We start from the raw sequence: 72,089 nt of genomic DNA, 5'->3' as shown, positions 1-72,089 counted from the left end.
GCCTGCCTACAGATATGATGTCGTCTCCTATGCCGGTGTACCGATGTGATGTCGGTTCCTCTGATGGCCTACAGAAGTGAAGTCTTCTCCTCTGCCTGTGTACTGATGTGATATCCTCTGCGCTGCCTGCATAAAGATAGGATGTCCTCTCCTCTGCCTGCAGATGTGATGTGGTCTCCTCTGCCTGTTTACAGATGTGATGTCCTCCCTTCTGCAAGTGTATGGATGTGGTGTCCTCTTGTTTGCCTGCCTAAAGATGTGATGACTTCTCATCTGGCTGTGTATGGATGTGATATCTTCTCCTTGGCCTATTTACAGATATGATGTTCTCTGCTCTGCCTCTGTATAGAATTTGATGTCCTCCCTTCTGCAAGTGTATAGATGTGATGTCCTCTCCTCTGCCTATGTAAAAGATTTGATGTCAACTTCTCTGCCTGCATACAAATGAGATGTCTTTTCCTCTGCCAGTTTAATGATGTGATGTCTTCCCCTTGCCTGTATATAGGCATGATGTCATCTCCTATGCCTGTATATAGATGTGATGTCCCATCCTCTGCCTGTTTACACATGTGATGACCTCTTTTCTGCCTGCCTGCAGATGTGATGTTATCTCCTCTGCCTGCGTACTGATGTGATGTCCACTCCTGCCTGTGTTTCAATGTGATGTCCTCTCCTCTGCCTGCGTACAGATATGATGTCTACTCTTCTGCCTGCCTACAGATATAATACGGTCTCCTATGCTTGTGTACTGATGTGATGTCTTCTCCTCTACAGGTCTACAGAAGGGATGTCTTCTCCTCTGCTTGTATACAGATGTGATATCCTCAATTTTGTCTGAATGCACATGTGATGTCCTCTCTTCTGCCTGCCTACAGATGTGATGTCATCTCCTCTGCCTGTGTACAGATGTGATGTCCTCAATTTTGTCTGAATGCACATGTGATGTCCTCTCTTCTGCCTGCCTACAGATGTGATGTCATCTCCTCTGCCTGTGTACAGATGTGATGTTCTCTCCTCTCCCTGTGTACATATATCTTGTCCTCTCTTATGCAAGTGTATATATGTGATGTTCTCTCATCTCTGCCTATATGACAGTTGTCCTTACTTTTCTGCCTGCCTTCAGATGTGATGTCTTTTCTTCTGCCTGGTTGCAGATTAGATGCCCTCTCCTCTACTTGTGTACAGATGAGATGTCTTCTCTTCTTCCTGTATACAGATGTGATGTCTGAACCTCTGCCTGCATACAGATGTGATATGCTTACTCTGCTTGTATACAGATGTGATGTTGACTCCTCTGCCTGTGTTTCAATGTGATGTCCTCTCTTCTGCCCATGTACAAATGTGATGTCCTCTCTTCTGCCTGCCTATAGATGAAATGTCCCCTCTGCCTGTGTACAGATGTGACATCCTCTTTGCTACCTGTGTAAGCATGTGATGTCGTCTTCTCTTCCTACCTATAGATGAGATGTCCTCTCTGCCTGCTTGCAGTTGTGATGTCATATCCTCTGCCTGTTTACAGATGTGATGTCCTCCCTTCTGTAAGTGTATAGATGAGATGACCTCTCCTCTGCCCGTGTACAGATGTGATGTCAACTCTTCTGCCTGCCTACAAATGTGTTTTCCTCTCATCTGTCTGCATACAAATGAGATGTCTTCTGTTTATTTAAAGATGTGATGTCCTCTCCTCTGGCTGAGTACAGATGTGATGTTATCTCCACTCCCTGTGTATAGATGTGATATCATTTGTTATACGAGTGTATATATGTAATGTTCTCTCCTCTGCTTGCCTATGTGTGTTATCCTTACTTGTGCCTGCTTACAGATATGATGTCCTTACTTCTGCCTGCCTGCAGATTTGATGTCCTCCCCTCTTTCTGCCTACAGATATGATGTCCTCTCTTCTGCCTCTGACAGATATGATGTCTGACCCTCTGCCTGCATACAGATGTGGTATATTCCTCTGCTTGTATGCAGATGTGATATTGTCTCCTCTGTCTGTGTACCAATGAGATATCCACTCCACTGCCTGTGTTTCAATGTGATGTCCTCTCCTCTGCCTGCCTACAGATATAATGCCGTCTTTTTTTTTTTTTTAACCAGTGTACCGATGTGATGTCTTCTCCTCTGATGGTATACAGAAGTGATGTCTTCTCCTCTGCCTGTGTACAGATTTGATGTCCTCAACTCTGTCTGCATACAGATGTGATGTCCTCTCTTCTGCCTGCCCACAGATGTGATGTCCTCTCTTCTGCCTGCCCACAGATGTGATGTCCTCTCTTCTGCCTGCCCACAGATGTGATGTCCTCTCCTTTGCTTGTGTACAGATGTGAAGTCATCTCTTCTGCCTGTGTACAGATGTGATGTCCTCAAGTCTGTCTGTGTACAGATGTTATGTCCTCTCTTCTGCCTGCCTACAGATGTGATGTCCTCTCCTCTGCCTTTGTACAGGTGTGATGACCTCTCATGTGTCTCCTTGCCAATGTGAGTTCCTCTCCTCTGCCTGTGTACAGATGTGATGTCCTCTCCTCTGCCTGCCTATATGTATGTTGTCCTCACTTCTGACTGCCAATGGATGTGTTGTCTTCTCCTCTGTTTCCTTACGGATGTGATGCCCTTTCCTCTGCCTGCTTGCAGTTGTGATATCCTCTCCTCTGCCTGTGTTCAGATATAATGTCGTCTCTTCTCCCTGTGTACAGGTGTGATGTCGTTGCCTCTTTGTACAATTGTGATTCAACTCTCTGCCTGTGTACCGATGTGATGTTGGTTCCTCTATTTGTGTACAGATGTAACTTCCTCTCTTTTGTCTGTGGTTATATGTGGAGGGCTGACCCTCTAGAGGTCTGATTACAGATGTGATATTCTTTCCTCTGCCTGCCTACAGATGTGATATGTATCTTATTCCATGCCTGCCTAAAGATTTGATGTCCTGTCCTCTGCCTGTGTAAAGATGTGATATCCTCTTTATTGCCTCTCTTCAGATGTGATGTCCTCTTCCTTCCTGTATAGAATCCTGTATTCCATTGAATCCTGTATAGATTCAATGTTGCCTCTGCCTGTGTACAGATGTGATGTCCTCTCCTCTGCTGTGTACTGATGTTATGTTCTCTTCAATGCCTGTGTACAGATGTGATGTCATCTCCTCTTCCTGTTTACAGATGTGATATCCTCTTTCATTTGCCTATATACAGATGTGATGTCCCCTCCTCTTCTTGTGTACAGATGTGATATCTGACCCTCTGCCTGTGTACACATGTGATGTTCTTCCTTGTGTACAGTGACGTGATGTCCTATCCTCTGCCTGTGTACAGGTGTGATGTCCTCTCTTTTTCCTGGCTACTGATGTGATGTGCTCTCCTCTGCCTGTTTACAGATGTTATGTCCTCTCCTGTTCCTGTGTACAGATATGATGTCTTCTTTTCTGCAGTTGTATATATATGATGTCCTCTCATCTACTTGCCTATAGATGAGTTGTCCTCTCTTCTGTCTACCCACAGAATTGATGTAATCTTTTCTGCCTGTGTACAAATGTGATGTCTTCTCCTATGTCTGTGTACAGATGTGATGTTCTCTCCTCTCCCTGCCTACACATATGATGTCCACTCTTCAGCCTATGTGCAGATGTGATGTCATCTCTTCTGCTTGTGTACATATGTAATGTCCTCACCTCTCCCTACCTACAGATGTGATGTCCTCTCCCTCTGCTTGCATACAGATGTGATGTCCTCTCTTCAGCCTGCCTACAGTTCTGATGACCTCTCCTCTTCCTGTGTACAGATGTGATGTCCTCTCTCCTCTGCCTGCATACATATGTGATGTCCTTCTTCTGCTCGTATACAGATGTGATTTCCTCTCCTGTTCCTATGTGCTAATGTGATGTCCTCTTCCTGCCTATAGATGTGATGTGCTCTACTTTTACTGTGTACAGATGTGATGTACTTGCCTGTTCCTGTGTACAAATGTCGTGTCATTTCCTCTGCCTTCCTACAGATGTGATGTCCTCTCCTTTGCCTGCCTACAGATGTCATTTTCTCTCCATTGCCTCAGTAGAGATGTGATGTCATCTAACCTGCTTGCCTACAGATGTGATGTCCTCTCCTCTGCCTGTGTACATATGTGATATCCTCTACTCTGGCTGTGTACAGATATACTTTCCTCTACCTGCATACATATGTGATGTTCTCTTCTCTTCTTTTTTACAGATGTTATATCCTATCTCCTCTGCCTGCACAGGAATTTGATGTCATCTTCTCTGCCTGTGTATAGATGTGATGTCCTATCCTCTTCCTGCCTATAGATGTGATGTCCTCTTTCCTGCCTATGTACAGATGTGATGTCTCCTCTGCCTGTGTACAAATGTGATATCATCTCTTCTACCTGTGAACCAAAGTATGTTCTCTCCTCTGCCTACCTAGAGATGTGATATTTTCTCATCTGCTGAGTACTAATGTTATGTTCTCTTCTCTGCCTGTGTACAGATATAATGTCCTCTGCTCTACCTGTGCACAGAATGATGTTCTCTGCTCTGCTGGTACTGATGTGATGTCCTCTCTTTGCTTATGTACAGATGTTTTGTACACTCCTCTACCTGTGTACAGATGTGATGTCTTCTCCTCTGCCTGCAGATAGATGTGAAGACCTCCTTGCTTCCTACCTAGAGATGTGATGTCCTTTCCTGTGTCTGTGTCCGTTGTTATGTTGTCTCATCTGCCTGTGTATAGATGTGATGTCCTCTCCTCTCCTTGTATCCGATGTGATAGTCTCTCCTCTGCTGCCCACAGATGTGATGTCCTTTCCTCTGTCTGTGTGCAGTTGTGATTTTGTTTCATCTGCCTCCGTCTAGATGTGATGCCATCTCCTCTGTGTACAGATGTGATGTTGTCTCCTCTGCCTGTGTACAGGTGTGATGTCTACTCCTCTGCCTGTGTACAGATGTGACGTCATCTCCTCTGTTTGCCTACTGATGTGATGTCCTCTCCTTGTCTCTGCACAGATTTGATTACCTGTCCTCTGTTGTGTACTAATGTTATGTCCTCGCCTCTGACTATGTACTGATATGATGTCTTCTCTGCTACCTGTGCACAGATGGATGTCTTCTCCTCTGCTGTGTTTTGATGGTATGTCTTCCCCTCTTCCTGTGTGCAGATATGATTTCCTATACACTTCTTCACTAAAGATGTAATGTCCTCTCCTCTGCCTATGTATAGATGTGATTTTGTTTCCTCTCTCTTTGTACAGCTGTGTTGTCCTCTCCTCTGCTTGTATACAGATGTGATATCATCTCTTCTGTCTATGAACAAAAGTGATGTTCTTTCCTCTGCCTGCCTACAGATGTGATGTCCTGTCTTTTACATATGTGCAGATGCAATGATGTCTTCTCTGCCTTGTATAGACGTGATGTCATCTCCTCTGCCTGTGTAGAGATGTGCTGTCCTCCCTTTTACCTGTGTACAGATGTGATGTCTTCTCCTCTGCCTACCTACAGATGTAATGTCCTCCCCTTTGCCTGCCTTCATACAGGGTCTTCGCTCCTCTGCCTGTGTACAGATGCGATGTTCTCTCCTCTGCTTATGTACAGATGTGATATCATTTCCTCGGTCTGTGTAGAGATGTGTTGTCCTCTCCTCTGCTTGTGTATAGATGTGATGTCATCTCTTCTGCCTATGAACAAAAGGAATGTCCTCCTCTCTGCCTATGTACAGATGTGATGTCCTCTCCTCTGCCTGTGTAGAGATGTGCTGTCTTCCCTTTTGCCTGTGTACTGATGTGATGTCCTCTTCTGCCTGCCTAGATATGATGTGTTCTCCTCTGCCTATGTACAGTTGTGATATTGTCTCCTCTACCTGGGTACAGATGTGATGTTCTCTCCTCTCCCTGTGTAGTCCTCTGCTCAACTGTGTACTGATGTTATGTCATCCACTCTGCCTGTGGACATATGTGATGTTCTCTTCTCTGCCTGTGTACAGAAGTGATACCCTATAATATCCCTGTGTAGACATGTGATGTCCTCTCCTCTCCCTATGCACAGATGTTATGTCATCTACCCTGCCTGCCTACAGATGTGATGTCCTGTCCTCTGCCTATGCACAGATGTGATGCCCTCTCTTCTGTTTTGTACTGATGTTATGCCCTCTACTCTAACTGTGTACATATGTGATGTCCTCTGCTCTGGCTGTGTATAGATGTGATATCCTTTCCTGTTCTTTTCTCTTCCTGTTTCAGATGTCATATCCTCTCTTCTATGCCTACACACAGATGTGATATCATCTCTTCTGCCTGTGTACAGATGTGATGTCCCCTTCTCTGCCTATGTACAGATGTTATGTCCTTTCTCTTACTGCCTACAGCTGTGATGTCCTTTCCTCTGCCTGTGTACAGATGTGTTATTTTCTCCCACCCTTGTGTACAGATGTGATGTCGTCTCTTCTGCACGTGTGTATATGAGAGGTCTTTTCCTCTGCCTGTGTACATATGTGATGACATCTCTTCTGCCTGTGCACAATTGTGATGTCCTCTCCTTTACCTGTTTACATTTGTGATATTTTCTCCTCTGCCTGTGAAGTGATGTGATGCCCTCCCTTTTGCCTTTGTGCAGATGTTTTGTCCTCTCCTCTGACTGCCTAGATGTGATGTGCTCTTCCCTGACTGTGTATAGATGTGATGTTGTCTCCTCTGCTGTGTACTGGTATTATGTTGTCTCCTCTGCCTGTGATGTCCTCTCCTTTGCCGTCCTACAGATGTGATGTTCTCTCCTCTGCCTCTGTAAAGATGTGATGACCTCTTATCTGTTGTGTTCTAATGTTATTTCCTCTCCTCTACTTGTGCATAGATGTGATGCCCTCTGCTCTTCTGTACACTGATGTTATGTGCTATCCTTTGCCTGTGTACAGATGTGATATCCTCTCTTTCTGCCTGTGGTCACATGTGATGTCATCTCCTCTGCCTGCTTACAGATGTGATTTCCTCTCCTCTTTGTGTTTACAGATGTGATATCCTTTCTCCTCTGCCTGCTTACAGATGTGATGTCCTCACCTCCGCATATGTATAGATGTTATGTCCTTTCCCTTATTGCCTACAGATATGATGTCATCTCTTCTGCCTGTGTACAGATGTGATGTCCTCTCCTTTGGCTGCCTATTGATGTGATTTTCTCTCCTTCGTCTGTGTAGACATGAGATGACTTCTACTCTGCCTGCGTACAGATGAGATATCCTCTGATTTGCCTATGTACAGATGTGATGTCCTTCTCTCTGTCTGTGTATAGACATGATATGTCCTCTCTTAATGTTCATAGATGTGATATCCTCTCCTCTGCCTATGTAGAGATGTGATGTCCTCCCCTTTTCCTGGGTACAGATGGTTTGTCCTCTACTCTGCCTGCCTAGATGTCATGTGCTCTTCCCTGACTCTGTACAGAAGTGATGTTGTCTTCTCTGCCTGTGTATAGTTGTGATGTCACCTTCTCTGCTGTATACTGATGGTATGTAATCTCCTCTGCCTGTGTACATATATGTGATGACCCCTCCTCTGTGTGTTTACAGATGTGATATCCTCTCCCTTCTGCCTGCTTATAGATGTGATGCCCGCTCCACTGCCTGTGCAAAGATGTGATGTCCTCTCCTTTGCCTCCCTACAGATTTGATGTCATCTCCTCTGCCTCTGCCAAGATGTGATGTCCTCTCATCTGCTGTGCTCTGATGTTATTTCTTCTCCTCTGCCTGTGCACACATGTGAAGTCCTCTGCTCTTCTGTGTACAGGTGTTATATCCTCTCCTTTGCCTGTGTACAGATGTGATATCATCTCCTCTGCCTGTGTACAGATTTGATGACCTCTCCTCTGTCTATTTATAGATGTGATATCCTGCCTCCTCTGCCTGCTTACACATGTGAGGTCCTCTCCACTGCCTTTGTACAGATGTTATGTTCTTCCTCTTAATGCCTACAAATGTGATGTTCTCTTTTCTGCCTGTGTACACATTTGATGTCCTCTCCTCTGCCTGTGTACAGATGTGATGCCCATTCATGTACCTGCCTGAAGCTGTGATGTCCTGTCTTCTGCGTATGTGCAGATGCCATGTTGTCTTCTCTGCCCGTGTAGAGATGTGATGTCCTCTCCTCTTCCTGTGTATGGATGAGTTGTTCTCTCCTCTGCCTTTGTACAGATGTGATGTCATCCACACTGTACCCGTACAGATCTTATATACTTTCCTCTGCCTGCATTCAGCTGTAATATTGTCTCCTCTGCATGTGTATAGATGTGATGTCATCTCTATTGCCTGTGTAAATATGAGATGCCCTCTCCTTTGCCTCCCTACAGTTGTGATGTCCTCTCCTCTGCCTCTGCAAAGAGGTGATGTCCTCTTATCTACTGTGTTCTGCTGTTTTGTCCTGTCCTTTGGCTGTGTACAGATGTGATGTCCTCTCCTTTGCCTCCCTACAGATGTGAAGTCCTATCATTTGCTGTGTCCTTATTTCCTCGCCTCTGCCTGAGTACAGATGTTATATCCTGTCTTCTGCCTGTGCTCAGATGTGATGTCCTCTCCTCTACATGTGTACAGATTTGATGACCTCTACCCCTGCTTTTTTTTGAAAATGTGATATCCTCTCACCTCTGCCTACTTACAGATGTGATGTCCTCTCCTCTACCTATGTACAGATGTTATGTTCTTTCTCTGATTGCCTACAGATGTGATGTCATGTCTTCTGCCTGTGTACAGATGTGATGTCCTCTTCTTTGCCTTTCTACAGCTGTCATGTCCTCTCCTCTGTAAAGATGTGATGTCTTCTCATCTGCTGTGTTCTGATATTGTGTCCTCTGCTCTGCCTGTGAACAGGTGTGATGTTCTCTCCTCTACCTGTGCACAGATGTAATGTCCTCTCCTTTTTCTGTGTACAGATGTGATATCCTCTATATTGCCTGTGGTCAGATGTAATAGCCTCTCCTCTGCCCTTGTATAGGTTTGATGACCTCTCCTCTTTCTGTTTACAGATGTGATGTCCTCACTCCTCTGCCTGCTTACATATGTGTTGTCCTCTAATTACCTATGTACAGATGTTACGTACTTTCTCTTATTGCCTATAGATGTGATATTCTCCCCTCTGATTGTGTACAGATGTGTTATTTTCCTCTATCCCTGTGTACAGATTTGATGTCCTTTCTTCTGCATGTGTATTTATGAGAGGTCATCTCCTCTGCCTGTGTACAGATGTAATGTCATATCCTCAGCTTGTGTACAGACGTGATTTTCTCTCCTCTGACTTTTCACAGATGTGATGTCCACTCCTTTGCCTGCATCTAGATGTGATTTCCTTTCCTCATTCTGTTGATAGATAATATCCTCTTTCCTCTGCTTGCTTACAGATGTGATGTCCTCACCTCTAACTATGTACAGATGTTATGTCCTTTCTTTTACTGCCTACAGATATGATGTCCTCTCCTCTGCCTTTGCAAAGATGTTAAGTCCTCTCATCTGCTGTGTTCTGATATTATGGCCTCTCCTTTGCCTGTGTGAAGATTTGATGTTGTCTGCTCTACCTGTGCTCAGATCTGATATCCTCTGCACAGCTGTGTACTAAGATTTTTCCTCTCCCCTTTATGTGTACATATGTGATGTTTCTTCTGCCAGTGGTCAGAAGTATTGTCCTTTCCTCTGCCTGTGTACAGATGTGATGTCCTCTACTCTGCTTGGGTACAGATGTGATGTACTCACTTCTGCCTGTGCACAGTTGTGATATCCTTTACTTTGCCAGTGTACATTTGTGATGTCCTCTCCTCTGCCTTCATACAGATGTGATGTCCTCTCCTCTGCCTGTGTAGAGATGTGCTATCCTCACTTTAGCCTGTGTACACATTTTTTGTCCTCTCCTCTGACTGCCTAGATGTGATGTGCTCTTCCCTGCTTGTGTACAGATGTGATGTTTTCTTCTCTGCCTGTGTATACTTGTGATGTCTCCTCCTCTGCTATGTACTAATGTTATGTTGTCTCCTCTGCCTGTCCCTACCAATGTGATGTTCTCTCCTCTGCCTCTTCAAAGATGTGATGTCCTCCCATCTGCTGTGTTCTGGTGTTATGCCCTCTCCTTTGCCTGTGTACAGATGTGATGTCCTCTCCTCTACATGTGTACAGATGTGATGTCCTCTCTACTACCTGTGCACAGATTTGATGTCCTCTGCTCTGCACTAATCTTTTGTCCTCTCCTCTTCCTGTGTTCATGTGATGTTCTCTCTTATCCTCGTGGTCAGATGTGATGTCCTCTTCTATGACTGTGTACATTTGTGATGTTGCCTACTCTGCCTGTGTACAAATTACATGTCCTCTGCTCTGCCTTCTTACAGATGTGATGTCCTCTCCTCTGCCTGCCTACAGATGTGATGTCTTTTCTTCTTCCTATGTACAGTTGTGATGTCATTTTTTCTGCTTGTGTAGAAATGTGCAGTTCTCTTCTCTGCCTACCTATGGATGTGATTTTCTCTCCTCTGCCTATGTACAGATGTGATGTGCTCTCCTCTGCCTGCCTACTTATGTATTGTTCTTTCTTCTGCTTGTATACAGATATGATGTTGTCTCCTCTGCTTGGGGACAGATGTCATATCCTGTCTTCTGCCTGTGTGCAGAGATGTCCTATCCTCCTCTGAATAGAGATTTGATATTGTCTTCTCTGACCCATACATATGTTATTTCATCTCTACTGCCTGTGCACAGTTGTGATGTCTTCTCCACCAGTGTACATTTGTGATGTTGTCTCCTCTGCCTGCATACAGATGTGATATCTTCTCCGCTTATGTACAGATGTGCTGTCCTTTGCTCTGCCTGCCTATGCTTGTATTGTCTTGCCTCTGCTTGTGTATAGATGTGATGTCTTCTCCTCTGCCTGCCTACAGATGGGATGTCCTCTCTTCTGCCTATGTATATAGATGTATTGTCACCTTTTCTGCCTGTGTACAGGTGTGACATTCTCTCTTCTGCTTCCCTGCATATGTAATGTCCTCCCCTTTGCCTTCAGATGTGGAGTTCTCTCCTCGGCTTGTGTACAGGTGTGACGTCTATCTGTGTGTGTACACATGTAATGTCCTTCCTCTGTGATGTGATGTGTTCTCCTTTTCTCTGCACAGATGTGATGTCCTCTCTTCTGCATGTGTATAGATTTGATGTCCTCTCCTCTTTTTGTTTACAGATGTGATATCCTTTTTCCTCTGCCTGCTTACAGATGTGATGTCCTCTCTTCTGCCTATGTACTGATGTTATGTCCTTTCTCTTACTGCCTACAGATGTGATGTCATTTCTTCTGCCTGTGTACATATGTGATGCCCTCACCTTTTCCTCCCTACAGATGTGATGTCCTCTTTTCTGCCTCTGCCAACATGTGATGACCTGTCATCTGCTGTGTTTTGATGTTGTGTCCTCCCTCTCCCTATGTTCAGATGTGATGTCCTCTGCACTGCTGTGTACTGCTGTTATGTCCTCTTCTGTACCTTTGTTCTGATGTGATGTCCTCTCTTCTGCATGTGTTCAGATTTGATGTCTTGTACTCTTTATGTTTACAGATGTGATATCCTCTCTCATCTGCCCGCTTTCATATGTGATATCCTCTCCTCTGCCTATGTACAGATATTTTGTCCTTTCTCTTACTGTGTACAGATGTGATGTCTTCGCCTTTGCTTGTGTACAGATGTTGTGTCCTCTCCTCTGCTTGTATATAGTTGTGATGTCCTCTCCTCTGCCTGTTTACATTTGTGATGTCTCTTCTGCCTGGGTACAGATGTAATATCCTCTCTTCTGCTTGTATAGAGGTGGGGTTTTCTCCTCCGTTTGTTTACAAATGTGATGTCCTCTCTTTACCTGTGTACAGATTTGATTCCTCTCCTCTGCCTGTTTAGATGTGATGTGCTTTTTCCCTGCCTGTGGACAGATGTGATGATGTCTTCTTTGCCTGTGTATAGTTGTGATGTTGACTCCTCTGCTGGGTAATAATGTGGTGTCTTCTCTTCTGCCTCCCAGCATATGTAAAGTCCTCCCTTTTGCTTTCAGATGTGGTGTTCTCCCAGCTTGTGTACAGATGTGATGTCCTCACCTCTGCCTGTGTATGTCTGTCTCTATGTGTGTATACACATGTGATGTCCTTCCTCTGTCTGTGTACAAATATGATGTTCACTTCTCTCCCTGTATGCCCATATGATGTCCTCTCTTCTGCAAATGTATATGTGATGTTCTCTGCCGGACCACTGATGTGATGTCCTCTCCTCTGTTTGCATGCATTTGTGATGTCCTCTCCTTTTTTTGTGGACCAATGTGATGTACTCTCCTATGACTGTAAAGATGTGATGGCCTCTCTTCTGCTTGCCTACTGATGTGATGTGTTCTCCTTTTCTCTGCACAGATGTGATGTCCTCTCTTCTGCATGTGTATAGATTTGATGTCCTCTCCTCTTTTTGTTTACAGATGTGATATCCTTTTTCCTCTGCCTGCTTACAGATGTGATGTCCTCTCTTCTGCCTATGTACTGATGTTATGTCCTTTCTCTTACTGCCTACAGATGTGATGTCATTTCTTCTGCCTGTGTACATATGTGATGCCCTCACCTTTTCCTCCCTACAGATGTGATGTCCTCTTTTCTGCCTCTGCCAACATGTGATGACCTGTCATCTGCTGTGTTTTGATGTTGTGTCCTCCCCTCTCCCTATGTTCAGATGTGATGTCCTCTGCACTGCTGTGTACTGCTGTTATGTCCTCTTCTGTACCTTTGTTCTGATGTGATGTCCTCTCTTCTGCATGTGTTCAGATTTGATGTCTTGTACTCTTTATGTTTACAGATGTGATATCCTCTCTCATCTGCCCGCTTTCATATGTGATATCCTCTCCTCTGCCTATGTACAGATATTTTGTCCTTTCTCTTACTGTGTACAGATGTGATGTCTTCGCCTTTGCTTGTGTACAGATGTTGTGTCCTCTCCTCTGCTTGTATATAGTTGTGATGTCCTCTCCTCTGCCTGTTTACATTTGTGATGTCTCTTCTGCCTGGGTACAGATGTAATATCCTCTCTTCTGCTTGTATAGAGGTGGGGTTTTCTCCTCCGTTTGTTTACAAATGTGATGTCCTCTCTTTACCTGTGTACAGATTTGATTCCTCTCCTCTGCCTGTTTAGATGTGATGTGCTTTTTCCCTGCCTGTGGACAGATGTGATGATGTCTTCTTTGCCTGTGTATAGTTGTGATGTTGACTCCTCTGCTGGGTAATAATGTGGTGTCTTCTCTTCTGCCTCCCAGCATATGTAAAGTCCTCCCCTTTGCTTTCAGATGTGGTGTTCTCCCAGCTTGTGTACAGATGTGATGTCCTCACCTCTGCCTGTGTATGTCTGTCTCTATGTGTGTATACACATGTGATGTCCTTCCTCTGTCTGTGTACAAATATGATGTTCACTTCTCTCCCTGTATGCCCATATGATGTCCTCTCTTCTGCAAATGTATATATGTGATGTCCTTAACTCTGCCTACCTATTAGTGTGTTGTCATCTCCTCTGCTGCCCCACAGATGTGATGTCCTCTCATCTGTTTGCAGACATTTGTGATGTCCTCTCCTCTTTCTGTGGACTGATGTGATGTACTATCCTCTGATTGTACAGATGTGATGTCATCTCTTCTGCATGTGTACTGATTTGATGACCTCTCTTCTTTATGTTTACAGATGTGATATCCTCTCTCCTCTGCCTACTTACATATGTGATGTCCTCTCCTCTGCCTACGTACAGGTGTGATGTCCACTCCTCTGCCTCTGCAAAAATATGATGTCCTCTCATCTGCTGTGTTCTGATGTTGTGACCTCTCCTCTGCCTGTGTACAGTTGTGATGTCATCCCTGACCTGCCTGCCTGCGGATGTGATGTTCTCTTCTCTGCCTGTGTACAGATGTGTTGTCTTCTCCTCTGCCCATGTACAGATGTTATGTCCTTTCTCTTACTGCCTACAGCTGTGATGTCCTCACCTTTGCTTCCCTACAGGTGTGATGTCCTCTCCTCTGCCTGTGTACAGATTTGATGTCGTCTCATCTGTTTTGTTTTAATGTTATGCCCTCTCCTTTGTCTGTGTATAGAAGTGATCTCCATTGCCTCTACATATGAATAGATATGATGTCCTCTGTACGTAAGTGATGTCCTTTGCTCTGGCTATGTACAGATGTGTTATCCTTTCTTCTGCCTATGTAATGATGTGATGTTGTCTCCTCTGCCTGTGTACAGATGACAGGTCCTGTCCTCTGCCAGTGTACACAGATGTGCTGTCCTCTCTTTTGCCTGTGTACTGATGTTTTGATGTCTCTTCTGCCTGTGTAGAAATGTGCTATCTCCTCTGCCTACCTACATATGTGATGACCTCTCCTTTGCCAGCCTTCAAATGTGGTGTTTTCTCCTCACTCTGTGGACAGATGTGATGTCCTCACCTCTGCTAGTGTACAGATAATGATGTCCTTTTCTCTTCTTGCCTACAGATGGGATGTCTTCTCTCCTAATTCCCTACATATGTAATGTCCTCCCCTATGACTGCCTTTAGATGTGGTATTCTCTCCTCAGCTTGTGTACAGATGTGATGCCGTAATATCTGCCAGCCTACAAATGTGATATACTCTCCTCTGCCTGTGTACAAATGTCATGTCCTCTGCTCTGTCTTCCTAGATGTGATGTCCTCTCCTTTGCCTGCCTACAGATGTGATTTTCTCTCCTTTGCCTGTGTGCAGATGTGATGACCTCTCCTATGCCCACGCACAGATCTGATATCCTCTCATGCCTATGTACAGATGTGATGTCCTCCTCTCTGCCTGTGTACAGATGTGATGTCCTTTGCTTTGCCTCCTTTCAGATGTTCTATCCTGTGTCTCTGAAAAGATGTGATGTCCTCTTGTCTGCTGTGCACTGGATATTATGTCCTCTCATTTGCCTTTGTACATATGTGATGTTTCCTCTTCTGCCTGTTATCAGAAGTGATGTCCTCTTCTCAGCCTGTATACAAAGGTGATGTCCTCTCCTCTGCCTGTGTACATATGTGATGACTTCTGCTCTGGCTTTGTACAGATGTGATGTCCTTCTGTATGTACAGATGTAATGTCCTCTCCTCTGCCTGTGTACAGATGTGATGTCCTCTCCATTGCCTAATTACAGATATGATGTTCTCTGCTCTGCTGTGTACTAATGTTCTGTCCTCTCCTCTGCCTTTGTAGCGATGTGATGTCCTCTCCTCTACATGTGCACAGTTGGATGTTCTCTCCTCTGATTTGTATTGATGTGACATCCTCTCCTGTGCCTATGTACAGATGTTATGTCCTCACCTCTGCCTGTGTGATGTCTTATCCTCTTCCTGCCTGCAGATGTGATGTCCTCTCTTCTGCCCATGAACAGATGTGATGTAATTTCTGCCAATGTAGAAATGTGCTGTCCAATCTTCTTCCTGCTTACATATGTGATGTCCTCTCCTCTGCCTGTGTACAGATGTGATTTCCTCTCCTCTGTGTAGAGAAGTGATGTCTTCTCCTCTGCCTGTGAAGTGATGTGATGTCCTCCCTTTGGCCTGTATACAGATGTTTTGTCCTCTCCTCTTCCTGCCTAGATATGATGTGCTCTTCCCTGCCTGTGGACAGATGTGATGTCCTCTCCTCTGATGGCCTACAAATGTGGTGTCATCTCTCCTCCCTATCTACAGATATATTGTCGTCTTCTCTGCCTGTGTACAGATGTGATGTCCTCTCCTCTGCCTACCTATGTATGTAATGTTCTCCCCTTTACCAGCATTCAGATGTGGTATTCTCTCCTCACCCTGTGTATAGATGTGATGTCCTCACCTTTGCCTCCCTACAGATTTGATGTCATCTCCTCTGCCTCTGCAAAGATGTGATGTCCTCTCATCTGCTGTGCTCTGATGTTATTTCTTCTCCTCTGCCTGTGAACAAATGTGATGCCCTCTGCTCTGCTGTGTTCTGATGTTATGTCTACTCTGTTGCCTATGTACAAATGTGATGTGCTCTCCTGTGTTGTGTTCTGATGTCATGTCCACTCCTCTGCCTGTGTACAAATCTGATGTCCTCACCTCTTTACCTAGGTGATGTCTTTTCTTCTTCATGTGAACAAATGTGATTTGCCAATGAACAGATGTGATTTCCTCTCCTGTGCTTATGTACAGATGTTATGTCCTCTCCTCTGCCTGTATATAGATGTGATGTCCTCTCCTCTTCCTGCTTACAGATGTTATGTCCTCACTTCTTCCTATGTACAGATGTGATGTTGTGTCTTCTGCCTGTGAAGAATTGTGATGTCCTCTCCTCTGCCTACCTACAGATGTGATTTCCTCTCCTCTGCTTGTATACAGATGTTGTGTCCTCTCCTCTGTCTGTGTATAGATGTGATGTCCTATCCTCTTCCTGCCTATAGATATGTCCTCTCTTCTGCTTATGTACAGATGTGATGTTGTCTATTTTGCCTGTGAAGAAATGTTATATTCTCTCATCTGCCTGCCTACACATGTATTGTTGTCTCATCTGATTGTGTACAGATATGATGTAGTCTTCTCTGCTTGCCTACAGATGTGATATCCTGTCCTCTGCCTGTGTGCAGAGGAGATTTCCTATCATCTGCCTGTGTAGAAATTTGATGTTGTCTCCTCTGCCTTTGTATAGATGTGATGTTTTCTCTTCTGAGTATGCACAAATGTGATATCCTCTCCTCTGCCTGTGTACAGTTGTGATGTCGTCTCCTCTGTCTGGGTACAGATGTGATGTCCTCTCCTCTGCTTCTGTATAGATGTGGTATCTTTTCCTCTGCCTGTGTACAAATGTGATGTCCTCTCTTTTACCTGTATACAGATGTGATGGTTTTTCCTCTGACTGATTACAGATGTGATGTCCTCTCCTATGCCTGTGTAGAGATGTGCTGTCCTCCTTTTTGCCTGTTCACAGATGTGATCTTTTCTCCTCTGCCTGCATAGATGTGATGTGCTCTTCCCGGCCTGTGTACAGATGTGATGTTGTCTTCACTGCATGTGCACACATGTAATGTTGCCTCCTCTGCTGTGTACTGATGTATGTCCTGTCCTCTGCCTGTGTACAGTTGTGTCATCCTCTCCCCTACCTGTGCACAGTTGGATGTCCTCTCCTCTGCTGTGTATTGATGTTATGTCCTCTCCTCTGCCTGCATACACGTGTGATGTCCTTCCTATGCCTATATACAGATGTGATGTCCTCTCCTCTGCCTTTGTACAGATGTGATGTTCTTTCATCTGACTTTGTACAGATGCGATGTCCTCTTCTCTGCCTGTTTGCAACTGTGATGTCCTCTCCTCTGCCTGTGTATAGATGTGCTGTCCTCCATTTTGTCTGTGTACAGATGTGATGTTATCTCTTCTGTACACAGTGGGTTTCCTTTCCTCTCCCTGACCAAAATGTGATGTGCTCTTCCCTGCATATGTACAAATGTGATGTTGTATTCTCTGCCTGTGTACACATGTGATGTCACCTCCTCTGCTGTGTGCTGATGTTATATCCTCTCCTCTGTATGTTTACAGGTGTGATAATCTCTCTTATGCCTGCCTATAGATGTGATGTTCTCTCCTATGCTTGTTTAGAGATGAGATGACATTTTCTCTGCATGCCCAAAAATTGTGATATTTTCTGCTTTGCCTTTTTACAGATGTGATTTTTCACTCTTCTCCATGTGTACAGATGTGATGTCCTCTCCTCTGTGTACAGATGTGATGTCCTCTCCTCTGTTTGCATAAATTTGTGATATTCTTTCCTTTGCCTGCTTGCAGATGTGATGTCCTCTCTTCTGCCTGCCTACTGATGTCCTCTCCTCTGATGTGTATTGTTGTTATGTCCTCTCTTCTCTCTGCGTACATATGTGGTGTCCTACCTCTGCCTGTGTACAGATGCGATGTCCTCTCTTCTACGAGTGAATAGTTGTGATGTCCTGTCCACTGCTGTGTACTGATGTGATGTCCTCTATTCTGCCTGTGGTCAGATGTGATGTTGTCTCCTTTGCCTGTGTACAATGTGATGTTCTCTACTCTACCTGGGCAGATATATGAGGTCCTCTCCTCTGCCTGCTTACAGATGTGATGTCCTCTCCTCTTTCTATGTTCAGATGTGATGTCCTCTCCTCTGCCTGTTTGCAGATGTTATGTCTTCTCTTCTGCTGTGTATTGGATGTGATGTCCTCTCCTCTGCCTGTGTACAGATGTGACCTCCTCTCTTCTACCTTTGCACAGTTGGATGTCCTCTCCTCTGCCTGTGTACACATGTGATGTCTTCTCCTTTGCCTGCGTACAAATGGGAAGTCCTTCCTCTGCATGTATAATATTGTGATGTCCTCTCCTCTGCCCATGTACATATGTGATGTTGTCTGCTCTGGCTGTGTACAGATGTGATGTCTTTCCTCTGCCTACATCCACATGTGATGTCCTACCTCTGCCTGTGTACAGATGTGATGTTAACACCTCTCCTTGTGTACAGATATGAGGTCCTCTTTTCTGCAAATGTAAGTATGTGATGTCCTCTCCTCTGCCGGCCTTTATGTGTGTTGTCTTCTTTTTTGCTTTCCTCCAGATGTAATGTCCTTTCCTATGTTTCCCTATATTTGTGATGTCCTCTTCTCTGCCTGTACAGATATATTGTCCTCTTTTCTGCTTGCTGACTGATGTGTTGTCTTCTCCTCTGCCAGCTTGCAGATATGATGTCCTCTCCTTTGCCTGTGTACACATGTGATGTCCTCTCCTCTACTTGTGCACAGTTGGATGTCCTCTCCTCTGCTGTGTATTGATGTGAAGTCCTCTCCTCTGCCTGTGTACAGATGTGATGTCCTTCCTTTGCATGTATACAGTTGTAATGTCCTCTCCTCTGCAATATACAGATATGATGTTCGCTCCTCTGTCTGCCATCAGATGTGATGTCCTCTCTTCTGCCTATTTACAGATATTAGGTCGTCTTCTCTACCTGTGTACAGATGTGATGTCCTCTCTTCTGTTTGTCCACATGTAATGCCATCTCTTCTGCCTGTGTAAGAATGTGATGTTCTCCTCTTCCTACCTACAGATGTGATGTCCTCTACTCTGCCTGCTTACTGATGTATTGTTCTCTCCTCTATGTGTGTACAGATGTGAAGTCCTCTCCTCTTTCTGTGTACAGATGTGATGTTCTGTCCTCTGCCTGATTGCAGATGTCATGTCTTCTCTGCTGTGTATTGATGTTATGTCGTCTTCTCTGTCTGTGTACAGATGTGTTGTCGTCTGTTCTGCCTGCATATAGATGTGATGTTAACGCCTCTCCCTATGTATAGATATGAGGTCCTTCCTCTGCAAATGTTAATATGTGATGCCCTCTCCTTTGCCTGCCTCTACATGTGTTGTCCTCTCTTCTGTCTGCTTCTAGATGTGATGTTCTCTCCTGTTTGCCTACATTTGTGATGTCTTCTCCTCTGCCTTCCTGCGGATCAGATATCCTCTCCTCTGCTTGTACAGATGTGATATCCTCTCCTTAGTCTGGATACAAATCACATGTCCTCACCTCTGTACAGATGTGATGTCTCTTTTGACTGTGCACAGATGTGAAGTCCCCTCCTCTGCCTGTGTACAGTTGCGATGTCCTATTCTCTTCCTGCCTACAGATGTGATGTTGTCTCTTCTGCCTGGGAAGAAATGTCATGTCCTCTCCTCTGCCTGCTCACCATGTCTTCTCCTATGCTGTGTATTGATGTTATGTACTCTTCACTGCCTGTGTACAGATGTAATGTCTGACCTTCTGCCTTTGTACACATGTGATATCCTTTCTCTGAGTGTATACAGATGTGATATCCTCTCCTCTGCTTGTGTGCAGATGTGATGTCATCTCTTCTGCCTATGTAAGAATGTGATGTTCTCCTCTTCCTACCTACAGATATGATGCTTGCTTCTCTACCTGCCTACTGATGTATTGTTCTCTCCTCTTTGTGTGTATAGGTGTGATGTCGTCTTTTCTGCTTGTGTACAGATGTGATATCCTCTTCTCTACCTGTGTACAGATGTGATGTTCTCTCCTCTTCCTGTGTACAGATGTGATGTTCTCGCCTCTTCCTGTGTACAGATGTGATGTTCTCTCCTCTGCCTGTGTACAGATGTGACCTCATCTCCTCTACCTTTGCAAAGTTGGATGTCCTCTCCTCTGCTGTGTATTGACGTGATATCTTCTCCTCTGCCTGTGTACAGATGTGATGTCTGATCCTCTGCCTGCATACAAATGGGAAATCCTTCCTCTGCATGTATAATGTGATGTCCTGTCCTCTGCCTGTGTACAGATGTGACCTCCTCTCCCCTACCTGTGCACAGTTGGATGTCCTCTCCTCTGCTGTGTATTGATGTTATGTCCTCTCTTCTGCCTGCATACACATGTGATGTCCTTCCTCTGCATGTATACAGTTGTGATGTCCTCTCCTCTGCCTATTTACAGATGTGATGTCCTCTTCCTGCCTACAGATTTGATGTCCTCTCCTTTGCCTGTGTGTAGATGTGATGTTCTTTCCTGTCCCTGTGTACAGATATGTTCTTTCTTCTGCACGTGTATTTATGTGATGTACTCTCCATTGCTGGCTGTTCTGCCTGTGTACAGATGTGATGTCCTCCCCTCTTTCTGCCTTCAGATGTGATGTCCTCTCTTCTGCCTATTTACAGATGTTAGGTCGTCTTCTCTACCTGTGTACAGATGTGATGTCCTCTCCTCTGCTTGTGTGCACATGTGATGTCATCTCTTCTGCCCGTGTAAGAATGTGATGTTCTCTTCTTCCTACCTACAGATATAATGTCCTTTACTCTGCCTGCCTACTGATATATTGTTCTCTCCTCTGTGTGTGTACAGGTGTGATGTCATCTCCTCTGCTTGTATACAGATGTGATGCCCTCTCCTCTACCTGTGTACAGACGTGATGGTCTCTTCCTGTGTAAAGATAAAGATGTGATATCATCTCCTCTGCCTGTGTACTGATGTGATGTTTTCCCTCTGTGTACATATATGATGGCCGATCCTCTGCCTGCCTACAAATGTGATATTCTCTTCTCTGCCTGTTGCATAGATGTGATATCATCTTCTCTGCCTGCCTACAGATGTGATATCCTCTCTTGCCTGTGTACAGATGTGATGTTCTCTCCTTTGTCTCCCTTCAGATTTGATGTCCTTTCCTCTCTCTGTGTGCAGATTTGGTTTTGTCTAATCTGCCTGCATTAAGATATGCTGTTTTCTCTCCTGCCTGCCTATAGGTGTGATGTCTTCTCCTCTACCTGCCTACAGATGCGTTGTCCTGTTTTCTGCCTGTGTACAGATGTGATATTTGCTTTTAGTGGCTACTACAGTTTGAACCCAAATGAAATCCATGTTCCATTTTTTTGAGCTCACACTCTGACATCAGCTTCTAATTGGCAATCCTTATGCAAATATAAATATAATCCTACCATGTCTTTTCCTTGTTTGTTTTTCAAGACAGAGTTTCTTTTTGTTATCCTGCCTGTCCTGGTACTTGCTTTGTAGACAAGGCTGGTGCTAAACTCAGACTTCCTTCACCTCTGTCTCTCCAGTGCTAGGACTAAATGCATGCACCACAACCCGGCCTCCCCCACCACAGGATTTCCCAGTAATGCCTAGGGATATTTTGTGGATATTTCCAATCATTTCCCCAAAGCTGGAAGTTTGACACCTAGGGGTCTTGGTCCTCCTTTCATTAGGGAACATGGATGTCAGGGGTGCAGAAGGACACATTACAGCTGTGAGAAATGCTCTTCCAGAAAGTGGTAGTGTTATCTGTTCTACTATTAGTAAATACAGGGTATGTTTTTTTTTTTTTTTTTTGTCATTTTGTTTTCTTTTAGATTTGGAGAAGCTAGGCTTGCTTTTCTCAGGGGCAGAGTGACACACTAGTGCTGAAGTGAGCCAAGGTCTTGTCCTATATTTGGGATTACATATACATACATATATATATATATATATATATATATATATATATATATATACTTATGTATGTATGTATATGTGTATATATATACATGTATATAGGTATGTATGTGTATGAAAATCATTAGTGAGAAGTAGTTTGAGTAACATTTCATCTTGTTTATAGTGTCTGATTGTTACAGTCCTTTGAACTATTAAAGAAACATACTGATCATTTCAATCCTGGTTATACTTTCCTAATAGGTATTTAAGACCATACAGGTAATCAAAATTAATCACTGTCTTTACTGTTGAGGCCATATCTTCTCTTTGGCTGGCCTGGATCTCACCATGCAGACCTAACTGGCCTCAAAGTTTCAGTGATCCTCTTGCCTCTGCCTCTCAAGTGCTGGATGTCAGCTACCATACCTGCCTTAAGATTTTCATTCTAGATTGCTCTCAGAGTGCTTGCCTATATGAGGATAGAATGATGCTGAGTGGTGTTGGGTGTGGCATTTGGGAGGTAGTGGCAGGAGGATTATGAATTCCAGACCAGGTTCAGCTATATAGCAAGTTTGATGTTAGCCTGGGTTATGTGAGATCTTGCCCCCCAAAACAAAGCATAAAACCAAACAGAGTGACTTGCTGGTTTGTGTTAATAACATTGTTGTGTTGTTTAATCACATGACAACTGATCACAGACATTCAGGGATGTCAGAAATAATCTTGAGATCCTCATGTGGTTTTCCAACTTCCCAAAGGCCATCTCTGGCCCTTCCTACATTTTAGACACTCTTCTGAGAATGGAGGATAAAATGGTAGACCAGATACATACACTGTCTGTTCTTGTGTACTTTACAATCTATCGTCATTAGGAAAACAAAGCTGTCCCTTGATATTCACAGGGAACTGATTCCAGGGCTCTTTGCAAATACCCAAATCTATATATGCTCAAGGCTCTTTTCTAAGAATGGATGACATATGCATATAGACTTTGCATGTCCTACTACCTACTTTGTTATTATAGTATACAAAACAATGGATTTAATTATGACATCTTCATATATGTATACAACCATACTTTGCTCATACCTTCCTCCATTGCCCTGTCTTATTCCCTCTTTCTCCCCTTCTCTTCATTCCCTCATCTGTTCAATAGTTACTCTTCTGTTTTTATGTCCTATAAGCCAAGATTTTACATAGAAAGCATGACACAGATTGTTTCTATTTAAATCATTTAAAATGACTTGTAACAGTTAACCCCATGTAAATACAATATAAATATCTGTACTGCTTAGTATGAAAGATCTATACATGAGCAATATCAATGCATTTCTTCAAGTTTTCAGTCTGTGTTTGTTTGAACTTGTGGATGCAGAAACTGCAGATGTAGAGGGCTGATTTGATAATATTGTGTAAGGCTTATAAATACCATGGAGAAAATAAAAGCAGAGTAAGGGGGGTATAGAATATGCTATGTGGTTTATGCCTTTAATCCAAGTACCCAGGAGGCAGAGTCAGGCAGATCTCTGAGTTAGAAGCCAGCCTGGTCTATGGAGTGATTTCCAGAATAGCCAAAGCTATACAGATAAACCTTTTCTCAAACAAACAAACAAACAAGCAGACAAACAAAAACCAAAACAAGAAAATATGCTATGTGTACTATTTTTTATTTTTATATAATTTTCAATTTCCTTTTGAAACAATATTGTTTTATATATCAATCCCAGTTCCCGCACCCTACCATCCTTCCCTGTTCCTCCTACCAACCCCTATCTCATCCCCTTTCTGCTCCCCAGGGAGGGTGAGGCCTTCCATGGGGGATCTTCAAAGTCTGTCATATCATTGGGAGCAGGGCCCAGGCCCTCCCCTGTATCTCTAGAATGAGAGAATATCCCTCTATGTGGAATGGGCTCCCAAAGTCCATTACTATACTAGGGATAAATACTGATCCATTACCAGAGGCCCCATAGACTGCCCAGTCCTACCAACTGTTATGTTTACTATTTTAACTGGGGTATTTGAAAGCGGGAGTATGCTGAATGAATAGATCACCACATTATTACCTCAATATTCTTTCACCAAATCTGGTCCATTTTGCCCAATTAAGAGCTTGCAAATTGTACCCCCTTTATTTATCTTCATATCCCAACCATCTTGGGCTGCATTTCTTTATCTGTGACTTAGATACCCAGCATACTTTTCATAGTAGCTGGTGTGGGTCAGTTCCAACATCTTGATGTGACAGAATCTGGCCTATGCTCAGAATTCTGTAATTCCCTGTTGCCTATAAGATAGATACTAAGCATCTGTGGCTGGAATTTAAAGTCTGTTTTGACCTGGTACCTGTAACCTCCTTCCTCATTTCTCACATCTTGTTACTTCTGCTTTAACCTCAGGGGCATTCATCTACATGCTGTCTTTACTTTAAAAATTACAAAAACAAATGTTATCATTTCTCACCACATGCTTAACTATTACTTTGGCCAAAACCTCATCCCTTTTCACCTAGATTACCAAAGTGGCCTTGCTGTGTTTCATGTTTTCTTCCTCTCAAAGTCTGCTCTGGATAAGAAAGCTAAAACTCTGCTAAAACTGGAACCAAATACTATCTTCCTTCTCAAAATACTTTTGTGACTCCCAACTCATTCAATTAAAAAGTTGCAGTCCTCCTTGTGGGCACTCCCTTAACCTAGAGACAGGAGAGAAGTCCTAGTCCCTACTTCAAATGACCTGTCAGATCTACGTGACCCCACCTGGATGGCATCACCCTACATGTGGAATGGGTGGGGGATGGGAGGGGAGGGTGGTTAGGGTGCATGTGAGAGGGCAGAGAGGGAAAGAGAGAGGGAGGGAGAGGGAACTGGGATCGATATGTAAAATAAAAATTAAAAAAAAACTGAAATGAAATATATAAAAAAGGTTGTAGTCCTCACATAGACAACAAAGTTCTGCATGATTTCATCTCTACTACCTCATTGATCTTTCTCCCTGCTCTGGAAATAGGCCAATCTACTCCCACCTCCTTCCTTTGCTGCCTCTACCTACAGGGCTCTTTCCCAATTAGAGTAGTTAATTCAGATTGCTTTACTCAAAGGGCTCTTCCTTGAAATTATTAATATTTAATTTTACATATTACAGAAGATGATCTGTATTAATACTATGATGAAGGAATTGTAATAATGATTGTATGAATCTAGACATCTCTTTGGATAAGGTTGGTATTTTAAGAATAGTAAGTTTGAGGCTGGAGAGATAGCTCAGAGGTTAAGAGCACTGGCTTTCTTCCAGAGGACCTGGGTTCAATTCCCAGCATTCACATAGCATCTCAGAACTTTCGGTATCTCCAATGCCAGAGCATCCAACACCATCACTGACATACGTGTAGGCAAAACACAAATGCACATAAAATAGAAATAATTTATTAAAGAAGAATAATAAGTTTGCCAGGCAGTGGAGGCATATGTCTTTTATCCCATTACTTGGGAGACAGAAGCGTGTGAGTTTGAGGCATGCCTGGTCTACAGAGCGAGTTCCAGGATAGCCAGGGCTGCATAGACAATCTCTGTCTCAAAAAACAAAACAACAAAAAGAATAGTAAGATTTCTGGGTCTGGTGTCACATGTCTGTAATCCCAGCATTTGAGACACTGGGGCAGAAGGATTACTCTGAGTTCATAGTGAATACCAGATGAGCCTTGGCTTTATAACAAGAATTTGTCTTAAAACAAAGAAAGAAACACCTAAAAGAACAGCAAGTCTTCCTCAGCATAGGATATTATTTCAGTAATGCTTTGTTGTTTTTAACCATACCCTTGATTTAATTCATTCCTGAGTATTTTGTTCTTTTTTTTTTTATTTTGTGAGTGTTTTGCTTGCATGTATAGGTATGCACAGTATGAATGTCTGGTGCCCACATTGGCCAGAAGAGGCATTAGATCCCCTGGAACTTGAGATATTGTTGGTTGTGGGCTGCCATGTGGGTGCTGGGAATTAGATTTGAGTCCTCTGGCAGAGTAATCAGTACTTGTTAACTGCTGAGCCATTTCTCCAGGCCCAACTATTTTATACTTTAGATGTGGTTGGGAATGAAATTGTTTTCTTAAATTTCATTCATTACAGGCTTAGAGAAACAGCAGACGTGTGTGTGTGTGTGTGTGTGTGTGTGTGTGTGTGTGTGTGTGTATTTGAACTTAATAAGTTTACTGATTTTGATTGTTCACCACAATAGCTTTCTTAAGAATTATTTGGATTTTTTTTTCCAGAAGCAGACACCCACAGCTAAACACTGAGCTGAATCCCTGGAATCCAGTTGCAGAGAGGGAGAAGTGATGAGCAAAAGGGTCAGGTCCAGGCTGGAGAAACCCACAGAGACACCTGACCTGAACAAGGGGGAGCTCATGGACTCTAGTCTGATAGCTGGGAAACCAGCATTGGACTGAATCAGATCCCCTGAACATGGGTCTCAGTTAGAAGGCCTGGGCAGTCTATGGGACCTCTGACAGTGAAACCAGGATGTATCCCTGGTGCATGAAAGAACTTTGGGAGCACATTCCCCATGGAGGAATACTCCCTTAGCTTAGAGATAGGAGGGAGGGCCTAGTCCCTACTCCAAATGACTTGACAGTGTTTGATGATCCCTTCTGGAAGGCATCACCCTCCCTGTGGAGTGGGGAGGGAATGGAATGAGAGGGGGTTGGCATGGGAGGGAGAGGTAACTGGGACTGATATGTAAAATAAAAAATAATGAAAATAAATTAAAAAAGTAATTCTTTGGGGTTTTCTATATAGAAGATAATGGCATTGATAAATAGAAATAATTTACTTCCTCCTTTTTGCTTTGGTTTCCTAGGGCTGCAGGACCAAAAAGCCACAGGATAGGGATCTTGAAGAGCAGAAATTGATTTCCTCACAATTCTGAAGGTGAAGATCCAAGATCATGGTGCCAAGGAGATCATTTCTTCTGAAGCTTCTGTTTTTTCAACACCTTCTGATATCTTGTATAGTCTTGCCTCTCTGTGTCACTGTATTATCTTTTATGATAAGGATATCAGTCTACTAGATAGAAGCAACTCAGAAGTTAATTTTGGTTCATATTTTCAGAGATTTCAGTCCATTATGAGGGAGCTATGTTGGAGTTTATGTCAGCCAGAATGGATGGCCATGGCTCCATACATGGCACCCAGAAGGGGGCTCTGCTGGAAGAAGTAAGTCACTTCAAGATTTGAAGCTGGTATTGATTTCTGGTTCTAGCTGCATTTTCTGCTTTGCTGTTCTAGTTGCCGTTCCTTTCCTGGGATGGGCTAGAATTTCTGGAACTATGAGTTTAAACAAACCCTCTGAAATGGCGCCTTTAAGGTATGTTGTCACAGCAGTGAGAAAAGCAACTAAATCTAGAGAACTTGGTACTGGAAGTCCCTTACTGTGATTGAGCCCTTACTGTGATTAACACTTGTTGGCAAGAGGAATGTGTAAGAGTTTGGAACTGTAGGCTAGAGAAGTCCCAGAAAGCATCAGCAAAGATTAACAGGTCATCTTGGTTGCGGTGGGGGGGTGGCAAAAGACCAGAAAGCTTGTACAAATGTTAATAGCAAACATTGTGCTATGAGGATTCAGATGGGAATGAGGAGTGTATCAGGAACTCAACCCGAGGCCATTTGGGTTACATTCTGGCAAAGAATTTGGTTGCTTTCTGCCTATGCTCTGAAAACTGGTGTGAAGCTGAATTAACTGAATGTATATGTTGCACAGCCATACATGAATGGAAACACATATATATCAAATTAAAAAACAAATACAATATCAAAAAAGAAAGTTTCAAAAAGTAATGGACTGATACTTTTGGTAGAGGGAATCTTACCACATCCTACCCTTCAAGCGGAGGCATCTTATTGCTGGATGAACTTAGTCAGCTTTAGAGTGAGAAAAGGCAGGGTTTGTTTTGGCTCATGGTTTCAGATGTTTCAGTCCATTTTAGGAGAAAAGGCATGGGACACAGCAGAAACAGAAATCACAGATCAGAATCGGAGCTGTATAGAACCTTCAAGTCCTGGTCCCAGTGACCCACTTCTGCCAGGCTGGCCCCATGTCCTGAACCTGAGAACTACATATTCAAACCCCTGACTCTGTGGGGCATTCAAACTGTAACATCCCATCCTTGTGTGGCTAAGGCGCACTTAAAATTTGTTCAACATCTTTAGCCATCAGAGAAATGCAGATGAAAATTACTTTGAGGTTCTATTTCACATCTTAAGAATGGTCATAGACCCCCTGACTGTGGGTCTCAGCTAGGAGACCTGGGCAGTCTAAGGGACCTCAGACAGTGGAACCAGGATGTATCCCTGGTGCACAAAAGGACCTTGCGGACACATCCCCCATGGAGGGATAACTGCCTTAACCTAGAGACAGGAGAGAAGTCCTAGTCCTTACTTCAAATGACTTGACAGATCTACATGACCCCACCTGGATGGCATAGCCCTACATGTGGAATTGGGGTGGGGGGATGGGAGGGGAGGGTGGTCAGGGTGCATGTGAGGGGGGAGAGAGGGTAAGAGGGAGGGAGGTATGGGGAAGGAGGGATGGAGAGGGAACTGGGATTGACATGTAAAATAAAAAAAAATAATGGTCATTGTTAGAAATACAAATGACAGCAAATGCTGGCAGGGATATGGGGACAGGCAAAACCTTGTACATTGTTTATGAGAGTCAAAACTGGTGGCGCCACATTGGATTGTCATATGACTAGCTATTCCACTCCTGGTCAAAGGATTCTACACCCTGCCACAAAGGCACTTGCACACCTATGTTCATTGCTGCTCTAGTCATAATCCCTTCATGTCGATCATTACTCATGAATGAATAAGGGAAATAAATGCAATGGAATTTTATTCATCTCTAAAGAAAACAAAAATTATTAAATTTGCAATGAAATGTATGAAATAAAATATTGTATTAATTGAGGGTAATCCAGACTCAGATAAACAAATGCCACATGTTCTCTTATGCATGTAAATACTACTTTTTCCATTTTTAATTTAAATTTGAAACAAGGTGGTTTTACATGTCAATTCCAGGTCCCTTACCTTCCCATCCTCCACTATCAACCCCACCAACCCCCATCCCATCCCCTTTCTGCTTCCCAGGGAGGGTGAGGCCTTCCATGGGGAGTCTTCAAAGTCTGTCATATCATTTGGAGCAGGGCCTAGGCCCTCACCCATGTGTCTAGGCTGAGAGAGTATCCCTCTATGTAGAATGGGCTCCCAAAGTCCATTCATATACTAGGGATAAATACTGATCCACTACCAGAGGCCCCATAGACTGCCCAGGCCTCCTAACTGACACCCACATTCAGGAGGTCTACTTCTGCTTCCATCAGCTACTAGATGAAGGTTCTAAGATGGCATATAAAGTAGTCATCGTTCTCATTATTGTGGAAGGGCATTAAAGGTAGCCTCTCCAGTATTGCTTAGATGTTAGTAGGTTTCATTATTATAGACCTCTGGGCATTTGCCTAGTGCCAGATTTCTCCTTAAATCTATAATGGCTCCCTCTTTTCTTGTTCTCCTCTATTCTTTTCCCTGTCTCAATCTTCCTGTTCCCTCATACCACCTCTCCCCTCCTCCCCTTCTCTTTCTCCTAACTCCCTCTCTCCTCCCTCCATGATCGCAATTTGCTCAGGAGATCTTGTCCCTTTCCCCTTCTCCAGGGGACCATGTATGTCTCTCTTAGGGTTGTTCTTGTTTCCTAGATTTTCTGGCACTGTGAACTGTAGGATGGTGATCCTTTGCTCTATGTCTAAAATCCATGTATGAGTGAGTACATACCATGTTTGTCTTTTTTGTGACTGGGTTACCTCACTCAGGATGGATTCTTCTAGTTCCATCCATTTCCATGATAATACATACATACATACATACATACATATTTATATTTTACATATTGGTCCCAGTTCCCTCTCCTTCACTCTCTCCCTCCAGTACATTCCTCTGATCCCTCCCATCTCACCCCCCCACTCCACAGGGAGGGTGATGCCTTCCAGAAGGGATCATCAAACACTGTCAAGTCATTTGGAGTAGGTTGTAGGCCCTCCCTCCTGCCTCTAGGCTAAGGGAGTATCCCTTCATGGGGAATGTGCTCCCAAAGTCCTTTCTTGCACCAGGGATACATCCTGGTTCCACTGTCAGAGGTCCCATAGACTGCCCAGGCCTTCTAACTGAGACCCACATTCAGGGTGTCTGAGTCGGTATAGGAGTGAGTACTTAGCATGTTCCTCTTTTTGTGACTGGGTTACCTCATTCAGGATGGTTTCTTCAAGTGCCATCCATTTGCCTGCGAATTTCAAGATTCCATTGTTTCTTCCCCCTGCTGAGTAGTATTCCATTGTGTAAATGTGCCACATCTTCTTTATCCATTCTTCAGTTGAGGGGTATCTAGGTTGCTTTCAGGCTCTTGCTATTACAAACAATGATGTTATGATTGTAGTTGAACAGATGTCTTTGTTGCATGGATGTAGATCATTTGGGAATATGCCTAAGAGTGGAATTGCTGGGTCCTGTGGTAGACTGATTTCCATTTTCCTGAGGAACCACAATACTGATCTCCAAAAATGGCTGTACAAGTTTGCACTCCCACCAGCAGTGGAGGAGTGTATCCCTTTCTCCGCATCCTCTCCAGCATAAGCTGTCACTGGTGTTTTTAATTTTAGTCATTCTGACAGGAGTAAGATGGTATCTCAGAGTTGTTTTGATTTGCATTTTCCTGATAGTTAAGAATGTTGGTCATTTTGTTAAGTGTATTTCAGCCATTTTGGATCCTCTATTGAGAATTCTCTATTTAGTTCTGTACCCTCCATTTTAATAGGGTTATTTGGTATCATGGTGACTAGTTTCTTGAATTCTTTGTATATTTTGGAAATCAGCCATTTGTCAGATGTGGGGTTGGTGAATATCTTTCCCCATTCTGTGGGATGCTGTTTTATCTTGTTGACTGTGTTATTTGCCTTATAGAAGCTTCTCAGTTTCAGGATGCCCCATTATTAATTGTCTATCTCAGTGTCTGTGCTACTGTTGTTACGTTCAGGAAGTAGTCTCCTGTACCAATTTGTTCAAGGGTAACTCCTACTTTCTCTTCTAAGAGGTTCAGTGTGACTGGATTGATATTGAGGTCTTTGATCCATTTGGACTTTTCACATGGCAATAGACATGGGTCTATCTGCAGTCTTCTACACACCATCATCCAATTGTGCCAGGACCATTTGTTGAAGATGCTGTCCTCCTTCCATTGTATAATTCTGGCTGTTTTGTCAAAAATCAGGTGTGGGTAGGTGTGTGGGTTAATAGCAGAATTTTAGATTGGATTCCATTGGTCTATCTCTCTATTTTTGTGCCAATACCAAGCTGTTTTCAGGAGTATAGCTTTGTAGTAGAGCTTGAAGCTGGGATGGGGATGCCTCCTGAAGTTCCTTTATTGTACAGGGTTGTTTTGGCTATCCTGGGGCTTTTGTTTTTCCATATAAAGTTGGGTATCATCCTTTTAAGGTCTGTGAAGAATTGTGCTGGCACTTTGACGGGGATTCCTTTGAATCTGTAGATTGCTTTTGGCAAGATTGCCATTTTTACTATTTGATGCTACCTATCTAAGAGCATGGGAGATCTTTCTATTTTCTGGTATCTTCTTTAATTTCTTTCTTTAAAGACTCAAAAGTTCTTATTATATAGGTGTTTCACTTGTTTGGTAAGCGTTACCCCAAGATAGTTTATGTTGTTTGTGACTATTGTAAAGGGTATTTTTTTTTATTTCTTTCTCAGTCTCTTTATCTGTATATAGTAGGGCTACTGATTTTTTGAGTTAATCTTATATCATGCCACTTTGTTGAAGGTGTTTATCAGCTGTAGGAGTTCCTTGGTAGAGTTTTTGTTTTTTGTTTTCCTTTTGAGGTCACTTATGTAAATTACCATATCATCTGCAAATAGTGACAGTTTGACTTCTTCCTTTCCATTTTGTATCCCCTTGATCTCCTTTTGTTGTCTTATTGCTTTAGCTAGAACTTCAAGTACAATATTGAAGAGATATGGAGAGAGAGGGTAGCCTTGTCTTGTTCCTGATTTTAGAGGAGTTCTGTCCATTCAGTTTGATGTTGCCTGTTGGTTTACTGTATACTGCTTTTATTATGTTTAGGTATGTCTGATCTCTCCAAGGTCTTTATCATAAAGGGGTATTGGAATTTGCAGGTCTTTTTCAGCATCTAGTGAGAAGATTATGTGGTTTTTCTTTTTCAGTTTGTTTAAATGGTGGATCACTATGTTGAACCATCCCAGCAACCCAGGGATGAAGCCTACTTGGTCATGGTGGACGATTTCTCTGATGTGTTCTTGGATCTGGTTTGCCAGTATTTTATTGAGTATTTTTGCATCGATGTTCATCAGGGATATTGGTCTGTAGCCTCCATGGCTCCTTCCAGTCGGGGGAGGGGGGGGAGAGCTTGCCTAACTTTTCTATTTCCAGCATTCCCTCAGACTTGGTTGGGTTTTATTTATTTATTTATTTATTTATTTATTGTCTCTATTTCAGCTTTCAAACCTTGCACTGTTTGAATTGTTTCTTGTGATTTTTTGTTTGTCCTTTCCTCCATTTCTTGAATTTTTTTCTTCCATTCTTTTAAGGGATTTTCTCATTACCTCTTTGAGGGTCTCTATCATCATCATGAAGTTGTTTTTAGGCTCGTTCTCTTCTGCTTCATCTGTGTTGAGATGTTCATGTCCTGTTGGTGTGGAGTCCCTAGACTCTGGTGGCATCATTTTGATCCTTCTGTTGTTGACTGTATTCTTATACTGTTGTCTCTACATCTCTTCTTCCAGTGTGTACTGGTAGGGTCTCTCCCTCTTCTGGTAGATATGGGACCAATGTTCTCTTCTGGTGGTTGCAAGCAGTTCCAGTTGTCTGGTTCTCCTACTCCAGTGGGTGGTGGTGAAACTCCTCCCATGATTGGTGACTGGACCAAGTTGCTGGAAGACTCCGGATGAGCCAGTCTGCTAGGGCAGGCTCCCCTGCATGCAGTTCTCAGTCCTCAGTTCTCAGGATGCTCTCTAAATATACTTTTGAATTGTTAGTTTTTTTTTTTATTTAACTCAGAGTATGTGTAGAAGCCAAAATCTGGAAAAGAGCTTTTGGGAGGGTGCACTAAGGGAGAGAGATACTAGCAACTTGATAAAATAAGAGAAGAGAGGGAAACTATTGGGGAAAGTAAGGTTTGAACAGCAAAGGCATGAAGGGATGTGAAAACAAGAGAGTAGGAAGCAGAGAGGGTCAACCAAAATGAATAGTTTATGAAAAAGCCATTGGAACCTACTGCTTTTTTGTTTGTTTGATTATTCAAGACAGGGTTTCTCTGTGTAGCTTTGGAGCCTCTCCTGGAACTCGCTTTGTAGACCCGACTGGCCTCAAACTCACAGAGATCCGCCTGCCTCTGCTTTCTGAGTGATGGGATTAAAGGCATTCACCACCACCTGGTGGAAACCTACTGTTTTGCAACTAAAGATCCTGAAGGGGAAATTTACAGAAACAGCTGAGCCAAACTTGTGGGAACTCACAAACTCTACATGGAACTCTAGCCTTGGAGATCCACAGGCTGGAAGTAGGGTCTCCATGTGGGAGGCATTTGGGTCTTTCTGAGGGCCCCCTGACCACATGACCAGTTTCTACGCCTGGTGCATGAGCTAGCTTGTTGGAGACCATTTCCTATTATGGGATGTCATGCTCAGTGTTAATGCAGGGGAGGGACTTGAGTTACAGAAGTTGTGAGCTGCCATGTAGGTGCTGGGAATTGAACCTGGATCTTCTGGAAGAGCAGCCAGTGTTCTTAACTGCTAAGCCATCTCTCTAGCCCCAAGCTTCATGGTTTTTTATTTGTCTGCCTACATGTGTGACTTTTCTTTACTTCTTGAGGCTACCGAGCCTCAGCTTCCCTACTGAAATACGTGTTTCATTTGGAAGGAATGTTGAAATTAGAGGGACATGCCATACAACAGGTTACTAGGAGGTTAACCAACCACTTTCAGGTTGGATTTGAGGCCTGCTCTATAGGAGGGAATAAATGTGTAGTCCTGTAAACCTGGTCAAAAGCCCATGGCTGGGGTGGGGGGGTACATAGGACTTGGGATGGAGCCAATTATTATTATTTTGCTAAATAAAGGGTCATGTCAAATTGTCTTCTAGATTTGTGCTGCTCTCAACCTTGGCCAGAGAAGCTTGTTTTCATGGTGGCTAGTGGTTAATTGAGAGATTCAGAACTGGTTAAAATGATGATAATTAGTGACTGTGAGTGCTTAGCTCTGATTGGATTTCTCTCTCTTGAGACAGTTTCTCTATGTAGTCTTGCCTATCCTGAAGTTCTCTGTATAAACTAGGCTGGCCAGGAACTCACTGAGATCCATCTGCCTCTTCCTCTGCCTCTGCCTCTTGGATAATAGGCATGCAGTACCACTGCCTGGCTTCTTTCTTTTATTGTTGTTATCATTATTAATTATTATTTTTTTTACAACACAACTGCAGTCTCCCCTCCTCTCCCTTCCCCCAGCTTATTTCTTTTTTAAAAGAAATATATTTATTTTATGTGTATGGATGTATTGCCTGCATATATGTTTGTGTATCATATACATGCCTGGTGCCCAAGGAGGCCAGAAGAGGATATTGGATCCTTTGGGATTGGCGAAATAGAACGTTATGAGCTGCATTGAGGTCTTGAATCGGGGTCCTATGGAAGAGCTGCCAGTGCTCTTAAACACAGCCATCTCTCCAGCTCCTCAATATATATTACAACTCAGGGAACATTGTGGAAAGGGAGATGGAATGAATACGCAAGCAGAGGATGGGTAGAGAGCAATGAAATGCTGTCTTCTGAATATGACATGATCCTTGCACTCATGAACTCACAGGAGTGGTGGAAACCTGCATAAGACCTGGCCCAAATCAGGCAACTCCAGCAGGGATGAAATGGGGTCATGAAACTGCGGAGCTATTGGTGGTTGATAGCTGCTAAAAGATATAAAATTATCTTTCTTTGGAAATGTGGTCATGGCTAGGTTGCCCATGCTTCTGTGGATGGCTTTCACCCATGCACATACACACAGCACTAATTTGACTCAATGGGTTATTTATAAAATAATGAAATAAAAATAAAAAGAACAGGACATGAAGTAGGGTGGGGGATGTGTTTTCAGATCTTGAGGAATTTGGAGGGGGGAGAAAGGTGTGGGTATGTATGCATATATGCCCTCAAAGAATAAATTATTATTAAAAAAGGTATCTCCCCAGTAAACCTGAATATACAATAGTAATTACCATAAGTTGCAAAAAGCTGGGGGCTGGAGAGATGGCTCAGCAGTTAAGAGCACTGGCTTCTCTTCCAGAGGACCCAGGTTCAATTCCCAGCACCCACAACTGTCTGTAACTACAGTTCCAGGGAATTCAACAGACATACCTGCAGGCAAAACACCAATGCACATAAGAAAGTAAAAACCATAAATAATTTTAAAAAGTTACAAAGAGCTATGGAATGGAGAGTGGATAAAGCCAATGTTGAATGATAACAGGGTCCCAGACCTTAGCATAACTAACTCCATTATGGAAGTGCCATTCAGGCTGTAAAACTTAGCATGTAGATCTGTCAAAAGTCAACCAAGGCCTAATCCATCAAAACCCATAGTTCTGGGAAAGTCTCTTGGCTTCTGTAGTTCTGCTTCTAGATAACTGCTCTTGTTAACTGAAGTATGTCAACCGAGGATGTATTTTTTTACTTTTTTCTGTGCTTAAACTGTTACCCTGAGAAAGGCTTGGAGCTACACTGGGAGAGCATTGGATCCCCTTAATAGAAGGTTGTGAGCCATCATGAGGGTGCTGGGAATTGAACTCAGGATCTCTAGAAGAGCAGTCAGTGCTCTTAACTGCTGAGCCACTTCTCCAGTCCCTCTTCTTGTATTTTTTTTCAAAAAACAAAAACAAAACAAAACAAAAAACAAAAATAACTAGTTCTTTGAGAATTCCAAACCATATATATTCACTCCTCCCCCAACTCCTTCCAGAGCCCCCCTTTATACCCACCCAACTTTGTGTCCTCTTTTTTTCTCTTCACCCATCAACTGCAATTTGTCCTGCTTATATATCCATGTATGTGCCACCTTCCACTGGGGTCTGGTGAATTGACCAGTAGCTATATCAGTAAGGAAACTGACTCCTCCTCTCCTGGCAGCTATCAATTGTCAATAGTTCCTTGGCTAGGGGTGAGGTTTAATGTTCATCTCTCCCTCCCCATGCTGAGATTTGTTCTGGTTTGAGCTTGCACAAGGCTTGTGCATGCTGTCATAACTGCTGTGAGTTCTTATGTGCAGTTGTCTTGTAATGTCTGGAGGCTACAATTTTCTTGGATTCATCCACCATTTTTGCCTCTTACTGTCTTTCTGTCCCCTCTTCCACGAAGATCCCTGAAAATTGTGAGAAGGGGGTTGCAGTATAGTTGTTCCTTTTTAGGGCTGAGGACTCTTCAGGCTATTCTCCACACCTTGGCCAGTCGTGCGTCATTGTGTTAATCATCATATATTGCCAATAGATGCTTAACATATCTTTTTGGGAATAATTTAAAAAGGTATTGCTATTCTTTTTCTGACATTATTTGTGTTGAGTGTGCACGAGCGTGCACGCACACATGTTATAGTGTATATGTGAAGGTCAAAGGGTGTTCACTTGTTGTCTCTCTCCTTCCACTATGTGGTCCCTGAGGATTGAATTTAGGTCTTGAAGCCTTAACAGTAGGTTCCTTTACCCTCTGATCATCTCACCAATTCTGGTATGAATTCTTATTTTAAAGTTTGGTAGAATTCAGCTGTAAAATCACCTTGTCCTGGGCTTTTGGGGGGAAGTGGGAGTTAATAATTACTAATTACTACTGCAACCTATGTTATTGATCTGTTCTTCCTATTTCTTTCTCATTTAACCTTGGGAAATTGCATTTTTCTACAGAGATTTATCAATGTCTTTTTTTCAGGGGAGGAGAATTTTGAGACAGTGTTTCTCTGTGTAACATCTCTGGCTGTCCTGGAAATCTCTAAGTGAGCCTTCAACTCACAGAGATCTGCCTGCTTCTGCCTCCCAAGTGCTGGGATTAAAGGTGTGTGCCACCACCACCTGGCCACCAATGTCTTTGATAGTCTTATTTATTTATTTATTTATTTATTTATTTATTTATAGTTTTCTTAATTTACATATCGATCCCAGTTCCCTCTCCCTCCCTCCAGTCCTCCCATCACTACCACATCCCACCACCACTCCCCTGGAAGGGTGATGCCTTCCAGGAGGGATTATCAAACTCTGTCAAGTCATTTGGAGTAGGTTGTAGGCCCTCCCTCCTGCCTCTAGGCTAAGAGAGTATCACTCCATGGGTAATGTGCTCCCAAAGTCCTTTTGTGCACCAGAGATACATCCTGGTTCCACTGTCAGAGGTCTGTCCCTTAGAATGCCCAGGCCTTCTAACTGAGACCCACATTCAGGGGGTCTGAGTCAGTCCTATGCTGGTTTCCTAGCTATCAGTCTGGAGTCTATGAGCTCCCACTTGTTCAGGTCAGCTGTGTCTGTGGGTTTCTTCAGCCTGGTCTTGTCCCCTTTGCTCATCACTCCTTCTTCTCTGCAACTGGATTCCAGGAGTTCAGCTCAGTGTTTAGCTTCTGCTTCCATCAGCTACTGGATGAAGGCTCTAGGGATAGCATATAAGGTAGTCTTTGATATTCCTATATTCTCATGTAATTGTCTATAATGTTCTCTTATTTTTGTGTTGATGTTCCCAGTTTAACTTTGGATTAAAAGTTGTACATTTATTTATTTGTGAATTGGTGTGTGCATGCTCTATGGTACATGTATGGAGTTTAGGGGACAAAGTGAGGGAGTTGGCTTTCTCCTTCAATGTGTGGTTCAGGGATTGAACTCAATTAGTCAGACTTGGCAGCAAGCACCTTTTCATGCTGAACCATTTCACTGATCCTCAGTTTGGGAGTTATACATTTAATTTTTCTTTCTCTTATTTTTTTCATGATACGGTTTCTCAGTAGCTATGGAGCCTATCCTGGAATTCTCTGTAGACCAGACTGGCTTCAAACTCACAGAGCTCTGCCTGCCAAGTGCTGTGATCAAAGGCTTGTGCCACCACTGCCTGGCTAATTTTTCTTTATCTTATTTTTTGGTCTAGTAAAGACTTTACCATTTCAAAAATCAACCATTATCTTTTCTCTTTTATACTCAATTTATTTCAGTTTTAATCTTTATACTTACAGCTTTTGTTCAAATGTCTCTGATAGATTTTTTTTTCAGTTACTGTAGTTTTCATAGCCAAGATTTCTTTTTGCTTTTCTTCATATTTTCTATCTTTTACTTTAATATTCACATACACAAATCTTTTAGATTTTTGTCCATGTTTCCCTTTAGGTATTTGAGCATATTCAAACCAAGTATTTTAAAGTGTTTGCTTGGTAAATCTTTTTGTTTTTACTTCCTAATGAATATTTCCTACTAGTTTCTTTGACTGCTTTTTTATTTTTTATTATTTTTTTAATTTAAAATATATCAGTCTTTAAGTTATTAAAGAATTTACTCAATACTTATTCATAGTGTGAATAGTTGAAACATAAGGAGAGCCAAATTGATGTGCACTCTCCTGTTGTAAAGCATCTTCAATTTATCTACACTCTAACCAACAGTCTTTTTTTTTAATTTTACATATTGATCCCAGTTCCCTCCCTCCCTTCCTCCCTCCTTCCCTCCCTTCCTCTCTCTTTCCCTCCCTCTTTCCCTCTCTCCCTCCTCACATGCACCCCGACCACCCTCCCCTCCCATCCCTCCTCCACTCCTCATGTAGGGCTATGCCATCCAGGAGGGGTCATCTAAATCTGTCAAGTCATTTGGAGTAGGGACTAGGACTTCTCTCCTGTCTCTAGGTTAAGGCAGTATCCCTCCATGGGGGATGTGCCCGCAAGGTCCTTTTGTGCATCAGGAATACATCCTGGTTCCACTGTCTGAAGTCTCTTAGACTGCTCAGGCCTTCTAGCTGAAACCCATGTTCAGGGGGTCTGAGTCAGTCCCATGCCTGTTAGCTCTTCCTTGTTCAGGTCAGCTGTCTCTATGTGTTTCTGCAGTGTGGTCTTATCCTCCCGCTCTGCATCTGGATTCTAGTTCGGTTCAGTGTTTAGTTGTGGGTATTTGCTTCAGGTACTAGATGAGGGCTCCATGACGTTGGATAAGTTAGTTGTTGATCACATTATTAGGGAAGGGCATTTATGGTGGCCATTCCTCTGTTGCTCAAATTGTTAGTTGGAGTCAGCCTTGTAGGTCTTTGAACATTTCTTTAGGTTCAGTTTTCTTTTCAATCCTATAATGGCTTCTTGTTTTATATTCTCTCTCTCTCTCTCTCTCTCTCTCTCTCTCTCTCTCTCTCTCTCTCTCTCTCTCTCTCTCCCTTTTCTGTCTTCTATTACTCCCCTGAGTCAATCTTCCTAGTCCCACGTGCTTTCCTCCCCTTCTCTTTCTCATAGCTCCCTCTCCACTCACTGCCCCCCCTCACACTCCCCATGTGCTCTGGAGAACTTGTCCCTTTCTGCTTCTGTGAGGGACCTTATATGAATCTCTTACAATACTGTAACGAGTATGGTTTTTCCTCTCGCCACTGGTCTTGTCCCGCCTCCGCGCCGGCCCCAAATAACATGCTGAGACTCTGTATTTGCTATAATGCTCTTGGCCAGGTACTAGTTTCTTATCAGCTAGCTCTGTCTTAATTATTAACCCATTTCTAAGTATTTCCACGTGGTTTTACTGGAGAGTGAGGGCTGGCAGTTCTGTTCTCTCCCTTCCCTCTATGCTGACTTCTCCCTACTACTTCCTCTTTCCTCCTCGTCTCCTAGTCCCTCCTCTCTTGCTTTCCCATTGGCCAACAGTGCTTTATTCATTAACCAGTATGAGAAACATATACAGAATGACATCTCCCATCAGAATACACCTTGTATCCTAGTTCCTCCAGCAGTGTGAATTATAGGCTGGAGATCCTTTGCTCTATGTCTAAAAATCTATATATGACTGAGTACATACCATGTTCCTCTTTTTGTGACTGGGTTACCTCATTCAGGATGGTTTCTTCAAGTGCTACCCACTTGCCTGCAAATTTCAAGATTTCATTGTTTTTTTCCGCAGATTAGTATTCCATCGTGTAGATGTGCCACATCTTCTTTATCCATTCTTCAGCTGAGGGGCATCTAGGTTGCTTCCAGGTTCTTGCTATTACAAATAATGCTGCTATGAACATAGTTGAGCACATGTCCTTGTTGCATGGATGTGGATCATTTGGGTATATGCCTAAAAGGGGGATTGCCGGGTCCTGGGGTAAACTGATTCCCATTTTCCTGAGGAACCGCCATACTGATCTCCAAAATGGCTGTATGAGTTTGCACTCCCACCAGCAGTGGAGGAGTGTTCCCCTTTCTCCACATCCTCTCCAGCATAAATTGTCATTGATGTTTCTAATTTTAGTCATTCTGGCAGGAGTAAGATGGTATCTCAAAGTTGTTTTGATTTGCATTTCCCTGATAGCTAAGGATGTGGAGCACTTTTTTAAGTGTCTTTCAGCCTTTTTGATTTCCTCTACTGAGAATTCTCTCTTCTGGTCTGTACTCCATTTTTTTAATAGGGTTATTTGGTGTTTTGTTGATTAGTTTCTTGAGTTCTTTGTATATTTTGGAGATCAGCCCTTTGTCAGATGTAGAATTAGTGAAAATCTTTTCCCAGTCTGTGGGCTGCCGTTTGGTCTTGTCCACTGTGTTCTTTTCCTTACAGAAGCTTCTGGGTTTGAAGAGGTCCCATTTATTAATTGTTTCTCTCAGTGTCTGTGCTACTGGAGTTATGTTCACGAAGCGGTTGGCTCCTTTTTTAAAGATTGAATTTTGTTTATGCATCTGTGTGCTTTTCTGTATGCATATGTGCATTAGTGTGTGGGTGCCCACCTGGTTCAGAACAGGGCATTTGACTGGTTGGAGACAGAGTAACAGACTCTTTGACCTACTTGACACAGGTGCCGGAACTGGTCTCAGGTCCTCAGGAATAGCAGCAAATGATCTTATCCACTAAGCCTTCTCTAGCTCTTCATTTTGCTTCTTTAACAAGGCTATTCTTTCCTATTTTTTTTTTACATGCATTGTGATTTTTATTTTATTTTTTCTTTGTGGAAAATCTTCCATTTAGATGGGCTTGTTAGCATATTCTTGGGATCCCAGCACTTTGGAGATTGAGGTAGAAGGATTCCAAGATTGAGGCCAACCTAGGCTTCATAGTAAGTTCAAGACCAGACAAAGAAGAATTCATTTGAATGTCCTAAAATGTTAATGCTGCAAATTATAGTCTCTCTTCCCCCATCCCATGTTTTCTGCTTGTTTTTGAAAGCCTTAATAATGTGTTTGTTTAGTGACTTTTCTAAACTAATTTTGTGGACACTATTCCATGTGTGTACCCACTGAAGTCTCTGTTTTCTTAGTTGGTCTTTTAATAGAGATTGCCTAAACATAAGGAGCCAAAACACACATCCACTCCCCCCTCAAAAAAAAGCAAAAAATAACCCTCCCTCAAACCAAAAACCAAATTTATAAAAAAAAAATGTCAAAGTAAAAGAGAAAATTTATCTTCTTAATTTTGTAAAGACTGCTGTATTTAGGGCAGTGTCGGTCTAAGAATAAGCTCGTGGTGATAGCTTAGGGTCTGCTCAGTTCTTTTCTGGGCACATGTTTTTGGAATTCTACCATTAATATTTTTTTTGAATATTCTTTTTGGTTTTTTGTTTGTTTGTTTTGCTATTGAGACAGGGTTTCTCTATGTAACAGCTCTGGCTGTCCTGGAACTCATTCTATAGACCAAGCTGGCCTTGAACTCACAGAGATCCACCTGCCTCTGTTTGTGGGGGGTAGGGGATGGGTAGGGGGGTAGGGGTGGGGGGTGGTCAAAAGGCATGTGCTACCACACCTGATTTACATTCTTTGGCCTGTAAAGTCTTAGAGTCTGGTAGTGACATGTTTTGTCATTTATTTAGTGTGCTTGAAATAGCCTTTTCTTTATGTTATGCAAAACCTTCCTTACCTTCCAGGTCTCACTTCCACCCTGAAGCCTGCCCAGCCCCCACTTTTGAGCTTCTACAACCCTCTTTTGTATGTATTTGTTTAGGTTACAAAGTGTTTGTGTATACATAAATGGCTTAGTACTTGCTATGTAGATGAGGTTGGTATCAAATGGGCAACAATTCTCCTGTCTGTCACTCAAGTGCTAGGATTATAGGCATGTACTACCAGGCCCAGCTTGCCTCAGTTTTTATTTGCTTCACCAAATTGGGACTACTTCTGATTTAAAAAACAAAAACAAACAAACAAACAAACAAACAAAAACCCTAAACAAACCAGTCATGGTGATTCATGGCTGTTATCTTAGCCCTCAGGAGACAGGAGGGAGGAAGACCACAAGCTGAAGGCCATCCTGGACTAAATAACAGCCCTGACTAAGTAACCAACAAAAACTCAAAATGAAGGAAAGAATGAATCAATAAATTAAAATGAAACAATTGAAACTACAAATACTTATTGACAAGATCCTGGGTATCAGATTCTGTTATGCACTAGAAATATAGACTGGCTATTGCTAGGTATGATCCATACTCCTGAATGTTGCTGGAGAAAATGACATAGCAACAAATGAAAAGTGCTGCGCCCAATGAGGACTTTGTGTTCAACATCACTGAGTGTCTTTGCATATCAATTTGTAGGTGTGTAGCATATTTTACATTCATAAACTAACATATTCTTACTCCCCAGTGATGTTTCCGTTTCTTATTAATGAAAATTAGCAAGTTTATACTTGTTCGTAGATTTTTTTTTTTGACCCAGCATCTACACTGGCCTCAAACTTGTGATTTTCCTGCCAAGGTAATGCATTTTTCCCCACTTGCTGTTTAGTTTTTTCCCTCAAACCCCAAAACGTTGCATCAGAGGTTTTTATAGTGTAGTCCCTGAAGCAGACCTTGGAACTGTTAGAAACGCAGTTTCTCGGGTCTCATTTTGATCTGTGGACACAAAACCCCTGACAGTTCACAACTCCCAACAGTTCTTGTTTTGACAAACCCTCTAGGAGATGCTTACTGACACATTACCTTAGGTAGGCTTCCTTAGTTTGCGTCTATACAAATGGGGCTACTGGTGGGAGTGCTACTGCAGGAGCCCTTTTCCTTCCCAGCACCCCTTTCACCACATGTTCCCCCACTAGTTTGCAGATTGCATCAGCCTGGCTTTAGGCCCTCCCTGGTGTGGAGTGCGATCACTTGCCAGCTCAGCCCGCTAGCTGCAAAGAAGGCGGGGCCTCATCTGGATGTCTGAAGGAAGGGGGCGCCAGCTCAGCCAGGGGCGGGCGATCGATCGGTGCTGCAGAGCTGGGGGTACATGTAACAAACAAACGGTCTTGGGGACTGAAGCTTTTCTTGTGTGTCAGTGTTTTTTAGAACTACGAGTTTGGAGGCACCACATTTTTAGTACAAGGTTTTCTCCATTTTTTTTTTTCCAATCAAGGGAAAAATCATAAGGAGACCCCTGGGGCCTGTGGCAGTGACGCTCCATCATTGGTCGATGGCGAGGGCGCATGCGAACCAGTGACAAAGACGTCATTGCAGCTGGAGGAGGCTTTGGGGAGGGGGAGGTGTGAGAGCGCAACCTGGCGGGGAGTTTGGGACATGCAGAACGCTGAGAGCTGGGCAGGGGGTGGGCAGAAGGACAGAAAGGGAGGAGTCTTGAACGCCAGGAAAAATAACTGGGGCTGGGTCCCTGCTCAGAGGTGAACCGGTTACCCAGGCGGCCATTGAGCCAGGCGAGAGTGGCCAGGCGAGTGGCCACCAGGGGGTGACCGTGCCTGCAAAAGACTGCAAGTGGACTCCATGTAGTCTGCAACATAGGTTTTGAAAGGGTTTATTTTTGTATCTGCTGCCTTTCCTGCCTTGACATACTAGAGAAAATGGATACTGGGTGACTCGCCTTTGTCAGAGCAGCACTTAGTGAAGAACTGATAGAAAACTGACATATGACTAAGACCCTTGACTGAAAGATGAGACTGGCTAAATAAATCAACAGCTGCAGGATAACTCACAAATGACGTGCTTGTATCTTTATTTTTTAACTTCATAGAGAAATTTTAAATATCTTCTAGCTAATCCTAAGCCCCCACACTTTTTACATTGTTGCACTCATAGTATACACATAACCCTGTATCCTTAGTTACAGCATAATAAATTTTCCTTGTTGCTATAGAATCTCCACTGCCTTCATCCCTAGGTTATAGTTGTAGAATGTTCCATCAGACAGCTGGGCTTAACCCGTTTACTTTTGTTGAATGTCAAGACAACTTCCCAGTAGTTGATCAGGGGGAAAAAACCAAAAAAAAAAAAAAAAAAAAAAAAAAAAGACCCTGAAAAGAGTAATTTTGTGTTTAGTATTTTTGCTTCTTGGGAGTATGCACAGATATATGGGCATTGATTTTGAGGTAGAACCTCTGGGAAAATACCATGAACATTTTGAAGGCTTTTGTTAAGTCGCTTTTCCAAAAGAGATCGTACTGGTTGACATCAGAGGTCAAATCAGAAATCGACTCTGGTGACGCTGGGTCTCGTCTGTCTCCAGGCTGGGTTTAATTTTTCTGTCCTGTAGCCATGTTCAACTTTATTATTAGTCTTGACCTTTGGGGCAAGGCAAACACACACCAAAGGTTCAGGGACAACTTTAGCAACTGCGACAGCTGACATGGTGAGCCATGGCAGCTCATGTTTCAGGCTTGAGCAAGTGGCCTGGCTGAGAGGGAATCTGAGATGAGGAACGGGTTTGGGAGGGAGTTGATGAGATCAGTTTTAAATATGTTTACTTCTAAGTACCTTTGGGACATCTAAGGGGAGGTAGCTAGGAGACAGGCGTACATATGGATAAACAACAGCCTGCCCTTCTCTGAACTCCCAGGGCCCCCTGTCTGGATCTCTGTGGCGTTTGTTGCTTTTTACCTTGCAGTGAGTGTCCTGGGAGCTCTTTTCAGTCTGGGACAAGGGACTGCTGTGTAGGTGTGTGTGTGTGTGTGTGTGTGTGTGTGTATGTATTCTCTTCTCAGGACCCAGCATAGTGTTTTCCACCTTGAAAGTCTTGGATGATTCCTGTTTCCAGGGCTCTGACTCGAGGGGGAAAGTTTAGAAAGATTGGCAGAGTTCTGGGAAGGCTTCCTGTAAGAGGTGGCATAATGTTACTGTTAATAATTATGATTATTTGTTGCATAGTGACCACATGCCAGTCACTACATACATCAGAGATGGCACTTCTTGCCTGCCATTCTTACATCTCTTGCTAAATGGTCCAGCAAGGAGCTACGTATTACATTTTTCACTTTAGGGTACAGCACCTGATCCAAGTCCAGTGCCACAACCTGTGAGTGAATGGCCGAGCTTTAGTAGATGAGGTGGGCCAATCCGATCTGCTCTCCTTGGGAATGTGAAATAAGAGATGCAGAGGGATGTTGCCAGTTAGTTGTGGGGAGCTAAGCTGAGAGGTCCAGTATACCAAGATGCTGGTTGGGTTGGGAGCGCTATGGACTAGGTCAAGTGCCCGTTGAACAGCTAAATGTGGTTGGCTAAACAAGGAGCATGGGGGCAGTTGTGCAGAGAGAAGCAGACATGTAACATGGATGAGTCATATTAACGACCAATCTGTAGAACAGAGGTTCATGCTACGTCTAGACATTTCCCGAAGCTCCAGGCACAATGAGCTCTATTTGTACTTGAATTCTTACCCTTGGATTTCTGCTTCCTGATCTCGCTTCATTTGGTGTCTGTTTCTTGCATCCAAAAGAGGCCAAACACAAGCAACCCTTTACATAGATTTCATTTAATTTGTGCTTCATCCCCTCCGAGGTGAGTGTTCTTTTCCTCGTTTTACAAATGAAGAAACTGAGGCTTAATGAGATGAACTTGACTAAGTGATTTACCCAATCTATCTGATTCTCTGAATTTATTTAGTTTTACTTTTTTGAATTTATTTTTTAGGCATCAATGTAGCATTGTTATTTAAAATTGCTACCGGTATTTTATTTATTAAAAAAAAGTGAAAGAAAATACAGGCTTAATTGCATCTGATCATACCCTATTAGACTGTCAATTTGTTACTCCCACTCTCCCCTTTATTTTCTAGTTAGACTGCTGTTTCTTTTGATTTTCTGGTGGTTGGCTCCTTCATGTCATTTAAGTCTCAACTTGTTTGTCACCTCCTCAGGGAGGCCTTTGGTCAACCTCACAACATGAAATCACCCACACAAATTGTTTCCCCACTGCTCCCTGTCATATTGTTTATTTTCTTTTCCTTATAGACCCTTCACTGCCTGAAATTTTCTTGATCATTTGTATGATTTGCTTATTGTCTAGCTCCCCTTCAAAATTAGCAACTGAAGCCTCACCTGTACCCTTAGGACCTAAAAGATACTTCGTAGAACAGCTTAAACTGCTATTTGACGAACGAATGAATATATAAACTAAAAAAAAAGTCCTTAATCTCTCCCAATGTCAATCCCCAGACACATTGTAAATGATTTCTTCCATATCTTCCAATTAATTTTCTGACTCTGCGATCATGTACATGTATCTATCTATATAAGGATAAATATGATCATGTACTTTTTTAAACCAATGGAAATTCTGCAACATTTTTACACAATACGTAACAGTTTATGGATAACATCTTATGGATCAGAACCTCATTAAAATAACAACACTATACAGAACGGCAGTATGTGCATATACTGGAAGTTACATAACCAGGTTTTCCTTAGTGGGTATTATTTTTTCTCATTATTGTAAGAAGTAATGTTGAATATTCTTGTCAAATACATATCCTCTCAAATTCTCCCATACCATTTATTGTCTTTGAATTTCCTTGTCATCTATGTGATGACCAATTTCATTTAAAGTTGTGTATGGTCATATTTATTGGTCATTTTTTTTTGTGAAATCTGGGCTTCATTTTGTGCCTTACATAGATGTTACTAGTTCCAAATATTAATATTAAAAGTGATTTATACAACCTGTCTGTTAGCACTCACATGGTTTCAGTTTTACATTTGATTTACGTGGCATTTATTTTGGGGTAGAGTTGGGACAGGGGTACAGTTGCTTTGCTCTTCAAATGCTATGTCTACTGTTTTAGTATCATCTATTGAGTAATTTCTTGGATCTGTAGAATTGAAACATTGTTCTTTTCATTGAGTTTTCATATGTGCTGTTTATTTCTGTCCTTTGTTTTCTACTCCATCGATCTGAGTGTCTCTGTCTGTACAAGTGCCATCCTGTTTTAATCAATGTAACTTTACAATACATTTTCATATTTTGTAGGGTAATAGTCTTTTGATTCCTTTTCCAGGAAAATGTTTTGTATTTCCACATATTCTTCCATGTGAACCTTATCATTCTCAAATACCTGTTGAAACTATGATATAGATTATGTTGAATTTGTCTGTCAGTTTGGAGAAGAGTGTCATCTGGTTACCAGTGGGATTGAGTCTTCCTAGACCAAGGAAGGGCTGGTTTTCTAATTACTCAAGTGCTTTCTGGTTCTCAACATCATTTTCTTTTTCTTTATTTTTTATTTTTTGTTATTTTACATACAATCCCAGTATCCCCTCTCTCCCTCCTCCCATTACCCTCACCTTTCCCTTACCCCAGCCCCGATCAACTCCTCAGAGAGGGTAAGGCTCCCATGGAAGTCAATAAAGTCTGTCCCATCACTACACTGAGGCAGGACTGAAGCCCCCCCCCCCCCCCGTGTAGAGGCTGAGCAAGGTATCTTTCCATAGGAAATGGGCTCAAAACAACAACAAAAAAAAAACAGTTCATGCACTAGGGATAGATCCTTGTCCCACTGCCAGTGGCCCCACAAAGTGCCCAAGCCATCCACTGTCACCTGCATGTAGGGGGCCTACTTGGATCCTATACAGGTCCCACAGCTGTCAGTCTGAAGTCAGTGAACTCCCACTAGCTTAGGTCAGGTGTCTCTGTGAGTTTCCCCGTCCTGGTCTTGAACCCTTTGTTCTTATTATTACTCCTCCTTCTTTACAACTGGACTCCAGGATTTTGGCCCGGTGTTCAGCTGTGGATCTCAGTATCTGCTTCCATCAGTTACTGGATGAAGGTTCTATGCTAAGAATTATGGTAGCCCTCAATCTGATTGCAGGGAAAGGACAGGGAGAGGCACCCTCTCCACTATTGCTTAGAGTTTCATCTGGGATCATCCTTGTGTATTTCTGGGAATTTCCCTAGTGCCAGATTTCTCAGTAGCCCCATAATAGCTCCCTCTATCAAGATATCTCTTTCCTTTCTCTCCCTCTCTGTCCTTCCCCCATCTGGACAATCCCATTCCCTCATGTTCTCCTCCCACTTTCCCTTCTCTCCTCCTCTCTCTTTTTCCACCCTCCTCCTCCCTCCCTCCCACCTCCACTCCCAGTTTACTCAGTAGCTCTTGTTACCTAGATTCTTTGGGGGTTGTGATGGTTTTTCTTTCTGTGTCTGGGTTACCTAACTCAGGATGATTTTTTTTCTAGTTCTGTCTATTTGCCTGCAAATTTCAAGATGTCATTTTTCTTTTAAACACTGAGTAGTACTCCATTGTGTAAATGAACCACATCTTCCTTATCCATTCTTTGGTTGAGGGGCATCTAGGTTGTTTCCAGGTTTTGGCTATTATGAATAATGCTGCTGTGAACATAGTTGAGCAAATGTCTTTGTGGTGTGAGTGTGCATCTTTTGGGTATATGCCCAAGAGTGGTATTGCTCTCAGAACCATTTTTAAGTTTCCTAGATCTTCTGAATATTACTTATTTTCAGTTGTTGCTGTGTAGGAATTCTCCCCCATTCTCATCTGTACTTGTGATGGAATGATTATTAACATATCACTAAAATCAGTTATTGCTTCTAATATGTTTTCTACAGATCCCATTATGCTTTGAAATTATATGACCATGTCATCAACAAATAAGAATTTTGCCTGTTTCGATTTTATGTCTCTTTCAGTTCTTTTGTCTATTGTAGAATGTAGTGTCTTAGAACAGCCTTACTGGTGATGAAGCAGGTTTATCCCCTTTCCTGCCTTTATTGGAAATTCTTGCATTTCATTATTTATCATGATACTGATTTCAGCTACAAATAGATCCTTTAAAAAATTATGTCTTTGTTTGCTTACATGTACTTTGTCCAAGGCTCTTTGATGTTTTCAAGACTCCCTTTTGAAATTATTGAGTGGCATTTGTTTGTTTGATCATTAAAGGGAATCTTGATTTCTTTCAAAATTTGACAATTACAAGTAAAGCTGCTCTAAGTGTTTATGTGTAGACTTTTGATTAATACAAGTTCCATCTCATTTGAGTAAGCACCAGGGGTGCAATTATGGGATTATAAGGTAAACATGGGTTTAGTTTTGTAAGAATAGCTAAACTTGTTTTCTGAAGTGACTTGCCACTTTGTGTTCCTGCCAGCAGTGTCTGAGTGTTTGGTTGTTCTCTATTCTCACTTGGTGCTTTCAGAATTTTGGATTTGGTGTTTCATTATTTGAACTTTTACTGCTCTAATGAAATAAGCAGAAGAAGCTGGACAAATAACTGCTGCATGCTGTCTCTCATGCCATTTTGGATGCATCTATAATTTTAAAAAGTGTATTGAGGACAGGTATGGTGGCACAGGCTTTTAAGGCCAGCATGTGGAAGGCACAGGAAGGAAAAAACAGTGCAAGTTCAATGCCAGTCTGTTCTGCAGGATGTATAGTGAGACCCTGTCCAAGCAAGTTAAAAAGTTTTAGTTATATAGGGGCTAGTTTTCCGAAACAGGGTTTCTTTGTGTAACTCTGGATGTCCTGGAACTCACTCTGTAGACCAGACTGGTCTTAAACTCAGAGATCTGCCTGCTTCTGCCTCCCGAGTGCTGGGATTGAAGTTGTGTGCCACCAATGCCCGATCTGAGTACTTGATACTCTTACAGAGGACCTGGTTTTGGTTCTCAGCATCCACACAGTGACTTACAATCTTGCATAACTCCAGTGTCAGTGGATTCAATGCTTTCTTTTGGCCTCTATGGGTACTGGGCACACATAGTGCACAGACATACATGCAGGCAATTCACCCATATACATGCTAAATAAAAACTGAAAAATTCAGTTATGCATAACAATTGTATAACTCTATAGGATATAATGTGATGGTTTGCTATTAAATCAGGGAAGTTAACACATTTCTCCCTTAACCATTGTTTCTTTGTAGAAAGAGCATCCAAGCTCCTTTCTCTTAGGTGTTTTGAAATAGATGATTATTGCTGAACTATAGACAATTGTGTAATAGAACACTAGAATTTGTTCTCTCTCTCTCTCTCTCTCTCTCTCTCTCTCTCTCTCTCTCTCTCTCTCTCTCTCTCTCTCAAGACAGGATCTCACTATGCAACCCTGGAACTTCTATGTAGATCAGGCTGATCTCAAACTCACGGAGATCCCCTGCCTCTGCCTCTCGAATGCTGGGATTAAAGGCTTGCGCCGTCACACAGGGCTCCAGAATTTATTATTTCTAGCTGTAGTATTATACTTGTTATTGCTCTTTTGCTACTTACTTCAACTCCCACTAACTAATATTCTATAAAACCAACCTTTAAAGTGTTCTCTAGGTGATGTGAATGTTGTCTTTTCCCCTCAGTGCCTGTTTTATTTCACTTAGCCTAATGTTCTCTACTTATTCGTGTGATTGCAAATGATAGGATTTCATTTTTTGGTACTCCATATTTTCTTTATCCATTCATCTGCTTATGTGCATTTAGATCAACTGTGTATTTTGGTTATTATAAACAGGGTGACGATAAACACAAGGCTAGTAGGATTGTTGGATTATACAGTAATTGAATTTTTAATTTTTAATAAATTGCCATATTCACTTCCACATGACTATATTAATTTAGGTTCATACCAAAAAATGTAAAAGCATTCCTTTCTCCATATCCTTTTAGCAATTATTATTTTTTCTGTTTATTATTATTAATTTTTCACACAATATATATTTTGATCATATTCTCCCCCCAACTCCTCCCAGATCTTCCCCATCTCCCTATCCATCCAAATTCATCATGTTCCTCCCCTCTATCTACCTAAAAACCCTCCCTAAACAGCAGCAAAAACCCCCAAATGCAACAAACCAAAAGCCAATAAGACAAAAAAAATTACCCCAAACAAAAAGCACAGGGAAATCATGCAGTGGAAGAGGAAGGAGAAATAAAGATTGCTGATGACTTCAAGGAAACAGTTTTACAGACAAAGACTGATATGTAGATGAGCTCATAGATGTCACAGAGACTGTGGCAGATTGTGTGCACAAGACCTTCCCAGGTTCAAACCAAACAAAATCCCAGCATTAAGAAGAAGTGGGCATAAAGAAATTCTTTTTGCCATTTGGATAATAGTCATTTCAGCTGAGATGCAATGCTATTGTCCTGTGGTTTTGATTTGTATTCATCTGCTGGTTAATACTGAGCATTTTCTTATATGCTTGGCCATTTGTATGTCTTCATTTCAGATATGGTTGCCTTTACCCTGTTCTACAATTAGTTTATTGTTTATTTTTTTTTCTGTTGAGCCATAGGAGTTCCCTATATCAATCTTTACATTAATCATTTGTTGAATACATAGTTTAAAATATGTTTCATATTCTACCAACTGTGTCTTTACTGTTTATTAAGGTTCTTTACTTTCCAGGAAATTTTTAGTTTGCAATACTCCACTTCATCTGTTTGTGCTTTTATTGACTTGTGCTCTTGAGGTTTTCTTTCAAAAACATCCTGGACCAGATCAATAACATATAGTGTTTCTTTTGTTTTCTTGTAGTTGTTTCAAGGTTTTAGGACTTCCATTCTGAATTGAATTTTTTTTGCATTGTGAGAGACAATGCCTAGTTTTACTATTTTGTCTGTGAATATTCAGTTTTCAGGTTTGAAATTATGGTTTTCTTATACACATTTATAAAAATCAGTTAGCTAGAAATGTGTGGGTTTGCTTCTGGGTAGTCTATACTATTCTTTTGGTCTGCATGCCTGTTTTTAATGTCAATACCACACTAGTTTGCTGTTTTAGAGTGTATGTATATAGTTGTAAAGAAGTTGCTATGATCCGAGCATGGTGGTACATGCCTTTAATCCAGCACTCAGGAGGCAGAAGGATCTTTAAGTTTGAAGCCAGCCTGTTGTACAGAGAGAGTTCCAGGACATACAGAAACCATGTCTTGAAAAATATAAATTAATATAAAGAAGTCATGAAGCTGGATGGTGATGATGCATGTCTTTAATCCCAGCACTTGGGATGCAGAGGCAGGCAGATCTCTGTGAGTTCGAGGTCAGCCTGGTCTTCAGAGTTCCAGGTCAGGCTCCAAAGCTACAACAGAGAAACCCTGTTTCAAAAAAACAAAACAAACAAACAAACAAAAAGAGTTTTGTATGTTTTGGCTGGAGTGATGGCTCAGAGACTAAGGGAACTTGCTACTTTTCCAAAGGGTACAGGTTCAGATTCCAGTAACAACATAAATAGTCATGACCACCTATAACTCCAGGTTCAGGGAATCGGACACCCTCTTCTTTCTTCTGTGGACACCAGGTGTGCACATGGTACACAAGCATACAGGCAGGCCAAACACCCATACACATAAAGAATATAAGTAAATGAATCTTAAAAAATAGTTTCACTATTTTTCTGAAACACTTGCGTCTGTTTTGCTAACAGTACTTCTATTCTTCTCTGGCTTGCTTATTTATTTAAGAATGTGACTAGATCTAGTTTCAGAAGCACAGTGTTTTTCCTCCATGTAGATACTTATTAAAGGTTTGGAAAATTTTCTGCTGCTGCTTTCTGAATTTACTCTGTCTCCTCCTGCCTTATTTTTTGCCTGCATTTGTCTCTCATTTCAGAGAAACTTAATGTGTCATTTCTGTAGGAAGATGTGTTGAAAAGTTGAGTGAAAGTTCCATGTGGGTGACAAGGAATTGACATTTTTTTGATCCCCAGGCAGTGACATGTTGGCATGATAGCTTTGGCAGCAAGAGAATACTCAGATCTTTGTTTCTGGAAGTCTTTTTTTGATATTTTATTTTGTTTATTTCGAGACAGGGTTTCACTTTGGAAAAGTGCTAGCTGTTTTGGAACTCACGTTGTAGTCCAGGATAGCCTTGAACTTTACCTCTGCCTCCTGAGTGCTGGGATAAAGGCATGTGCCACCACCAGACGTTTGTTTGACATCTTTATCTTACCCACTGAAAAATCTCTACACCTTCCCCTGGACTGTAGTTATCCTATCAGAGGCCATTTTTTTTTAACTTTCTGTGTCAAAATATTTCATCATTCTTTTTTATATAAATTATTTTTTTTTACATTCCAATCCCAGTTCCCCTTCCCTCCTCTCCTCTTACTCCCCCCACTCCTCCCACTCCTCCCTCGTCCCATCTGCTCCTTAGAGAGGCTAAGTCCTCCCCTTGGAAGTCTACTAAGTCTGTCCCATCATCTAGTTGAGGCAGGAGAAAGGCAACTCTCCACCTCCACACCCTGTGTCTAAGCTGGGCAAGGTATCTCTCCATACAGAATGGGCTCCTCTAAGTCAGTTTGGGCATTAGTTTTAGGTCTTGGACCCATTGCCAGTGAGGCCATACTCTTAAAGAAAGCTAACTTTTCCTCTGCTAGCAGCTATCCCAGCCAAGTGTCTCATCTATGGGTGGGACTTCATGTCCACCTCCTCCCTTCTTCCTGCTGGGATTATGTCTGGCTTGAGCATGCACACAGTTTATACATTCATATGTACGACTGCTCTGCCATGTTTGGAAAATGCTGTTTACTTTAAGTCATCCACCTCTTTTTGCTCTAAAAACCCTTTCCACCATGTCTTTTGCAATGGTCCCCAATCCTTGAGAGGAAACTATATGATATAGAGAGCCTGTTTAGGGCTAACATCAAATTTCAATTTTTCATAAGACCTTGGCTTCTTTCTTGTCATTAGAGGTGTCTCTGTTGTTTCATATTAGAACCATGAAAGTCAGTCAAATACTAGAAAATACAGTATCAGGAATTAAGTGGTTCAATAATAATGTAAACATGTCAAATAATAAGTTAAAAACCACCCACTCATCTCATACTGATCAATTTGTATGAGGTACTATAATTTTTCCAATATTAACTGTACTTCAAGAAAACTAGCTCACATATTTTCCAGAAATCAATCAATATTCTGTCTTCAAAAATCGTTTTTATGATGTGTCATTGATAACTCCATTAAGGCCTTTCTTAAGTTCTGCTAAAAGCAAAGGAATGGGAGCCATTTGTCTTGTAAAGGAATTGAGCCAGTCAATGGAGTAATTTTCTTTGTTGTTATGAATGTCGGTATTTGTGAGTGGTTATTTTGGCACTGTGAGTATTTTGTAATTTAAGACAGCACATCAATGAACTTTAGTTAAGAAGGAGAGGGACAAAAGGAAGAAAGCCCCCTCAACATGTCCTTTACTGTTCCTGATGTTAGTGTGCATTCTCTTTTTACAATAAACTCGGGACCATCAAAAGGTATTAATTTGACATACATTAGAGCCTTTGAAGCCACCACAGTTTTTCTCCGCTCTATCCATTAAGTTCTTATTTCCTTTGATTCCTCAGGGACTTTGGCAGTTTCCTGGTGAGGCAGGGAAGCAGTCAGCTTCCCACCTGTGTCTGGAGGAAGTTGGTAGTGTTCTCTCCTCATGTACTCTTTTTAAACAACTGAGTCCAGTTGGCATGCATGTAGGGCCATCCATTCTTGGAGCATGGGCAACCTAAACAGGGATACATCCCTGATGAAAATTGACATCTCCTCACCTAGAAGGCATCAACTGTCAATACTTCCTCAGCTAAGGGTGGGAGCTCATGAGCCCCTTCCCCATTATTGCTGGAATGATGACTATCCTAATCCTATGTAGGTCTTGTGTGTCACTGTGAGTTCTTTATGTGCAATGGGCCTGCTATGTACAACAGACAGTTTCAAAGCAGTTTTCCCTAGGTTGTTCTATCTCCTATATGTGTGTGACTTTTTTCTCTTCCTCTCCTGTGATGATCCCTGAGCCTTGCAGGGAGGGCTTGAGATACAGAGATCCCATCCCATTTAAGGGTGGGTGCTTCACAGCCTTGTAGTCTCTGCAGATTGACCAGTTACAAGTCTTGTTTTTTCAAGTCAGGGTTTCTCTGTGTAATAGCCCACAGTGTCATGAAACTTACCCTGTAGGCCTGGTGTATCTCAGACTCATAGAGATCTGCCTGCCTCTACCTCCCAGTGCTGGAATTAAAAGCTTGTACCACCATGCTTGGCTGCCCTCTCACCTTTGACTGAAGAAATTAATCCTCCATTGTGTGCTAAACCAGCAGTGACCTTCTCTGAAGATGTCAGGAAGACAATACTGATATTCCTCAGGGCCCATCCATAGATATGTCTAGCCTTGTAACTAGACTTAAGACTAAGCAGGTTCCTAGAGGGGAAATAGAAAGTATAGTCCATGAGGAGGTGCACTACACTACTAAAGAGCTTAATGAGTTTCTAATTCATGCAAGCAGAAGTCTGGGGATTATGTGTGGGAATTGATTTTAGTAATGTAGGATAATGGTGGAAGGAACATAAAACTGCATCTGGATGAGTTTATTGATATGGGCCCTCTGAGAGGAGATTCTTGTAATCAGTCTTTGTCTATCTCACAAGCCAGCACCCAAATAATGACATGGAGACTTATTAATAATTATGAATGCTGAGCCTATACTTAGGCTTGTTCATAACTAGCTCTTATAACTTAAACTAACCCATTTATATTAATCTATGTTCTATCATGTGGCATTACCTGTCTTCCATCTTGCACCTCCTGTTTTCTCTCTGTGTTCTAGATTCTCCTGCACACCTAGTTTCCTCTTCCTCTTCCTTTCCCTGGAAATCCCGCTTATACCTCCTGCCTAGCTATTGACCGTTCAGCTTTCCATTACACTAGCCACAGCAATACATCTTCACACAGTGTATAAATATCCCACAACAGATTATAGGTCTAATATGGAAGCTTACACAGTTAAAAAAAAAGTGGCTAAAGTTTGTTTGAATGGTTGGCTGAAACATTTGTCAAAAGATGGCCTACTGAAAAGGAGTTGGACATACCTGATAGCCCTTGGCTTAGTGTTGGTGAAGGGATTTTAAGGCTTAGAGAAACTGCTAGAGTGGGTATGCTGTGTGAAACCTAACGTTCACAATGAGATGGCCTAGAAGACATACCTTTCATTAATCTTATAAGATGCAAAATGGTAAGAGGGGCACCAGCACATTTGAAGAGTTTTGTCGTTGCTCTTTTCTTTATGTCAGACCTTGGGGTTGGAGATGCTGCTGCTCAGTTCAGTGAATTAAATACAGTGGGTTTTATTGGGTCCTGAGGTAGCAGGGGCCAGATGGCAGCATTGAATTGAGAAAAGCAAGGTGATCATATCTATCAGGATGGGCAGCATAGACAACACAGTGTCCATAATGCCATAATGAACTCCTTGAATGAAGGGACATCCAGGTCCCCTAAAGAAAGGATCTTGATAAAATACTTGCTCTCATCCTTTCCCAGAGGGACCTACAGCTCTTTATAAGGGTAACTGTACACTGAGGAAAGGAAACAATCAGATTTTCTGGGGTCTGTTGGATACTGGTTCAGAATTCATGAAGATTCCGGGAGATCCCAAGAAGTACTGTGGCCCTCCAGTTAAAGCCGGGGCTTATGGAGGTCAGGGGATTGATGGAGATTTGGCTGAAGTCTGACTCACAGTAGGTCCAGTGGGTCCCAGGACTCATCCTGTGGTTATTTCCCCAGTTTCAGAATGTATAATTGGGAGAGATAGACTTAGAACTTGGCAGAATTCCCACATTGGTTCCTTGATCTATGTAGTGAAGGCTATTATGGTTGGAAAGGTCAAATGTTAGTCATTGGGAAAATCAAAGACATCCACCTTCCAGGAGGAATTTTACATGTTTAGTACATGCAAGTGGATAGAGCATTGAGGCAGGCTAAAAGAACAGCAGATCTATGTCTCCTTTCTGGAGTCTACATCTACTCACTGAATGGTGGTAAAATCCATACAAGTTGAGACAAATGTGGTGGTTTAAATAAGAATGGACCCCATAAGCTCATACATTTGAATACGGGGTACTTAGCTGGTGAAACTATTTGGGAAGGATTAGAAATTGGTGCAACACTGGGGGTGGACTTTGAAGTTGGAAAAAGATCCCTGCCATCCAAAGTACCTTCTCCTTGCTTTGTGGTTGTGGAGCAAGATGTGAGTTCTCAGTTGTTCCTGCCACCATGCTTTTGCTTTGCCATCATGGGCTCTAACCCTCTATTTTTTTTTTTTTTTTTTTTTTTGCAGAAGGGTGGTGGTGGTGAATAAATACATAAGAGCACGAAGACACGGTGATGAGTTGTGAAATGCTATTCTCTGCATACAGCCATTGTTTTATTTATTTATTTATTTATTTATTTATTTATTTCATATAACCAAGTCCATTTAAATGAAAACAAACATTTATAGACAATATTTGGGAATTTGGGCGTCGTTCTTTCCAAACTACTTCCTGCTGGTAAGGGACGCTGTCATGGGGGATTCGAAGAAGATTCAGAAATCCTGGCTGTAGTCTGCAAGGCTGCTTTGTCCAGCTGTTTTGAATGTAGGATCACCTGGTACTCTGTTTCAGGCAGTCTGGCTTGATCAAACCACATTAGTCTGGAAGGAATCCACATCTTTTCATTTTCTGTGGAGACAAAAATAGAAATCCTTTTCCCCAGTAACTTGTCCTTGAACTTAAATTTTGGAGTCAAAGCATTTTTTAAATTTAATTTATTATTTTACATGTCGATCTCAGTTCCCTCTCCCTCCCTCCCTCCCTCCTTCCTTCCCTCCCTTTTACCCTCTCTGCCCTCTTACATGCACCCTAACCACACTCCCCTCCCATCCACCCACACCAATTCCATATGTAGGGCAATGCCATCCAGGTGGGGTCATGTATATCTGTCAAGTCATTTGAAGTAGGGACTATGGTTTCTCTCCTGTCTCTAGGTTAAGGCAGTTATCCCTCCATGGGGGATGTGTATGCAAGGTCCTTTTGTGCACCAGGGATACATCCTGGCTCCACTGTCTGAGGTTCCTTAGACTGCTCAGTCCTTCTGGCTGAGACCAATATACAGGGGGGCCTGAGTCAGTCCCATGCTGGCTTCCCAGCCATCAGTCTGGTGGCCCATTAGCTCCTCCTTGTTTAGGTAAGCTATCTCTATGTGTTTCTGCCTCCTAGTCTTGTCCTCTTCATCTGCATCTGGGTTCTAGTTCGACTCAGTGTTTATGTATGGGTGTTTGCTCCTGTTTCCAACAGGCATTAGTTGAGGGCTCCATGGATAAGTTAGTTGTTGATCTCACTATCCGGGAAGGGCATTTATGGTAGCCTTTCCACAGAAACTCAAATTGTTAGTTGGCAACAATCTTGTAGTTCTCTAGACCTTTCCTCTGTGTTCAATTTTATCTTCATACCAGTATTGGCTCCCTCTTTTATGTTCTCTCTCTCTCTCTCTCTCTCTCTCTCTCTCTCTCTCTCTCTCTCTCTCTCTCTTCTGTCTTCTATTCCTAACCGGGCTCAATCTTCATGGTCACACGTGTTTTCCTTTCCTCCCCCTCATTTTCTCCTACTCCACTCTCCATTTGCTGCCCCCCACACTTCCCCTGAGCTCTGGGGGACTTGTCCCTTCCCGGTTCTGTGAGGCACTTTATATGAATCTCTTAGAATACACCTTGTATCCTAGTTCCTCTGGTGGTGTGAATTATAGGCTGGTGATCCTTTGTTCTATGTCTGAAATCCATGTATGAGTGAGTACATAGCATGTTCCTCTTTTTGTGACTGGGTGACCTCATTCAGGATGGTTTCTTCAAGTGCCATCCACTTGCCTGCGAATTTCAAGATACCATTATTTTTTTCTGCAGAGTAGTATTCCATTGTGTAGATGTGCCACATCTTTTTTATCCATTCTTCAGCTGAGGGGCATCTAGGTTGCTTCCAGGTTCTTGATATTACAAATAATGCTGCTATGAACATAGTTGAACAGATGTCTTTGTTGCATGGATGTGGATCATTTGGGTATATGCCTAAGAGGGGGATTGCCAGGTCCTGTGGTAAACTAATTCCCATTTTCCTGAGGAACCGCCATATTGATCTCCAAAATGGTTGTATGAGTTTGCACTCCAACCAGCAGTGGAGGAGTGTTCCCCTTTCTCCACATCCTCTCCAACATGAGTCATCATTGGTATTTCTAATTTTAGCCATTCTGGCAGGAGTAAGATGGTATCTCAAAGTTGTTTTGATTTGCATTTCCCTGATAGCTAAGGATGTGGAGCATTTTCTTAAGTGTCTTTTAGCCTTTTTTGATTTCCTCTATTGAGAATTCTTTCTTCAGTTCTGTACCCCATTTTTAATAGGGTTATTTGGTGTTTTGTTGACGAGTTTCTTGAGTTCTTTGTATATTTTGGAGATTAGCCCTTTTTCGGATATGGGATTGGTGAAAATCTTTTTCCCAGTCTGTGGGCTGCCGTTTGGTCTTATCCACTGTGTCCTTTGCCTTACAGAAGCTTCTAAGTTTGAAGAGGTCTCATTTATTAACTGTTTCTCTCAGTGTCTGTGCTCCTGGAGTTATGTTCAGGAAGCGGTCTCCTATAACAATTTGTTCAAGGGTACCTCCTACTTTCTCTTCTAAGAGGTTCAGTGTGGCTGGATTGATGTTGAGGTCTTTGATCCATTTGGACTTGAGTTTTGTGCATGGCGACAGACATGGGTCTATCTGCAATCTTCTACAAACCCTCATCCAATTGTGCCAGCACCATTTGTTGAAGATGCTGTCCTTGCCTCATTGTATAATTTTAGCTGTTTTGTCGAAAATCAGGTGTTCTTAGGTGTGTGGGTTAATATCAGGGTTTTCAATTTGATTCCATTGGTCTACCTGTCTATTTTTGTGCCAATACCAGGCTGTTTTCAGAACTATAGCTCTGTAGTAGAGCTTAAAGTCAGGAATGGTGATGCCTCCTGAAGTTCTTTTATTGTACAGAGTTGTTTTGGCTATCCTGTAACCCTCTTCTTTTTATAGGTTGCCTTGGTCACAGAGTTTTGTCACAGCAATGGACAAGTGATAAAGACAACAAAGGTTGGGTGGTTTTTAGAAAGTGATAATAAGATATCCCAATGTAATCAAACTGGAGGTAAATTTAATGCTGGGAATGAGAAATTAAATGAGCTAATGGTTTATAGACCCATATCAAATGATTTAAGAAGAACTTGTGGGGCTGTCTTGGTTCTCTAAGCACTTTTACACTATTATTGTGAATATACTAAATTGGTGACATAATGAAGTATATAGTTTTAATTATTGCATTTCTTTCATTTATTTTTAAGGCACAGGTACCATGGAGCCCATGTGGAGGTCAGAGGACAACTTGTGGGTGTTAGTTCTCTCTTTCCACCATGTCTTGGAATGAAACTCAGGTAATCAGTCTTGGTGCTCAGTTTCTTTAACCACTGTGCCATTTTGCCAGCCTCAGGATTGATTTATTCTTCCGAGACAGAGTTTCTCTGTAGCTTTGGAGGGTGTCCTGGAACTCACTTTGTAGACCAGGCTGGCCTTGAACTCACAGACATCTGCTTGCCTCTGCCTCCCGAGTGCTGGGACTAAAGGCTTGAGCCACCACATCACAGCCTAGATCTATGTTTTGAAAGAATGCATATATAGTAGACTCTCTTTCTCTTTTGAGGCTGAACATAGTATTTGTTACCTATGATGGTTTCTATATATTATCCATGATCTCAGAAGGTCATTATTTGTCAACTAGTCCAATTTCAATCCAACAGAGAAGAGATGTCATGAGTTGTTCAGTGCATTACAGCTAGGAAGCACAGCATGTGTGCTCTGCTTCATTGCTTTTTGTCTCCTGAGCATCTGATTTCAAAAGTCAGGAAGAAACACACAGAACAGTACCACAGAAGTTGTAATATATGGCTTGTGGGTTTGTTTAGGGCGACAAGGACAACATGAACATGAACACATTCCCTGAGCTTGAATCTTGTAGATAACAGAAACTGTTTGGCGGTGCCTGTGTGGGATGGGAGTTCGGCTCTATGTTTGGAATAATCCCAGGGGTTGGGGTACATTCTGTTTTTTCTACCCTGTAGCCAGGAGACCCTCATGGGGTCCTACAGCTGCTGTTGCACTGTCTATGACTATTGATCCCTTTAATTCTGACTGCAGTACAGCCCTTCCCCTCTTGTCAGCACTGGAGCCTATTACAAATTGAATGGCAACTGAACTGGCTTGAGTTGATTAAAACTCCCAGTAATTATGGGATCTTGATTGGCCTGTTTGCCCAAATCAGTGTCAGTATTAGTTTCTGGACTAGCTGGCCTTGTTGACACATTGAGCCCAAGAGGGAGGTGGTCTAGGATGGGGAGGGGCAGCTGTACTTTCTCCACTCATGTGTATTCCAAGCAGCATGCCCCAGGTTCCCTGGGACCAAGAAAGCCAAGACTCCTCAGTCTATTATCTAACAACAGTTCATGTTGAAGAACTGAGCAACTCTTGCTTAGCTTATGTGATTTTTCAGTACCCTTGTCTCTAAAATGGGTGTTTACCAGAGAAACCTCTGGTCTTTGTGAAAACTAGTAGATCATCTTTCATTCATGCATTTAACATGTGGGGATTTAACCATCATTCAACCAGTAGACGTAGACTGCAGAAAGGAGACATGCATCTGCTATTCTTTTAGCCTGCCACATCCTTCACTTGCTTCTCACAACACTAGGGTAACATTAACATTTCTTACACATTATGGTGCCTCAAGCACCTTCATGACTCCGAGAGTGTGTTTTTCTTTACACTAATGTACTTTCCCCATAATCTATGTAATGTAAGTTTAACTAAATGTGATGGCAGTGTTTTTTTCTTTTTTTCTTCTCTTTTTTGGCATTTATATTTGATTTACAACCCAGCTTCTGGAAAATAGATTTCATTTTATAGGGATGGTCATAAAGCAGAAAACATATACATATAAATGTTAGTCTATGTTTAGAAGGTTGCTGCATTTGAGTGATTATTTAGTTTTGTTTTTCTAGGGATAGTACTCTTGTTCACATCCTGTTCTGTTTCCTGCCACTGCTAGTTGTAGCAATTTAGACAAAAGACAAGGAAGACAAACTGTCCTCTTAGGAAGGAGCTATTGTTTATGTCATCAAGAAGAATGACGACATTCTTGGTGTGTGAGGGAGTGATTGGGCTTGTATTCATTCTTTTTCTGTAGTAAATAAATGGAAAATAAAAGAAACCAGATCTTCTGCAAAGAAGACCAGAAAGATTGGACTGTGCTTAATTTCCTAACTTCTCCTTATACCTTCATATCATCTTCAGCATTTATGTGCTTTTCTTTGCTTAGTGGGCCCCATATCATCAACAGGCCCCAAAGATTTCTTCCACTCCATCTTGCGGGTAAAACACCAGGACATTTCTCACTTAACCTTACCTCTTCATTTTGACTTCCTTGGAACTGAGTTTCCAAGGGGATCTTGAAAGTTCTGCCAAATATTCAAATAGGTTTTCCAACTTCAGATTGTCAAGGGCAAATTATTTGATGTGGCATGTTTCCTCATCTCTTGGGGCTAAAATCCAGGTGTGTATTGGGCATGAGGATGTGAGGAGACATGATGAGGAGGAGGAGGAAAAGGAGGAGGAGGTTTTTATTTAGTTTTCTATGGCTGGGAGTTTTTTTTTCCCCATAAATGTTTGATTAATTCTAATCTCTTATGCACCAATTAATATGATTATGGCTTGACTCATTTACATTGCTAATGTTGAGAATTGCATTGATTACTTTGAGAATATTAAAACAACTTTATATTCACAGAATAATCTCTGGTTGTGTGATATTCCTATGTTTATTTGTTACTGTATGTGATTAGCTAAGTCGTTTTGTTTTCAAGATTTCTATCTTTGCAATTGTGGGAGGTTTTGATATAGTTTTCTTTATTTTGTAGTGCCTTTGCATGTTTAAATTAATGCTGGCCCCATATATTTTGCTGAGAAGTATTATTAATTCTTTTGTTTCTAATAGAGACTAGGAAAATTGGGATCATATCCTCTTTAAATATTTAGTACCCTTAGTGAATCCATTTGGAAGTAAAGAGTTGTTTTCTACAAGCTATAGAACGATTTATTTATTTTGTTATGAATGGGTTTTAATGTTTTATAGTATTTGAGAAGTGAGTTCATTACACCTCATTTACAAATTTAAGTGCAAAATATATTCAAAGTACTCCCTAATTACACATATAATGTTCTGAGGCTCTGTAATGATGTTATATGCTCCCTTTCATTTGGGATTTTGATTAGCTGGTCAGTCTTGTCAGGTTTATCAATATTTTTAATATTTTTAATCTTTTCAGAGAGTTAATGTTACCTGTAATTGACTTTATACAGTGTTCTTCTGTTTTTAAATTTTACTTATTTTTTCTTAACCTTATTTCTTATCCTCTTTAGCCTGATTTAGATGAATTTTCCTCTTTTTTCCCCCTCTAAGCTATGCCTAGCAGAGCCATGCAACTTGCAAAATGATGCATTTTCATTTTTTTAAAGGTCAGAACACTTTCTACTCCATCTGTATACTCTTTGAAATATGAATTATTTAGAAGAATTTTGTTTATGAATATTTACAAAATTTAATGTTGTATTTCTATTAATTCTACTTTAATTCAGTTGTGTGAAAAGATACTTTGTGTGATTTCTATTCTTTTATTTTTTTAAGGTTATTTAATAACCTTGGATATGGGCTTCCTGGATCAGTGCTTCTTGCACAGTTGAAGAGGAAGTGTACTCTGATGCTGAGTGCACTGGTTTCAACATCTTAGAATCAGTAAATATGCTCAGTTGTGCTTTGCTGTCATTATCTGTATATCCTTGATGATTTTCTATCCACTGCTTCTACAAACTTAATTTTAAACATGATCTTTTAAAATCCATTCATTAGATAGATATTTTTTTCTGAATTAACTGTTGAGAATTTTTAAAGTGAGGATTGCACTCGCCTGGAATAAATGTGATTTTTTTTCTTATTTCTAATTGGATTTTTGAAACAGAGTCTCACTGTTTAGTCCTGGATGACCTGCAGCTTGCTCTGCAGACCAGGCTGTCCTCAAACTCACACAGAGCCACCTGCCTCTGCCTTCTGACTGCTGGGATTAAAGACGTGTGCCACCAGTAAAACAGAATGTTCTGCATTTGTTTTCTTTGCATTATCTCACTAGTTAGAACTTGTGTTTTATTGACTGGGAGTTGCAAGAAATGTTCCTTTCTTATTTCTGTGGGATTTCATGTATGCCACTTATCACATTGATATGACTCGTCTGTTCCTAGTTGAATATTTATTGTGAATGGAGTTTGAAGGTTTTCAATGCTCTTTTTTAGTATCTATTATGATAATTTTATCCTTTAAAAATATTGGGAGCTGCTGAGATATCATAGTCAGTAAAATGTTTGTCACATGGGCATGAGAGCCTGAGTTCAAATCTCTGTACCCACATAAAAAGCTGGGCCCAGCACACCTGTAATCTCAGTACTGAGGTGGAGAGACAGGGAGTCCCAGGACTTGTGTCTCAACCAGTGCAGAGGCCAGATGCCTTCATGATTGTGTTCCCCCTCAGCTTTTGAAACAGAGTCTTTTGCTGATTTTCTAGAGTGGTGGGTCAGTGGGCCCCTGTCTCTGCCTCCCTAGCACTAGGATAACAGGTACATCCCTACCCTTGTATTTCAGCTTCTATTCCCTGCATTCAAAATATACAGTGTCTTCAGTAATAGGGCCTTACCATCTGTATTATTCAGGGTTCTCTAGAATAATAGCACTTATAGAATGAATCTCTCTCTCTCTACTCCCCCCTCTCCCCCCCACACACATGCAACTCCTGGGCTCAAATGATCTTTTGAATATATTTAAAGGACTAAAACAGGGGTTCTCAAACTGTGGGTCCCAGCCCCTTTGGGATATCTGTATCCTGAATATTACACATTTAGATTACAATTCATAAGTGGCAAAATTGCAGTTATGAAGTAGCAACAAAAATAATTTTATGATTGGGGGTCACCACAACATGAGGAACTAGATTAAAAGGTCACAGCATTGGGCAGGTTGGGAACCACTGGACATATTTTTTAAAGTAAAGGGAAAAAGTATGACAAAAATATCCTGTCAGGTGGTGTGGCTCACAGCTTCAGTTTTTTTTTTTTTTTTTTTTTTTGAGACATGGTCTCACTGTGTGGCTCTGGCTAGCTTGGAACTCACTGTGACTTCCTGAGTAGCTGGGGATGTAAGTGCATATTACTACCCTTGACATCTTTACAGATTGAAATCTTGCTTTCTCTGGTTAATCTGTGTAAAACACAGCTTGCAGTGAGCAATCCTTAATCAGAAGTAGTGCTTTGCTGGGCGGTGTTGGCACATGCTTTTAATCCCAGCACTTGGGAGGAAGAGGCAGACAGATCTCTGTGAGTTTGAGGCCACCCTGGTCTGCAAATTGAGTTCTAGAACAGCCAGGACTGTTATACAAGAAATCCTGTCTTGAAAACAAAAAAAAAACAAAAGAAAAAAATCATGCTTCAAAACATACATCTTTTAAGGCTTCTGTCAATTACCATTGATTAGTGTACAGCTTTTGCAGTTCTTCCCTGGGTTACACTTTCTTCATGTGCAAGGTCTTTTTTAGGTCATTTAAACTGTACACATATACACAAAATCTTTTCATATCCTGCTCTATGCTACAGCTGTATCTACTGCATATTATATATTGTGATGGTTAATCTTGGTTGTTAATTTGAATAGATGTGTAATTAAATCTGAGAGAGTTTTTTTTTTTTTTTTTTTTTTTTTTGGTGCGGGGAGGTGTCTAGGAGGGTATTTCCTGGAAGGATTAAGGAAGGGTAGAAACAGCATCCCCAGACTAGGTGGCCCTTCCTGCAGTGACACATATGAAACAAGGGATAAGAAGATGTGGCTCTGCTTCTCTCTTCCTGCCTCTGCCTCCTGATGCTCAGTCCATCTATTGCTGCCATGGGAACTCAGCTTATTTAGGCTTCCACTGTAGACTAAATGAAAATGAACAGGTCTTTGGGAATCTTCTGGTCCTTCTACAGCACCAGCTTGGAATTGCTGAGGCATCTAGCCCCATGGCTTGAACAGTCAACAGATCTTCAGTGTCTCCAGCATGCAGATAGCAATCATTAGACCCATTCATTGAGGTTTTTACTTTGGTTATAATGTTTTTCATTCTAAAATTACTATTTTTCAAGAAGAAACCAAACTATAATTCCTCTCTTTTCTCAAATCCATGAATGATGGTGTGAAATTGGGAGGCTAAGGAAGGAGGATGATGAATTTGAGATCAGCCTGGGTTACGTAATATGACTCCTCAATAATTTACAATTAAGGACTTGTAAAACTAAAAAGGTTCTGCACACCCAAAGAAACAATCAGCTGCTCCTTGTTCAGGTAAGCTGTCTCTATGTGCTTCTACCGCATGGTCTTGTCCTCTCCATCTGCTTCTGGGTTCTAGTTCGACTCAGTGTTTATGTATGGGTGTTTGCTCCTATTTTCAACAGGCATTAGTTGAGGGCTCCATGGAGAAGTTAGTTGTTGATATCACTCTCCGGGAAGGGCATTTATGATAGCCTTTCCATGGTAGCTGAGATTGTTAGTTGGGAGCAGTCTTGTAGTTCTCTCGACGTTTCTTTGTGTTCAACTTTATCTTCAAACCAATATTGGCTCCCTCTTTTATGTTCTCTCTCTCTGCCTCTGTCTCTGTCTCTGTCTCTGTCTCTCTCTCTCTCTCTCTCTCTCTCTCTCTCTCTCTCTCTTTCCTATCTTCCATTCCTAACCAGGCTCAATCCTCCTGGTCGCACATGCCTTCCTCTCCTCCCCCTCATTTTCTCCTACTTCTCTCTCCATTCGCTGTCCTCCCCCACTTCACCTGAGCTCTGGGGGACTTGTCCCTTCCCAGTTCTGTGAGGGACTTTATATGAATCTCTTAGAATACACCTTGTATCCTAGTTCCTCTGGTGATGTGAATTATAGGCTGGTGATCATTTGATCTAGTTCTAAAATCCATATATGAGTGAGTACATACTATGTTCCTCTTTTTGTGACTGGGTTATCTCATTCAGGATGGTTTCTTCAAGTGCCATCCACTAAGGGCCACTAGACTGATAGCTGGGAAGCCAGCAGGGGACTGACTCGGGCCCCCCTGAATATGGGTCTCAGCCAGAAGGTCTGAGCAGTCTAAGAGACCTCAGACAGTGGAGCCAGGATGTATCCCTGGTGCACAAAAGGACTTTGCAAACATATCCCCCACGGAGGGATAACTGCCTTATTCTAGAGACAGGAGAGAAGCCCTAGTCCCTACTTCACAGGACCTGTCAGATCTACATGACCCCAACTGGATGGCATTCCCCTACATATGGTATTGTGGTGGGGGGATGGGAGGGGAGGGTGTTTAGAGTGCATGTGAGAGGGCAGAGAGGGTAAAAGGGAGGGAAGGAGGGAGGGAGGGGCTGAAGGGGAGGGAGGGAGGGAGGGAGGGAGGGAGAGGGAACTGGGATCGACATGTAAAATAATAAATTTAAAAAAAAATGCTTTGACTCCAAAATTTAACTTGAAGAACAAGTTACTGGGGAAAAGGATTTCTATTTTTGTTTCCACAGAAAATGAAAAGATGTGGATTCCTTCCAGACTAATGTGGTTTGATCACGCCAGACCGCCTGAAACAGAGTACAAGCTGATCCTACATTCAAAACAGCTGGACAAAACAGCCCTACAGACTACAGCTAGGATATCTGAATCTTCTTCGAATCCCCCAAGACAGCGCCCCTTACCAGCAGGAAGTAGTTTGGAAAGAACGACGCCCAAATTCCCAAATATTGTGTATAAATGTTTGTTTTCATTTAATTGGACTTTGTTATATAAAATTAAATAAAAAATTATAAATATAAAAAAAAGAAACAATCAGCTGAAGAAAGAGGAAGACCACAGAATGGGAGAGAATCATTGCCAGCTATAAATCTGACAGAAGTTTAATAGAATATATAAAGAACACAGAGAGAGGGGGGGGGAGGAAGAGAGTCACATAAACCAATGTCCTATTCAAAATATCAGTTACAGATCTCAATGAAGAGGTCTCAAAAGAAGAAAAAATTGCTAAGAAATTACCTAAAACATGTTCGGCATGCCCAGCAATTAGGGAAATGCAAATAAAAACAACTTTGAGATTTCATCTTGCCCCATAGTGAATGTAGGGAAAAGGGAAAGCTTATTCATTATAGGTCAAATTGCAAACAGGTCCATCCACTCTGAAAACTGGTGTGGAGAACTGTCAAAACTAAAAGTAAATCTAACACATGATTCAACTATACCACGTCATGGCATCCTATTCTACAGACGCTTGCTCAGGCTTTTTCATTGCTGCCCTATTCACAATAGCCAGGAATGGAAGCAACCTAAATACCCTTCAACAGATGAATGGATAATGAAAATGTGGTAATAATATACTATAGAATGTTATTTAGCTGTAAAGAAAAATGAAATAATAAACTTGGCAGGTAGATGGATGAAACTACAATGCACTATGTTGAGTGAGGTGACAGACCCAGAAAGACAAAAATCTCGTGCTCTCTCTCATCTGATGCTCCAAATCTTCAGATGTGAGTTTATACCCTGGAGTAACGGCAGAAACCAGCAAAGCAAAAAGAGGACCATGGAGAGGGACACTAGTACAAGACAAAGGAAAGGGGAGAATTTCAGGTCATAGTCAACTCAGATTTTTCAGGGCCTTTGTATGAAGTGTGTGGTGTCTTCAGCAATAGGGACTTCCATTCAATCTCTTATGTTCCACAATTTACAAGTGATATAAAGGGAAGGGGGAAATTGGGGTAAAATAGGATGTTATGCCACTTGGAATGATAACAATCCCCACACGAACCATAGATTATCTAGCAACATTCCCAATACCAGGCATTAGAAACCCTCTTTCAAGTTGTTGGCCATGGAAATCCAAGAGACTCCTCAAACAATGTAGGCTATTACTGTTGCTCTTGATTGCCTACTAGAGGTTGAATGGAAGTTCTTATTGTTGAAGACACCATGCACTTCAGAAAAGACCCTAAAGAATCTGAGCTGGATATGATCTGAAATCCTTCCCCCTGTGGAGAAGGTGCTATTTGAGCTTCAAAGGGAGGGAAATAATCAGCAGTCTAGCCCAGGTAGGATACCTATAAACAAAATAATGACCAACATGGCACAATACACATCAGGCTGTACTAGTGGCACTCATAATTTGGTGGTAACAATCAGCTCTCTAACTGGACTTAAGGTCAGCTTAATAGGTGGGAAATCATGCCTGCTATTGGAAACTCAGCTAACTACTTGAAGCTAGTGAGTTCATGAATCTTAGAGCAAAACCTACTACTGCCACTTTACTAAACCAGCAACAATTCCTAACTACATTCTAAATGTTCATCTGGATACTTACAGATAAGTGTAGCTCCTACCCATTCTCTTAGTCAGTGTTCTACTGCTGTGACGAGACTCTATGACCATGTAAACTTTTATACAGGAGAACATTTAATTGCAGCTGGCTTACAGTTCAGAGGTTTAATTCATTATCATCATGGTGGGAAGTATGGTGGCATACAAGCAGACATTGTGCTAGAGAGGTAGCTGAGAGTTCTACCTCCTGATTGACAGACAGCAGGAAGAGAGAGACATTGGGCCTGGCTTGAGCATTTGAAATCCCAAAGCCCATCTCTAGTGACACACTTCCTCCAACAAAGCCACACCTACCCCAAACAAGGCCATACCTCCTAATCCTTGTCATGTAGCATCACTCTCTAATGACCACACGTTTAAATATATGAGCCCATGTGGGCATTCTTGTTCAAACCACCACATCTCTCATTAAAGAAACTTCTCTTAGCAACAGAGAGAAATTATTACAGAAAACCACAACTGGTTAATATGCAGAGACCAAATGGTTGTGGAGTACCCAGACCCAACTGATATATTTAGAACACAACTCCTGCATCCAAGGCTGAGGGATCATTGCAGAAGAGTGTAAGAACCAGAGGACCAGGAAATCTGCTGTGAGATTGTCTCTTAGAAATGACAGGGAAGTTTTACCTGTGATACCTCAACAATATGGTTGCTCAAAGATCTGAGCAATACACCACTAATAGACATGCTAACATGGAATGGGTAAATACATCTCATGGGACCCTGTCCATAGACAAGGACCTATGGGCAACTAAGAACTGCTGAGAGTGGGAGACATGGTCTTCCCCAAGGATGAGCCCCCTAATTGGTTATCAGCCCTGATATTCTGTACATACAAATAACAATGAAAAGACTGTGCAGGTTGGATTTATATAATTAGGCATTTATATAAATCTGCAACAAGATGACTAAAGAAAGAGAGGGAGTAAGGAAGGCATATAGGAGGGATTGGAGGGAGGAAAGGAATGAGTAAATTGATGTAATATTTTAATTTTAAAACTTAAAAATCTATTTAAAATTATTACTTGGTTTTATTTAACAGTATGTATTTGTTGACACTTATAATCTTATCATTGGTTGCAAACTTATAGAATATTTGAAAGTATGGGAGCTTTCCCCCTGAAACACTTGCAATTAAGTTGTCAACATGATACTCTATAATTCTGACTACCTTTAGTTTGCATCATAGTTTCATTTCCATGAGAACCTAAAACAGGTAAATCAACTCATGATAAAAGGGAGACTAGTAATGATCTGATCTGGTCAGTAAAGGAGCTTTATCTAGCATTCATGGGGCCCTAGGTTCCATTCTAAGCACTAAAAATAGAGAAGAACTAGCCATTGTCTTGGAGGGACAGTGAATGCTATTCTGTGATGCTCAAAGTGTTCTATATCTTATTTGTTTTAATTTTTAATGAATACATAAAATTATGTATGTTTATGGCATATTAACACAATATTTTGAAATATGCACACATTATAGAATGACTAGATAGAATTACCATTTATTAGTTATTAGTTGTGTTGAGAACATATACACTTATTCTCAACAATTTTAAGTATGTTGTTAATGATAGTCTTTATGTAAAATAAATCTTTTGAAATTATCCCTACTAACTAATATCATATGACATCTCCCCAATTCTGTGTGAATACTTTAATATAGATATTTTTACAATTAGGATAGTCAAATGCAACTCAAATGCAACCATTAAAGTAAGTGAATTACATTAATGTGTTGTCACCATGTAATTCTCACTCATTAAGTTTCCCATACTGTCACAATAATATTCTCCACATAAGCAGGATTAAATTACAATTATGTGTCACACAATTAGTTTTTTTATTTATCTTTTGTTTGTCTGTTGGGAATAATTCCATTGTCTTTGTTTGGCTTTTATCATCTCAACACTTTTGAACATATATGCCAATTGTTTTGTTAAGTATGCCTTAGTTTTGGTTTGCTCATAATCAAGGTCAAGTTGTGAATTCTTGGCAGGGTTATTATAGGCATGTTATGCTTTTGTAATTGTCCTTATCAGCTGCTATACTGTTAAGTACTTCCTATTACTGCTGATGTTACTTGGATCACCTTACCAGCATGGAATATACCAGGATGTTCTATGAGAATGTTTCCAATCATTAAAAATTTGAAGGGACAGCCGGGCAGGGGTGGTGCACGCTTCTAGTCTCAGAACCTGGGAGGCAGAGGCAGGGAGATATCTATGAGTTCAAGGCCAGCTTGGTCTACAAAGCGAGTTATAGGACAGCCCAGGCTAAACAGAGAGACCTTGTCTTGGAAAACAAAACAAAAAACAAAATAAAAAGAGTTTGGGGGCTTGTGAGATGGCTTAGTGAGTAATGGCATATGCCTTGAAGCCTAACCCTTTGAGTTCGATCCCTAGACC

General features: G+C 41.8%; 1 long non-coding RNA gene across 1 annotated transcript; it reads left to right on the top strand.

The window, feature by feature from the left end:
* Positions 1-45,501: 45,501 nt before the first annotated feature.
* LOC127218335 (uncharacterized) lies at positions 45,502-60,585 on the top strand. Its single transcript, XR_007834185.1, has 3 exons — positions 45,502-45,911; positions 60,201-60,257; positions 60,506-60,585. It is a non-coding gene; the product is annotated as an uncharacterized LOC127218335 (long non-coding RNA).
* The last annotated feature ends 11,504 nt before the right edge of the window (positions 60,586-72,089 follow it).

Source organism: Phodopus roborovskii, unplaced genomic scaffold (genome assembly GCF_943737965.1).
Source record: "Phodopus roborovskii unplaced genomic scaffold, PHOROB, whole genome shotgun sequence".
Taxonomy (NCBI): domain Eukaryota; kingdom Metazoa; phylum Chordata; class Mammalia; order Rodentia; family Cricetidae; genus Phodopus; species Phodopus roborovskii.
The sequence above is the reverse complement of the archived record's forward strand: the minus strand, read 5'-3'. Positions and strand labels throughout refer to the sequence as shown.